Below are 72,089 nucleotides of genomic sequence, written 5' to 3' on the forward strand. Positions count from 1 at the left end.
CCCCTAGTATCCTTCCAGATGTGCTTGCAAATCCCGATTGGCAGCCCACAAATTCTGCAGCACCTGTACTTCCCCCATCCACTGCCCAACCTGAAATTCAGGTGGAAACAGCAAATTTAACTACTCCCCTTGATTTTTTTGGAGCTGTTTTTCACAGAAGATCTGTATGCATTGATTGTGGATCAAAGCATTTTATATGCACAATTTATCGCCGCCAACCCAAATTCAAACCTTGCCAGACCAGTCGCATGGAAACTCATTACAGTTTCCGAATTTACATTTTTTTGGGCCTAACCCTCAACATAGGTATTACTAAAAAAAAAATGAATTGCAGTTTTATTGGTCCACAGACCTGATTTTTCACATGCCCGTGTTCTCTACTGCCATGGCCATGCATAGATATGAGAGTATAATGTGTTTTATGCATTTCAGCGACAATACACTCTGTCATCCTCGAGGTGACCCTGAATTTGACCGACTCCACAAAATTCAGCCCCTCGTAAATTACCTCAATCAAAAATTTGCAGATGTCTATACTCCCCAGCAAAACATGTGCGTTGATGAGTCCCTCATTAAATTTTCTGGCCGCATTACATTCAAACAATTTCTCCCCAGCAAGTGTATGGGGTCAAGATGTATAAGACCTGTGAGAGGGCAACAGGTTATTCATATAAGTTTCAGATTTACGAGGAAAAAGACATGTGGAGCCCCCCGGCTGCCCAGACTACATGGGGAGCAGTGGCATGATAGTTTGGGACTTGGTGTCATCCTTTTTCCATATGGGGTAGCACTTATACGTGGACAATTTTTTATTCAAGCGTGCCACTATTTAGGCATTTGTACAGTCTTGGAACTGGAGCATGTGGCACCGTGTGACCTAATGTGTGCCCACCATTAGAAGTGGGTGGATGCAGGGCAGTATATTCTAATGGTGGGCATAACACATACTTTTAATGGCAGAGATTTGTTCTCCTTTTTCATTCAGTCCACAGGCTGCATACAAAAAAAAAGAACATAGCATATATACCCAACAAGGACCAGTGACGTACTGGTACATCCCTGGACTTTGAATGGTTATACCAGAATGATGCCTACAGCTGCCTTTTAGCCGGACTTTCAGCCGGCTGCCTTTCAGCCGGCAATCGGCTTTCATGTAAAAGCAATCCTAGTGGCTAATTAGCTGCAGGATTGCTTTAACAAGCAGCAGGAGATGATGCCCCCTCCCCTGCTGCCTTCCACTGCCTTCTCGGGAAGTCCCGTGCCATCGGGGGAACCTGAGAATGCAGCCGGTGTTTCTGCCAGCTGACCATAGAGCTGAATGGAGACCAGAATCATCTCTATAGTCTAAGAAATCGGAATCTACAAGCATTTCATCACTTCAGTTTTGCAGGATATAAACAGCGCCATTTGTAAATTGGGAAAGCATCTGATCACACCGATCTTGGTTTGATTAGGTAATGTAAGGGCAGAGGAGATATCTAGAGTCTGATAGACCCCAGATTTCTCAGAAAAGAATATATGCCAATGCCCATTGAAGTTATAGGGGATATTTGCATTCCCTGTGATAGCATTAAAAGTGATAAAAAAAAATGAAAGGGACAGTGTAAAAAGAATTTAAAAAATCAAAATAACTTAAAAAAAAAAAACAAGTTACACTTACGGTAACGTCTTTTCCGGGAGTCTTTCAGGCCAGCACTCTGAGAGACCTCGGCTCCTCCCCATCTGAGGAAACACCTCCACCTACAATAAAAAAGCTCCACTCCCCTCTGACCTCAGTTCTCCAAGCATCCTCTGGTCATCTGGGGAGACACAATGCGAGACAACATAATCATAATAAGCCATCTTCACATAACCAATATCAACAGTGGGTGGGAAACCGGTGCTGGCCTGAAAGACTCCCGGAAAAGACGTTACCGTAAGTGTAACTTGGTTTTTCCCCTACCGTCTTTCAGGCCAGCACTCTGAGAGGATAAGCGAGTACTCACCCTTCGGGCGGGCTAACTGCTTGCAAGACCTTACGACCAAAGTCCTGCTCCTGCACCGAGACCAGGTCCAGTCTGTAATGCTTGGCAAATGTGTCATAGCTGGACCATGTTGCCGCTCTGCAAATCTGCCCTGGGGAAACCCCTGCTAACTCTGCCTGGGTAGCCGCCACTGCTCGGGTGGAATGTGCCTTGATACCCTCCGGGACCTCCAGGCCTTCTGCCTGATATGCTCCTGCAATCGCCAGCCGCAGCCAGCTGGCCAGCATCCTTCTAGACGCCTTCTTGCCTCTTCTAGCCCCCTTAAAAAAAACAAAAAGGGATTCGGTGCTTCTGAACTCCCTAGATTTCTCTAGATACTGGAGAACGCACCTTCTGACATCTAAACAATGATACCTCTCCTGATCTATCCCCACCGGGTCAGGAAAAAACGAGGAAAGGACAATGTCCTGTTCCCTCTGGAAACTCCGAGCTACCTTCGGAATGAAGGACGGGTCTGGTCTGAAAACGATCCTGTCTGAAAAAATACGGAGATAAGGTGTTCTGATCGAGAGGGCCTCCATCTCACACACCCTCCTCGCCGTGGTAATCGCCACCAGAAAAGCCGTTTTAATGGTGAGCTCACTTATCGGACAGGACTCCAAGGGCTCGAACGGAGCCCTAGTCATCCCCCCGAGCACCTTGGCCAAATCCCACACCGGAAATGGTCTGGACCTCGGAGGCCTCTGCCTCACCAGAGCTTTGAAAAACCTACTCACCAACGCCTCCCTGGCCAGGGGCGTCTCCAAGAACACACTGAGGGCCGAGACCTGGCCCTTGAGCGTGCTGACAGACAATCCCTTGTCCGCTCCCGCCTGCAGGAATTCCAACACGGAAACCAAACTATGGGTTGCCACTGCTGTCCGGTCACACCAGGCTGTAAAGCAACCCCAGACCCTACCATAAATGGCCTGGGTCTCCTCCTTCCTACTGGCCAGTAATGTCGCCACTACCCTAGGCGAGAACCCTTTCTCTAAGAGGAGCTGCTGCTCAGAAACCAGGCCGTTAACCGCAATCTTCCTACGCTGGGGCAAAGAACCGGCCCCTGTGTTAACAAATCCTCTCTTGGTGGCAGCTCCCAGGGTGGACGAGAGGCCAAACTCTTTAGGGTCGCAAACCACGCCCGCCGCGGCCAGAAGGGAGCTATCAGGATTAACGAGGTCCCCTCTGTCCTGAATTTCCTCAGGACCAGGGGGAGCAAAGGAACCGGGGGGAAGGCGTAACAAAGCCGGTAGTCCCACCTCTGACCTAATGCGTCCACCGCTCTGGACCCATCCCAGCGGGATAGAGAGAAGAAATTTGGGACCTTGTTGTTCCTTCCGGAGGCAAAAAGGTCCACATCCGGGGATCCCCACCTTCGCACAATCTCCTGAAAGACATCGGGGTTCAAGGCCCATTCCGACTCCCTGAGCCGAGTCCTGCTCAGGAAGTCTGCCGTCTGGTTCAGCTCCCCTTTTAAGTGTATCGCAGACAGGGACGCCAAATTCAGCTCTGCCCAGGACAACAGTGTCGCCGCTAAGGCTCCGAGGGCCTTGCTCCGTGTCCCTCCCTGCCTGTTTATATAAGCCACTGCCGTGGCATTGTCCGTCAGGACACGCACGTGCTGGCCCGTGACCCACGCCTGGAAGGAGTGCAGAGCCTCCCACACTGCCCTCAATTCCTTCCAATTCGAGGATTTGCCCTTCTGCCCTAAGGACCACTCCCCCTGAGTCACCAAATTTCCCAGGTGGGCTCCCCAGCCCCTGGCGCTGGCATCCGTAGTGACCTCCGCGGAAATCGGAAAGCACCACAACAGCCCCTGAGTTATGCTGGACGATCTCCTCCACCACCATAGAGACCTTTTCACACTAGGGGGCACCAGGACCCTGCGTTCTAGGGAGTGACACCTCCTGTCCCAAACCCTCAGGATCCACAACTGGAGGGGACGCATATGCAGACCTGCCCACTGAGCCGCTGGAATGGACGCTGTCAGCAATCCAAGTACCGACATGGCCTGTCTTATGGACATCGACCTGCTCCCCTGCAGTAATCTGACCCCGGCTTCCAACTTGGTGACTTTTTCCAAAGTCAGGCTGGTCTTTTGGTCTACCGAGTCTAGAGTGTAGCCCAAGTAAATCACCTTCTGAGAAGGCACCAGGCAGGACTTCTCCAGATTCAAAATCCACCCCAAGCTTTCCAGATGGCCCCTCACTATAACCAGGTCTTGCCGTAAGTGAGCCTCTGAATCCGCGAAGAGCAGCAAATCGTCCAGATAGGCCACCACTGAAATCCCCCTTAAGCGGAGAGAAATCAGTGCCTCCGACAGAACCTTGGTGAATACTCTTGGCGAGGAGGAAAGGCCGAATGGAAGAGCCCTGAACTGCCAGTGTCGAATTCCTTCCTCCCCCCCCACTGCCAACCTGAGGAACCTCTGAGAGGCTTCCGCCACGGGCACGTGTAGGTAGGCGTCCTTCAAGTCTATGGATGCCATGAATGCACCTGGTGGGATTAGGGACCTGATTGTAAAAATGGAGTCCATGCGGAACCTCCGGTAACGCACTGACTTGTTCAAGGGTTTCAGGTTCAAGATCAGTCTGAACGCCCCAGACGGCTTTTGAACCACAAACACATGGGAATAAACTCCCTTCCCTCGCTCCGCAACTGGAACCCTGGAGATGACCCCCTGGGACTCTAGAATCTCCAAAGCGCCCACCAGAGCCGCGTCCTTCGTCGGATCCCTTGGACGGGTTGCCACCAGAAAAGTCTCGGGTGGCGGTCTCAGAAATTCTAACCGGTAACTCCTTCGGATGACATCCAAAATGAAGGGGCTGGTGACCACGGCTTCCCACTGTGGGAGGAATGCCGCCAATCTTCCCCCCACAGGAGGAACCAAGTCACCTTGGTTTTTGGGGCTGCTCAGAAGGGCGAAAAATCGCTCCCCCTCTTCCCCTACCTCTCTGTCCAGCCGACCTACCCTGACCAGGCGGTCGCAGGCTCAGCCTCTTTGCCGGGCGGGCCTTCCGTGTCCCCCCCTCCTGCATTTTCCTCTTGAGGGGGAAGGACTTTTTCCTATCAGCTGTCCGGTCCAATAATTCCTCCAACCCCGGGCCGAACAGACAGTCTCCTGTGAGGGGGATGCCGCATAACCTAATTTTTGAAGTGATGTCCCCCTGCCATGTTTTTAGCCACAGCGCCCTTCTGGCTGAATTGGTCAGGGCAGCAGACCTGGCCCCCAATCTCACCGACTCTGCGGAAGCGTCCGCAATATACCCCACTCCTTGCAAAAGGGTCTCAAAAGAGGCCAAGATTTTTTCCTTGGGAGAGTCTGCCACAATATGGGCCTGTAATTGCGTAAGCCAATACTCTAAGTTTCTGGCTACCACTGTCGTAGCCATGGCCGGCTTCAGGTTGTACAGGGTCGAGTCCCAGGCCTTCCTAAGGAGAGACTCCGCCCTTCTGTCCAACAAGTCTGGTAAGACCCCCATGTCCTCAAACGGACATGGGGAAGAACGGTTTTCTTTCCGGGTCCTGCCACTCCTTCTTAATCGTGTCCACCAAAATGTCATGCACAGGAAACATTCTGTGCTGGTGCTCCTCCAACCCCTGATACATTTGGTCGTGGAGAGATAAGGCCTTAACCTCCTCCTTAATGTCCAGGGTTTCGTATATAGCCCCCAGGAGCTCATCAACCTCCTCTAGGGTCAACTTGTACCGGGAGGGGCCCCTCCCTTCCTCCGAGGGACCCTCACCCGCTTATTCCTCCTCAGACTGGGAGTCCCCCACTGGTTCCTCCCCGGTCATAAGGGGTTCCCGACGACTCACCGAAGCCACCTGGGGGGGGGGAGTGTAGGTAATGGGAGGACAAACCTCTCCATGAGGGACTTGAAGGAGTCGAAGGTGGTAGCCAACTCCTTCCCTGACCTGGCTAGGTCCCCCTGTTCCGGCTTCTCCTCCCTCACCAACCCCTGTATACATGGGCCACAAAGAACCTTTCGCCAAGATTCTTTCAAAACTTCCTTACAGGAAGGGCATCTCCGCTTGGGCTCCTGGTGCCTAAGCTTAGCTCGGGCCTTGCCCTGAAAGACACAAAAGAAAAGGGGGGAGGAGGGAAGCCCAATCAGTCCAACACTAAACACCCCCCCCCCCTGCTTCCCGGCAGAGCAAACAAGGGCCTGAAAAACCGCAGACCCCTTGCCCTACCTTCCCACTGCTAGGGGCCCACAGGTAGGGGAGGCCTCCACTGAGGCACCTTACCTGTGACTGGCTGGTGCTGGCATCTCCTGGTCCCGGTGCCTCCGACATCCCGTACCGGAGGGTGGTCGTCTGGCGCTGGTCTGTCCCCCAGACTGCTGTGCACCGCACCGCCATTTTTGAATTTCGCGCCGCCGTGGTGTGAAGGCCGCGACCGGAAGTGGAAGTTGCGGTCCTGGGCGAAGCCCCGCCCCTTCCGCCGGAAACCGCCGTCTCCCGACGTCCGGCCCGGCAAAGCCCTCAGCCCGCCAGCATGGGAAGGAGCGGAACTCCCCCCGATCCTCCCCAGATCTCACCACGGCCACCCCGACGCCCCCCCTCGCCGGAGGGGGTCGGGGGGCGAAGAGCAGGTAAGTGCCCTGTCCCGTCCCCCGGGATGCACTCTCACTGCTCGCAGCCTGCCCTGGGAGGATATGCAGCCGGACACTCCGGCCTTCACTCCCGGCTGCGTCGGGCCTCACAGCCGGCTATCCGGTCCTCGGCTCCCCTACCGTCTTCCTGCGCCTCCTCGTGTCTCCCCACCGGAGGAAACACCTGAACTGAGGTCAGAGGGGAGTGGAGCTTTTTTATTGTAGGTGGAGGTGTTTCCTCAGATGGGGAGGAGCCGAGGTCTCTCAGAGTGCTGGCCTGAAAGACGGTAGGGGAAAAAAAAGCACCTTTGCCACCCCCCTTCCCCCAGCTGTGTGCGCGAGCTTTGGCCCTGTGCCGATATGTAAACTATGCATGTGAGGTATTGCCGTGAATGTCAGATGAAGGGAAATAATTCTAACACTAGACTTCCTCTGTAAATCTAAAATGGTAGCTTGTAAAGGCTTTTAAAATGCTCCCTATGGATATTAAAAACTTATGCAGTTTGTCACCATTGCACAGGGCATGCGCAGTTTTAAATCATGTCATGTTTGGTATCTATTTACTTAGCATACCATCATTTTTTATATTTTACCAAACAATTGGTCAATATATTGTGTTTTTGTGCATTAAAAGTAAAAAAAGTATATTTTTTAAAATTGTTTTTAAAAATCGCTGCGCGAGTACTATGGGACATAAAAAATTGTAGCACCCACCATTTTATTCACTAGGGTGTCTGCTTTAAAAAATATATAATGTTTGGGGGTTTAAATTAATTTCCTAGCAAAAAATACTGATTTTTTTTTTTCATGTGAACAAAAAGTGTCAGAAAAGGCTTGATCTTCAGGTGGTTAGAAGAGTGAGTGATGTGTGGCATAAACTTCTAATGCTAGACATAAAATTCCCCCACCCCACAAAACTACCCCTTCTTGGAAAGTAGACACCTCAAACTATTTGCTAGGAGGCATATTGAATCAATAGAAGAATTTATTTTTTTACCAAAAGTTTTTGGAAAATGTTTTTTACACAAAATCGTCACTTAAATGATTTACTGCTCACACATGCCATGCGTATATGTGGAATTACTCCTCAAAATACATTCTGCTACTTCTCCCTAGTATGGGGGTACCACATGTGAGAGAAATTTCGGCAGTCTAGCCAAGCACAGGACCCCAAAATCCATAAAGCACCTTTAGGCTTTTAAAGGGCTTTATTTCCTCATTACATTTCCTGACTACCTATCACAGTTTCGGAGAGATCTGCAAAATATTCACCATGCCTCTTTTTAAATTCCTTGGGGTGTCTACTTTTCAAAAAGGGGTCATTTGGGGGGGGTTTGGTGCTATACTGGCATTTCAGGGCCTCCAAAACTGTGATAGGTAGTGAGGAAGTGAAATGAGGAAGGTACGCACCTTCAGGCTTTCAAAGTGGTCATTGGATTTCAGGCTCTTGTATGTGGCTAGGCTCCCAAAATGTCTCACACATGTGGTATCCTCATACTCGGTAGATGTAGCAGAATGTATTTTGGGGTGTAATTCCACATATACCCATGGCTTGTGCGAGAAATAAATCATTTAAATGACAACTTTGTGTACAAAAAAAAAAAAGTTTTTGTCATTTTCCAGAAACTTGTGGAAAAAAAATAAATCTTTCATGGACTCAGTATGCCTCTCAGCAGATAGCTAAGGGTGTCTACTTTCCGAAAAGTGGTCATTTAGAGGTGTTTGTACTATCCTGGTATTTTAGCACCTCAAGAAATGTGATAAGCAGTCAGAAAGTAAAAGCTGTGTAAATTCCATTATCTATACCATAGTTTGTAGATGCTATAACTTTCACACAAAGCAATCAATATACAATTATTGGGATTTTTTTAACCAAAAACATGTAGCAGAATACATTTTGGCCTACATTTATGACGAAATTTTAGTTTTTTTTTGATATTTTTATGACCGAAATGAGAAAATTTTTTTTTTTTTAAATGTTTTTCTCCAAAACATTTTTTGGTTTATAATGCCAAAAATAAAAAGCACACAAGTGATCAAATACCACCAAAAGAAAGCTCTATTTGTGTGAAAAAAAGGGACATACATTTCATTTATGTACCGTATTGCATGACTGCGCAATTGTCTGTTAAACTAGTGCAGCGCTGTATAGCAAAAAAATGGTGTAAATTGCAGTATCTATACCATAGTTTGTAGATGCTATAACTTTCACACAAAGCAATCAATATACACTTATTGGGATTTTTGTTTACCAAAAACATGCAGCAGAATACATTTTGGCCTGAATTTATATCTAATTTTGAGTTTACTATATATTTTTTATAGCCGAATGTAAAAAATATTGTTTGTCTTCAAAATGTTCCGTCTTTTTTTGTTTTATTATATAAAAAGCCCACAGGTGATCAAATGCCACCAAAAGAAAGCTCTGTGTGTGTGAAAAAAGGACATAAATTTCATTTTGGTACAGCATTGCATGACCGCGCAATTATCAGTTGAATTAGTGAAGCGCCTAATAGCAAAAAAGAGGCCTGGTCATTAAGGGGGGTAAATCCTCTGGAGGGCAAATGGTTAACAGTCTCTGGCTTGGCCCGCGACATGTGCGCTACCTATAATTAATAGGACACTTGACACTTACTACTGTGTGTGGTACCGCCAAGCTAGCATCCCTTTTACACCTGTAAAATTCAAAGACCCGGTTTGACTTGAATGCCCCTCGTATATAATGGAAATGGCTTAGCTAAAGTGATTTATTGACCTTAAGCTGGCCATACACGTGTAGATTGTTTGACAAGAATATTCGTACGAAAAGTTGTATGAAAATTCTTTGAACATTCGGTGAATGGACGACTGTTGTTCGAAAACTGTCTTTTGGTTTTAACATTCAAGTTTAAAATTAATGCAATTTCTGAATGGCAACCATGTATACTGGCCGAAAATTTGTTTGTTTGAGAAAAGTTTTCCTTCCTGCCCCTTCAAATTTTCCCATCACTGTGGTCGACAACTAACATTGATTTGACCCCACTAACGATTAGAAAATCAAACGAATATTCTTGAAACGAAAATTCCCGTGCGAAAATCTATGGACAGCTTCAGCCTAGTCAAACTCAGTGAATACCATATGGATCCCATACTAGTAAAAAATAACTAATAATAAAAATAAATAAAAAGATCTTTTAGCATAAATATAATAAAGAGGGTCAAATCAAGTAAAACAAATAAAATGAAACCCTATAAATTATATTTTATAAAGAATTTGTTATCTTTTACAAACACTGTCAATTAATCATAATAATCTAAAATCACACACAGTAATGGTAAATATACCTATATTATACAAAATGCCTATAGGCTACGGAGGATTATACAGTTAGCAATAATACAGTCCTAATTTTTTTAGGCAATAATGATAGTAGTAGCTCTGTTTTCACTCTTACAAAATTTAAAGTGGTTGTAAACCTCAGACAATAAATATGAACAAAGCACATCCCTCTATAGTGTATACTTGTCTCACTCCAGAGCACTAAGGGCTCGTTTATGCATGTTTCAAAATGTGGCATTGGACATGCTTTTTTAAAGCACTCGGAATACCAATCAAAGCACCTGCCACTAACTAAAATGGCTAGCTTACAATCCTGCTCACATGTGTTTGCTTTGCTTCAGAAATTACAACCAATGTTGCTGTCATGGCTCTTCAATGTGCCTCAAAAGCCTCCATAGAAGTCTATGACAAAGCTCAATTACAGCGCCTGCAGCTTTTGAGAAGCTTTTAGTCAGCTTTAGCTCTGTTTTGAAGGTATGACATATCTCAGTATACATTGGGACACCAACAAGGAAACCAAAAAGACATAATTAGCAGTCAATTCTGGTTCATGTGTATATACAGTATTCTGGAAGTGTTTGGTGCAGACGTCACATCTGGTGTGCAGTGTGGAGAAGCAGGAATGTGAGCGGGTCCAGACTGGAGACAGCAGACATGGTGTGCAACATGGAAATGCTATAGTGGAAGGAGAGCAGGGGACCGGAGAGAGGATTAAGCGCTGAAGGATCAGTAGAGCTGGCAGACAGAAGCAGGAGAAACTAGAAATATCATACATGGGAAGTGAGTGGAGACCAGAGAGAGAGGAGGATCAGCAAACCAGAGGATCAGCAGAGCAGGGGGTTACTACTGAGTGGGGGATCAGCAGAGCTAGCGATTAATGTTGAGTGGGGGGATCAGAAGAGCTGGGGGTACTACTGAGCAAGGAATCTGCTGAACAAGGGTACTAATAAGCTGGGGATCTGCTGAATGTGGGTACTACTGAGCCACTTTAAAACAAATAGAAAATCAGCACACACAGGGCATCTGCCAAGCTTCATTAAAGTTTCAAAAAAGCATCACCAAAGCATTAAAACAGATGTGTGTTAAAGCTGAAGCATGTGTAAATGAACCCTAAATGTCATTTATATCTTCTGTTTTGTTCCTCTGCTATCAGCATGAATCACTTCTGACAGGTTTTCCTGACACCAAGAGAAAAATGGTGACAGAGGTGGGGCCTCCTGTAGATTGACAGCCTCAGCTCTGTTCCTGTGAGCTGTGTGAAGGGGGGTATGTCCCTTTCCTCCAATCAGCTCTCAGAGCTCTGCAGAGTGTAACTTCAGCCCTCCGTCCTCTTTTTTCTGAACTAACACAAGCTGTATAAATTCTGCACTGAACAGCTGTAGAAAAGAGAGGGTTCTGGGGGCTATCTGGTTGTACACAAGTCAGTCTATCGATTTCTTCAAAAATATTAGCCGGCAACTCGATTGCTTCTAAATCCAGTTATTTATTGATTACAAGGTATACGTACAGGATCCATAAATGAGCATTTATGGATCCTGTACTTATACCTTGTAACCAATGAATAACTGGATTTAGAAGCAATCAATTTGCCGGCTAATATTGCTGGAGATATCTGGTACCAGTAGACGGTCTTAGCTAGAGCACCGGCCTCCAGCTGGGAATTATTAATAAATGGGCGAGTTTGTTAAATCTATCGGTTCACTTGTACAATCAGCCTGTCAGGTTTTTCCAAAATGACCAGAGCCATAGACTATAACTTGCAACACTGATCATTGTATTCTGCCGGCGACGAGGGCTCCCCGCCGACAGACTACAATAGCGTAAGCGGTAGTGATTTCCCCATCCACAGCAAATGTGTGGATGGAGGAATTGGTTCTTTTTTTTTCTTTTTTCATTCAACCAGCTGGTTTTTATTGAGTAAGGATTTTACCAAATAGGAGACTCTGTATATCGCTTATGAAATAAAAGCCTCTCTTCCCCATCAGCAATGTTTTTTCTGAATGTACACTGAGCAGCACATGTGCAGCTCAGTGAGCATTCTTGGCATTGTCTTGAGTGTCGGGAAGAATTACCTCTAGTGCACATGCGTGGGAGGAACATCATGCTGGGCTGGCCAACCAAGATGGTTATAGACGCCCAAATGCAAAAGACCAGGCGAAGATGCCGACTTTAACAATGAGGGGGATTGGGGTTGTCGCATTGCTGGTAGAGAAGTCTGCCATAATGTGCAAATATGTTGTGAATTAACATTATCACAAAGTCCTGTGGACCAGTGGTTGACTTTTTATATATATATAATTTTTTTGTTTTTTTTTTTTGGGGGGGGGGGCAAACAATTTTTCCTGTTGGGAATATAGTCTTGCAAATCATAGACAAAACATTGCAAAACAATAAAAAATTGGAACAGCACGTTGTTTACACAGAGCAGGTTCAACTACTCCTAGCAGCTCCACGATTAGGCGGGAGAGCGAAGGGCAGGTGAGTATGTGCTGATGGAGAGGGGCATATAGAAAACTTGTTGCTTTGCCCTGGCCACAGCACATGTTCAGTTTAAAAGAAAAGTTACCCATAATGGATTCTGATCCTAGAATTCTGGATGAAAGACCATTTTACCTTGAAGCTGAGGAGGGCAACATTTCAAATGAGTCTTATTGCCAAGATCCAGACAAACTTTAGCTTTGGATACAAAGCATAATTCTAGATAGCTGCACTCTTCATCAGCATGACAATCATATGACAGTGCGGGACAGGGGATTTATAAGTACCATTATACAGAAAATGGCAACCACCCCAACCTATAACTAGCCTTTGCAGCAAGGTGCACATGGAAGGGCAATGCACATCGCAAACAAAGATTTCCCAGCACACTTACCAGCCAGCCTGCAAAACAACCGAATTGGCCCTAAAGGATTGTGTTAAAAACAGAGAATTTTGTTTGCACACATTTGCAAATATATGTATAAGCCGTAGTGCCCACAACAAGGGACCTCTGTATATACTGCGGTCCTAACTCTAACGTTTCCACAGCCTCCATAGTAGCACATAAAGATTAAAGGCAGGAGTGCCTGGAGGGAGCCCACCCCTCTTTAACCACTAGCCTACAGGGCACTTTTACCCCCTTCCTGCTCAGGCCAATTTCCAGCTTTCAGCACTGTTGCACTTTGAATGACAATTGCGCGGTCATGCAACACTGTACCCGTATGAAATTTCTATAATTTGTTTTGTGACAGAGCTTTATTTTGGTGGTATTTAATCACCTCTGAGTTTATTTTTTCTTAAACAAACCAAAAACCACTGAAAATTGTGAAAGAAAAAAAGTTTCTTAGTTTTTGTTATAAACTTTTGTAAATAAGTGATTTTTCTCCTTCACTGATGTGCGCTAATGAGGCTGCAGTAATGGGCACTGGTGGGCATTGACAGGCATCACTGAAAGGCAGCACTCATATGGCACTGATAGGCGGCACTGACTGGCACTGTCAGGTGGCACTCATAGGCAGCACTGACAGGCACTGCTAGGTGGCACTGATGTACACTGATGGGCAGCTCAGATGGACACTGATATGTGGCATTGATGTGCACTGGTAGGCATTGAAATGTAGCATTGATGTGGCACTGGCAGGTGGCATGGATGAGCACTGACAGGTGGCACTGCTGTGGCTACACTGATCCTCATAGCACACTGATCATCAGTGCCCTGATGATCAGTGTACATGTCCCCTCCGAGGAATGCCGATTACCGGCTCTCCTCACCTCTAGAGCTGTCAGTGACAGCTCGTGAGGAGAGAAATGCCGATAACTGGAATTTCCCTGTATACATGTGATCAGCTGTGATTGGACACAGCTGATCAGATGACCAAGCCGACATCTTCGGCTCTTTCCGTTGATCGGTGATCCGCTGTGTCCGAGGGACACAGCGCACCGCCGATCACTATGCACTCCCGGAACTGCGCATGCGCAGTTAGAATGGGAGGACGTCATATGACGTCCTCCCAGAACGAGAGAACCGCTTTGCACCCATCATTGTACTATATGGCGGGCGGGAGGCAGTTAAAGGCACAGGGACGCATGTGATGCCCAGTAAAAGCACAATGGCAGTGAAGGCATCCAGTACGTCCCTGCACCCAATTCAACCAACTGTACAAAAAATGGCAACCACCCCAGCCTATAACTAGCTTTTGCAGCAAGGTGCACATGGAAGGGCAATGCACATCACAAACACAAGATTTCACAGCACACTTACCAGCCAGAATACAAAACAACCAAATTGTCCCATCTAACAGGTTGTGTTAAAAACAAAGGATTTTGTTTGCATACATTTGCAAATATATGTGTAACCCGCAGTGCCCACAACAAGGGAACTTTGTATAAACTGCAGTCCTAACTCTAAAATTTCCAAAGCATCCATAGTAGGAGCACATATAACAATGGATAAGGGGAGGTGTTCCTGGAGGGAGCCCATCCCTCCTTAAACCATACAATTAAGTGCCTGGTGGGCACAAAACGTCAATTCTTTCCTGTCATGTGATATCCACACTGAGTTTTATTAATACAGTCAATGAAGAGTGCAGCCATCTGGAATTGTGCTTTGTGTCTCAGGAGCGGCTGGCGAGCCGAGCTTGCACTTTTTGGTATACGGTATTTGTAGTGATCAAGACAGCGGGTAAGCAATAGTCTGGAGTGGTGTGAATTTCTTTTGTTTTTAGCTCTGGATAGATTGCAGAAGGGTTAGAACCTCTGTCAATATATGATTACTGCCCGTTTCCCCTTTTGGAGAATTTCTCCCCAGTTTTTAACTCATTTACAAGCATCGAACATAACAGGAGGGAAAATGTCCCCAGCCTCCTGTCATCCTGGAAATGGAAGGAGCAGCTGTAATCAAGTCAGGTTCTTTTTATAGTGGTGTCCATCACTCACAGCTTCCTAACAGGAGGGAGTAAGTAGAGTGAGACTCTAATCCGTGTGCTGCTCCTTCACCCCTGGTTCACATCTGTGTGGGTGGTGCCGCTGTGGATCCTGATAAAAATCCGTGCAGCTGCACCACCCACACAGAGAAATCCGGACCCGCGGGCGGGTGCCATTAATTCTAATGGCATGCCACTTGCACTGGAAATAGCAACCGCACTGGGAACAGAGGTTCCCGTGCAGGCTGCGTTTTCTGAAGGAGTGCAGGGATGTCTCTTACCTGCGTGTCCCGGGGCACAGGAGTCCATTCAAATGAATGGGCTTTCGTGCCCACGCAAAATGTGGCCCGCAGGAAAGCGGAGATGTGAACCTATCCTCATTGTCCAATCACAAGCTGGAGTGAGCACCTGACCAAGCTGCATTGCTCAACTAATCTAGTTTGCAGGAAAATCTCAGGAAAAATAGGGGTTAGATGTGCTGTCCGGATCTCAAAAATAACCACACAGAATAGCAAATGTTTTTTCAGGAAAAACAGTTCTTATAAAAAGCTATATAGATTTTATGCCATGATTTTAAAAATCCTGTGTATAGTTTGTAGTATATGTATGAGGGAGCCACACTTGTTCTGTGCAAACAGACCATATGGATTGCTCTGTAAGAGGTTTGTTCACATCACTTGAACAAAAAAAAAAAAAAAAACCTTGATTTCTAGGTGCTCCTTTCACATGAAAATATATACTCCCAAATAAGTCAAAAGTGGCTCCTTTACACTATATGCAAAGAAAGCTCACAAATAAGTGCAATAAATTCATTCGAAAAATGTAAATACACAGAGAAAGTGCGAGTACACACACACACAAAAAATTCAAAACAAATGCATGTCTATCAAATGATGCACTGATTGGCATGTTCATGAGGGAAATAAGTATTTGATCCCCTTCACAAAACATGACTTAATACTTGGTGGCAAATCCCTTGTTGGCAATCACAGAGGTCAGACATTTCCTGGAGTTGGCCACCAGGTTTGCACACATCTCAGGAGGGATTTTGGCCCATTCCTCTTGGCAGATCCTCTCCAAGTCATTAAGGTTTGGTGGCTAACGTTTGGCAACTCAAACTTTCAGCTCCCTCCACAGATTTTGAATCGGATTAAGGTCTGCAGACTGGGTAGGCCATTCCAGGACCTTAATGTGCTTCTTCTTGAGACACTCCTTTGTTGCCTTGGCCGTGTGTTGTGGTCATTGTCATACTGGAATACCCATCCACAACCGATTTTCAAATGCCCTGGCTGAGGGAAGAAGGTTCTCACCAAAGATTTGAGGGTACATTGCCCCGTCCATCGTCCCTTTGATGCGGTGCAGTTGTCCTGTCCCTTTAGCACAGTGGTTCTTAACCTTCCTAATGCCGCGACCCTTTAATACAGTTCCTCATGTTGTGGTGACCCCCAACCATAAAATTATTTACCCAGTAATTATAATTCATGAAGTGTCGTTTTACCTCCAATACTGCTGCTTTCAAACACAGTAGCTGCTTTCAACACAGTAGCTGCTCTTTACACATCGGAAATATGTGTTTTCCGATGGTCTTAGGCGACCCCTGTGAAAGGGTCGTTCGACCCCCAGGTTGAGAACCACTGCTTTAGCAGAAAAACACCCCCAAAGCAGGATGTTTCCACCACCATGTTTGACAGTTGGGATGGTGTTCTTGGGGTAATAAGCAGCATTCTTCCTCCTCCAAACATGGCAAGTTGATTTGATGCCAAAGAGCTGGATTTTGGTCTCATCTGACCACAACACTTTCAACCAGTCCTCCTCTGCATCATTCAGATGTTCAGTGGCAAACTTCAGACGGCCTGGACATGTGCTTTCTTGAGCAGAGGGACCTTGCGGGCACTGCAGGATTTCAATCCTTCTTGGCGTAGTGTGTTACCAATTGTTTTCTTGGTGACTTTGGTCCCAGCTGCCTGGAGATCATTGACAAGATCGTCACGTGTAGTTCTGGGATGATTCCTCACTGTTTTCATGATCATTGACACTCCACGAGGTGAGATCTTGCATGGTACACCAGACCTAGGGAGACTGACAGTTGTTTTGTGTTTCTTCCATTTGCGAATGATTGCACCAACTGTTGTCACCTTCTCACCAAGCTGCTTGGCTATAGTTTTGTAGGCCAATCCAGCCTTGTGTAGGTTTACAATCTTGTCCCTGACATCCTTGGACGGCTCTTTGGTCTTTGCCATGGTGGAATTTAGAATGTGATTGTTTGATTGCTCCTGTGGACAGATATCTTTTATACAGGTAACAAAATGAGATTAGCAGCACTCCCTGCTTCTAATCTCAGCTTGTTACCTGTATGAAAGACACCTGGTAGCCAGAAATCCTGCTGATTGATAGGGGATCAAATACTTATTTCCCTCATGTACATGCAAAGCAGTGCATAATTTGTTAGATATGTATTTCTTTTGAAGTTTTTTGTTGCTATTCTGTCTCTCAGTGTTACAATACACCTACCATTTGATTTTTAGACTGATCATTTCTTTGTGAGTGGGCAAACATTCAAAATCTGCAGGGGATCAAATACTTATTTCCTTCACTGGTCAACGCACAGTACAACACAGCACAATGCTTAAAATTGCATGCCAACGTGCATGTGTTTTCTGTGTATTTTTAGGTGCAGTGTGAACAAGCCCTTAAAGAGAAAGCCATTAACATAGTTGCATAGCTAGTCAGGTTGAAAAAAAAGACACAAGTCCAACAATAACATAAAAAAACATTTATTTTATACAGTTAAAATAAAAAAGATAAAAACAGCTAGGATGTGGAATCAGAAATTTCATCGAAGGTCTTCTCAATTAGTTTACGCATGCCACAGTAGGCTGGATTTTCTTCCATCAAGGTAAGTTCTTCTAAAACAGCATTGGGACTCTTCAACTTTCTCACTTTTTCCTGGAATGAAAAAGTTGGTTTGGTGGGGAGTTTCTGACAGGCTGAAATTTGTGCTAGCAATCACTTTAACCCCTCGCCCTCCAGATGATTCACCCCCTTCATGGCCAGGCCATTTTTTGCGTTACGGCGCTGTGTTATTTTGACTGACAATTGTGCGGTTATGCATCGCTGCACCCAATTGAAATTTACGTCCTTTTTTTTTTCCACAATTTTTCTTTTCGCTATAAGCAAAAAAAGACTGACAATTTTGAGAAAAAAAGCAATATTTTGGACTTTTTGCTATTAAAACATGTCCAGTAAAAAAAATTTAAAAATCAAAATTTCATCATAAATGTCGATCCAAAATGTATTCTGCGACATGTCTTTGCTAAAAAAAAAAAATCCCAATACATGTAAATTAATTGGTTTACGTGAAAGTTATAGCGTTTACAAATGGTGGTAGAGATACTGGGATTTTTTTTTTCTACTAGTAATTGCGGCGATCAGCAACTTTTAGCGGGACTGTGGCGGACATTTTGACACTGGGGGGGAGAACTAACTTGGTGTCACCCCAGGACCAATAGACACCAATACAATGATCACTGCTAAAAAAAACAAAAACACTGACTGTACTAATGGCACTGGGCAGGAAGGGGATAATGTGAGGGGCAATTACAGGGTTAACTGTGTGCTGGGAGTGTTTTACCAGGGGGCGGGGTGTTCTTCACTGTAAGCACACTCATCGTGATGGCTATACTGTGCACATCCATCCCGAGCAGTGTGCTTGAGCTGAGAGGGAGGAAGATTGTTTGTAAACAAAACAATCTTCCTCACTGACGGAGATGCTCAGTAATTACCGGGCACCGGCGGGTAATTACCAGCCTGGGCCCAGTGATAGACATCCATGGCCGCGAATGGCGGCGCGCCCCCTACCCGGAAATGCAGAATCACGTATATATACGTGATTCTGCGCACAGGTGCCGCCCTGTAGCAGTATATCTGCTATAGGGCGGTCCTTAAGCGGTAAAGATAAAAAACTGTAGTTGCCCCTCAAATATGCAAATAAAAACCACTTACTTGGAATGTAGAAGCCATAAAAGTAGCTTTCGGAAGCTGCAAGGAGTCAGAATTTGTGACATCACCCTGAAAGGGAACATAAATGAGTCAGCACATGCAATGAGCCTATATCAATGACAAACTACCCGCAGGAAATGCCGGCACACACCAAGCTTTCAGCATCCTCTGCTGCTTGCTGTTTTAGGGACTCAAGCCGCTCTTCTAAAGCCTTTGTAGACTCTTCTATGGCATATGATTTCTCCACAGCCTTTTCAACTTCACTCTAAAGAACAATAAATATCATTGAGATTACAGATTCTGATACTTCAAAGTTAGTCCTATGAAAGTAATCATTGATTCTAAACATTCATTATTTTTTTTTTTAAATAACAAACATGTCATACTTACCTGCTCTGCGGAACTGAACAAAGCATACCCGATCCTCTGCTTCTTGGATACCCTGTCAGTGTTCTCTGCCCTCACCCCCCCCCCCCCACCTAGTGCCTGCATAGCAAGCCGCTTGGGGGCATTGTGTGGGCTTGCACCTGAGGCGGCTATGATTAACATCAGTGGGAGCAAGGGGCTCCCACTGCTGTCACTGAGCAGATCAAGATCGGATTCAGGTGAGTTTAAGGGAGGGTGCTGCACTCAGGTTTTTACCTTCATGCATAGAATGAATGAAGGTAAAAAACCTTCTGCCTTTACAACCACTTTAATGGTTTTATTTAACATTTTTTTTTAAAGATTTATAAAACAGATTCCCTTATGTTTAAAATGTTTATTTTACAAGCTAATTTGTAGTGTATATACTGTATAACACAATTTGCAGAACATGGTAGGCTGCATTAAATAAAGCCCAGCAAAAGCATTACCTAGGTGGATGCTGCATCGGTCCCCCACCGGCTCTAAGTGTGAGAACTCAGCAATCACATGACCTCTGATCGCTGAGTTCTCACAGCCATTCTGAGCAGACAGCGGTGACTGTCAGTCACCGCTGTCTGCTCTGCGGGAGGAGGGAGTGGCTGACTCACAGGTTGAGCCAGGTGCCGCTCCAGAATTTGGCGTGGATCCCAACTTTAAAGTCAGGATCTTTTCCCAGCTTGGATAGGTTGAGTGATTTCAGCCAACAGTGGGCTTCAGCCTGCTGTCAGCTGAAAACGAGTCACAGGAGTGCAGAACAAACTGCACTCCTGTAACCCACAGGAGAAGTAAAGCCTAAAGAGCTTTAACTGTACTTCTCCTTTAAGCTGGCCGCCGATAGATTTAAAAAAAAAAAAAAAAAATCAGCCAGTTCAGCAAGGACCAGACAAGTTCCTCCTCAAGAGTTTGATCCAACGATTGACTTCTCTGAAACAGCAATGTTGGAAAACTGTCCATTCGATCAACAGATGCAGCAGCCAGTCTGCTGCAGCACTGATCAATGGATTCTGACAGCAGAGGAGTCACTACTCTCAGAGTACAGAGCCTTCTGGCTGACCAAAAAAAAAAAAAAAAAAAACCAACAATCCATCTATGGCCAGGTTTACTGGCTGTTCTTACAGAAAAATAATTTAGAATGTACAATCTCTAATAAGGGTGTGTCAATCCTCTGACTCAAAGAGCTGTGAAAATGTGGAATAGACTCCCTCAAGAGTTGGTTCTGGCCAGCTCAGTGGATTGCTTTAATAAAGTCCTGGATTCTTTCTTGGATACACAGAACATAACTTGATACTAACATTTATAGGTAAAGTTGATCCAGGGAATAGCCTCTCGGGGAATCAGGAAGGAATTTTTTCTCCCTGCAGGAGCAAATTGGATCATGCTTTGCTGTTTTTTTTTTTTGCCTTCCTCTGGATCAACTGTGGGTGTAGGATTATAACTTTTTTTTTTTTTTATAATGGTTGAACTGCATGGACGTTTGTCTTTTTTCAGCCAGACTATGTAACTATGTATAAGTGTGCATTCACACTTGTGAATGCACTGTCTTTGCAAATAGCTGCAAGAACCTTAGTAGGGGTTCCTGCAATTAGCTGCGATTAGCCAGCCCCATTGAAGGCGATGGGAGTCTGCTGGCTCTCGCAGCTAATTGCACCCACCCGAATGTAATCGCTCATGCAGCGATCACATGCGAGTCATCTGCCATGGACACAGACTGCCTCTGTCCATGGCCGATCACTCGCATGTGACTGCAGCATGAGTCATTACATGTGAGTGGGTGCAATTAGCTGTGAGATTCAGTAGCCTTCTATTACCTTCAATGGGGCTACCTACTTGCAGCTAATTACAGGAACCCCCACTAAGGTTCATGCAGCTAAAAAAATTTAGCTCTGAATAGATTGGGAAAGAGTTAGAGACTTTTTTTTTTTGGTTCACCTGTAAAATCCTTTTACACACTGTAATTACAGTTACATAGGTTACAAAAGTCCATCTAGTTCAACTACTCCATATAGACAATAGTTACCCACAGTGAATCATGCAAGGCAAAAAGCCCCCCAGTAAAGCATGATCTAATTTGCTCTAGCAAGGGTTAGCACATTCCTTCCTAAACCCTCCCAGGAGGCAATTGGATAGAATACCAATAGAATAAAATGGTGGTAGTAGCAATTTTATATGTTCCACAATTTGTTTTACTGCTAACTTTATATGTTCAGTAAAAAAATATTAAAATTAAACATTTATTGTTAAATATAAAAAGATGAAATTGCGTCGGGTACATAAGATATCAAATTTGACAACTATGAATGCGTCAAACTATGATATTCAAAATCATCCACAAACTAAGTTTTACACAGCTCATCAATTTAGGGTTAACGTTGAATGATGGCCCTAGAATTAATCCTCTGACTCAGGAAAGCATGGCAATACCCAACACATCATATTGTACAGGGGGCACTTTACTTTTTAAAACATTTTTTTAATTTATTTATTTATTTATTTTTTAAGTATTTTATCACTATCACAAGGGGGCTGATAAAGATCTCTAATGTCACCTCTGCACTCAATAAATAGATTGAACACAGAGTGCCTGGTCTGCTTTTTTAACTGCTTCCAGGTTTACAATACACAGGGGAGATCAGTGAATTAAAGATTTAGACTATCCCGTTGCTCACCTTCCCTATGTCTTTTTTTTTTTTTGGAGGTCCTGGGATCCCAAACGACATAGGTGTACCCCGAACACATGCCAGCGGTGAAGCTGGGGCAAGAGATGCACCATGTTAAAGATCTGGAAGTGCTATAAACCCTCCTAAATCACTGTTAGCAACAAACCTGCAGAAAAAAAAATGTAATGGGCATAAACGGGATATCAACAAACTCATGGCCGCTATTTGTTTACATCCCATTTATAAATCTACAGGCATCTGACACTGTTATGCATTCCCAAATCCACACTTACATTTAGGGACTCCAACATCTCCTGGTTCTGTTCCAACGTGTGCTTTTCTTCTGCTAAGTTTTTTCTTACGTTTTTCAGCTTTTCCAGTTGCAACGATGGAAATTTCACTTTTTTATAGTGCTGCAGCAGCCTAAGGGGCATAATAGGAAGGCTGTTTCATTGTGTTCTTTTCTAGAGGCAGACAGTAAAAAACACGCTACTGGACATTTTTGTCAATCAACAAAAAAAAAAGTATTTGTTATAGCATATAACTTATGCCTTATTTTCAGAATTAAATTTTCTGCAGGACTTTACAAATGTGTCCTCTAGCAAATGCTTAGATATCAGGCTACGTCCCCGTGTTGAATAATTGCTGAGATAAAATTAAAATACCAGTACACTTAAAATTGACAGTGCCTTCTATCTCAAATTCATCCAAATTTCCACCTGGACAGGAATAGACCTGGGAATTATGACGGGGACATCTTGCTGTTAGGAGCATTCAAGACATAAAACAACCATATGCTGACTCAGTGGATCATGATCCACCTATTACTAAAATATCACCTTTGGATAGACCCTTAGAGTGGTTGTAAAGACCAAAGATTTTTTTAATAAACCTTCTGTGTGCAGCAGCCCCACCTAATACTTACCTGAGCCCCAAAGCGATGTGCACGAGAGTCAAGGCCCCCCCGGGGACTCTACCTCTTCATTGGCTGAAACAGCAGCAAGAGCCATTGGCTCCCATTGCTGTCAATTACAGCCAGTGAGCCAATGGGGAGAGAGGGGGTAGGGCCGAGCTGGGGCTGTGTGTGTGAATTGACAAGCAGAGCAGAGGTTTGGGAGCAAGCCTGCTTGGGTGCCCCTATAGCTTGTTCTGGGGGCAGGAGGGAGGGGCCAGGAGTGCCAATGGGGACCCAAGAAGAAGAGGATTGGAGCTGCTCTGTGCAAAACCACTGCACAGTGCCAGTAAGCATAATATGCTTGTTATTTTTTTTTTAAATGCCTTTAATATCACTTTAAACTTCACTCAGATTTTATTTTTGGGATAAAAAGGAAGGAATTAAAAAGGATAAGTTCACCTTTTGGACAAAAATTAAAAAATGCAAATTTTTACAGGTAAAAAAATGTGCATTTATTATTTTTGTCCAAAGAAGCCTGGAAAGTATTGCCCCAGTGATCAGTAGATAGCTGATGCCATGCAGGTCTCCTGCAGACCTGTCAGAATATCTACTTGTCATACGGAACGTACAGTCAAGCACATATACTGACAAGAATCTTCAATGAACTTCCACAGCACCGTGGTAGTTCACTGAAAACTACAAGCCGGCAGCTGCTAAGGCTGTCAGGACTTGTAGGTGCTCATTTACAGAATTCTATGAATAAGTGATGCGGCCGTGTGGGCAGCGCACCACACTGCATGGTTTTCAAATCTGACAGATAGTATGGGGAAACTTCTCCCCATACTATCTGTCAGAGAGGGGGGCAGCGGGCGCGGGCTGCAGCTGTGGGAACACGGATGGAACATGTGCAAAAGGTGAATTTATCCTTTAAAGTAGTACTGTGCCCTCCCATTATTAAACAAATTATGTGCTGCAGCACTTAATTGTAAGTGCATCTGCAGTCAGTTTTCTCTTAGTCACCTTACAAAGCCCCAAAAAAATCTACTGAGCCTCTACTGAAGTCCACCTAATGCTGTTTCCTGTAATGGTGTGGCAACTGTGCTGCATTGCTCCAGAATTCAGAGTTGTGTTGCCACTCTCATGTAAGCTGTGGCTGCTTGCACTACAGTGGGATAAAAAGGGGGTGGGGCTATCAGCATGGTCACTCCTGATTGGCATGTCTGTACTTGTCAATCAGCACCTGCACACACCCACTCCTGCCCGCTGCTTTCTAGATTGACAGCACTGTCTCTGTTGCTAAAACGCTCCCACTTTGAGCTGCAGTGTCTGGCAGGGTGAGAAAGTGAAACACGGAGGATTTGGCTTAGTTAAAGCAGGTCATTTACTTTATGAGGTTTGTGTATCACATAGTACCTGGATTTGGTACTTTTTTAGACTGTCATACAGGAGCCTTTAATTACACTTTAAAATTCTGTGTCAGCTCCTTACTTTTCTCTGTGACCCCATTACAGAAAACTTCCCTCTCTTCCTGTTCTGACAATAACAAGGTCAAGAAATGGGCTTGAGCTGTCATGTGTGCAGGAAGGACAGTAGAAACATTGTCATGGGTTCTAAGCCTGACGCTACTAAAAATGTGACTTTGTTTGTGTCCCCATTGGATGTTCCATTACTTCCTTTAGCAACAGGAAGTGTGGGAAAAAAACAAGGACAACATGGATAGGGATGGCAATAAAAACCAGACAGAGGTTTATAACACGTTCCTGCTCTACTCAAAGCGTACATTTTTGGCTGGAATTGGGGTTAAAGTACTGTATATAATAAGCTATAATAGTTTATTAAGGTATTATAGCTTATTACTTAAACAACACTGTAGTCTATTTAGTCTGTTTGAGCACTGACAGACTAAGAGAAAGCATCATTGAACAGAGAACACTTGGGGCCTGTTTACACAGCAGTGGACAGACACTAAACTGCAGTGGTTCAGTGTCCGGCAGCTGTCTGTTCCAGCTGCTGTGAGTCGGCGGTAGGGGACGATGTGGTGTGCATTTCAGCACATCACACAGCTCCCATCCTTTTTTTTTATTTTAAAGTTTATATGAAGTGCCCAAAAGTGACACTTCATGCAAGCCACTGTGCAGTAGTGCGCTACTGTACAGTGGATTATAATCCCGTCCAGTGCACTGCAATTGAATGCAGCATGTTTGCATTTTTTTGCAGATCATTGCAGCACAGCTCTGGGCTGTGTTGCAGCGAGAATAGGACACACAGAAAACTGTCGCTTTCTGTGTGTCCTAGAGGTGACTTGCGTGGAAAAATGCTGATCAGCGCTCTGCGTGAAATGGGATTTAATCCAGAGCCTGTGTCATTGCAGGGATTCCCAACTCCTCCCATCCAAGCTTTCTGTAGTCCTCATGCTATACACATAAAAGACATCATCTCTAACTCAGAAAAGGCTAGTTACTGTCTGCATTTTATTGGAACCATAACCTGCATACAATTGCAGGTGTAAGAGGGGATGATATACAACACAGAAAGAGTGATAAAAAGCTGCAATCCCATCCAAACGCTCTCTGTACAGTACAGACTCTCTAGCAAGGGACAGTTTCTCAAAGTACAGTAAAGCAAGCAAGATTGCACCTATAGAGTCTTTAAGTACAATGAACATTACTAGATGGCTTACCTTTTCTTAAGACAAGCGAGTTCAGCGTGGACATTCTCAAAATCAACAATTCTTTTTGAGCTTAAGACTGACCTGTTAAAATACAAAAGAGAAAGCCATGAAAATTAGAAAGTGAACAGTAAAAAAAAGAAAAAACACAATCTCTTGGGGTATAAGAAAGGGATACGGAAGTCGGAAGAGTTTACGGTCTATCAGTTTTTAGGGGAGAAAAGGCTGAAAGTAGATGTTACAATCTATTAGGCAGGATACAAAAACCGGAAGATCTCACAATCTATTACAGTATAATGGATGATACAGAATGTTTCAGAGCCTACAATTTATTTATAGAAGATAGAATACAGAAGTTAGAAGAACTAACAGTCTATTAGGCTATAAGGGAGGAAGAGCTTGAAATCAATTAGAGAGGCTACAGAAGGCACTCAAGAAACTCAAGTGTTTGTTTAAATTGAACCAGTAACTAAACACTAAAATGTTCAGGATGGCTAGACAGTGCTTGGCTGTTAAACCATCCTCTCATGTCTATACCCCTTTGATGTAAACAGCAATACAGAATTACTTACAACTCAGCAGCATTCATCAAATTCTCCACATACTGCACTGTATCTGGTGAGATCGGCTTTTGAACTTTCTCTTTTGGTACTTTAACAGTTTTGCTCTCCCCTCTTTCAAGACCTGTGTGTGATACACATAAAATTAACACCACTAAGTATAACCTGTAGCTACAGTGGTGACTTCAAGGGTCACGTAACAAAAAAAAAACAAAAAGGCTTTATCTGCCTCAAGTCAGGACACTTTCACCCACTTCTGGTCTGGGACAATTTTCAGTTTGTTATACAATTTTTCAAAAAAGTACTTTTTCCTTATACATTTACGCCAGTTCTTCTCAATTATCTTCTGTCATGCCCCCCCTAGGAAGAAGAAACCATTTCGCGCGACTGTAAATAGTATCATTTGTCTATAAAATTGTTATAAGTAGGAATAGTGCCCCATCATTGGTGTCAGTGGGAGGAATAGTGCCCCATCATTGGTGTCAGTGGGAGGAATAGTGCCCCATCATTGGTGTCAGTGGGAGGAATAGTGCCCCATCATTGGTGTCAGCGGGAGGAATAGTGCCCCATCATTGGTGTCAGCGGGAGGAATAGTGCCCCATCATTGGTGTCAGCGGGAGGAATAATGCCCCTTCATTGGTGTCAGCGGGAGGAATAGTGCCCCATCATTGGTGTCAGCGGGAGGAATAGTGCCCCATCATTGGTGTCAGTGGGAGGAATAGTGCCCCATCATTGGTGTCAGTGGGAGGAATAGTGCCCCATCATTGGTGTCAGTGGGAGGAATAGTGCCCCATCATTGGTGTCAGTGGGAGGAATAGTGCCCCATCATTGGTGTCAGTGAGAGGAATAGTGCCCCATCATTGGTGTCAGTGGGAGGAATAGTGCCCCATCATTGGTGTCAGTGGGAGGAATAGTGCCCCATCATTAGTATCAGTGGGAGGAATAGTGCCCCATCATGGGTGTCAGTGGGAGGAATAGTGCCCCATCATTGGTGTCAGTGGGAGGAATAGTGCCCCATCATTGGTGTCAGTGGGAGGAATAGTGCCCCATCATTGGTGTCAGTGGGAGGAATAGTGCCCCATCATTGGTATCACTGGGAGGAATAGTGCCCCATCGTTGGTGTCAGTTGGAGGAATAATGCCCCATCATTAGTATCAGTGACACCAATGATGCGGCACTATTCCTCCCACTGACACCAATGACACTTGCTGACCCCTGTTGCAGTATGGTGCTGCTGCAGCCAGCATATGTGGTTGCAGCAGCACCTCTGCACTGCACACTTACCAGCTTTTCCCTCACTCGATTTTCGCGGGTCTGCTCGGCTCCGCCTCCTCGCCCGTGATTGGCCGCCTGTGTACCTTTCCTGAGCTACAGTTCTGGCGGCCAATCACCGGTGAGGAGGCGGAGCCAAGCGGCAGGAGTGAGGGAGTGGCCGGAGTGACGGAAGGAGCAGCGCTTCCTGGATGGATCATCGTGGGAGCCAGGTAAGAGACAGCAGCCCTCTGCCCACCCCTGTACGCGCCCCCCTTGACGGAGCCTCGCGCCCCCCACTATTTGAGAAGCACTGATTTAGGCCAACATATATTATGCTACAAATTTATGCTACAAATAACTCAAAACATCGTATATTATTTAGTCTGTGTGAAAGTTAAAGTCTGCAAACTATGAAATATATATTTGAAAATTGAGCAGTCCTGACAGTTTCTTTGAGACTCTAAAATGCCAGGAGAGTACAAATACCCCCCAAATGCCCCCTTTTTGGAAAGCAGGCAGTCCAAGGTATTTAGTAAGAGGCATGGTGAGATTTTTTAAGTTGTAAGTCTTTTGTGACAGTTTTTTTAAAAATCAAGAAATACATAAATACACCCCCCCCCCCCCAAATTTTGCATTTTAACAAGCTATTTCTCGCAGCATAGCCATACCTGCAATTACACCCCAAAACACATTATGCTATGCCTCCTGAGTATGGGGATACCACATGTATGGGACTTTTTCATCCTAGATTCATAGAAGGGTCCGAAATCCAAGGAGCACCTTCAGGCGTTCCAGGGGCATAAATTATGCATCTAATTACCTGGCTACCTATCACATTTTTGGAGGCCCTGAAGCGCCAGGACAGTGGAAACACACACAAAATGACCCAATTTTGAAAGCAAATGCTCCAAGATATTTTCTGAAAGGCATGTAGAGTCTTTCGAAAATGTAATTTTTTTTGCCACGTTTTTGGAAAATGTATGAAGGAAAATGAAAATTTATTTTTTTTATACAAGCTGTTAATATAATATTTCTAACAAACAGCATAGACATACTTAGAAATACACCTCTAACACATTCTGCTACTCTTCCTGAGTATGGCGATACCACATGTGAGACTTGTTCACAGCCTAGCCACACAGAGGAGCCCAAAATCCAAGGAGCACCTTCAAGCTTTTTAGGGGCATAAATTATGCATCTAATTTCCTTACTACCTAGCACATTTTTGGAGGCCCTGAAGCACCAAGACTTTAGAAACACCCACAAAATGAAGCTATTTTGTAGAGTAAACACCCCAAGGATTTTTGATGAGGCATGGTGAGTCTTTTGAAGACTTAATTTTTTTGTCACAAGATTTTGTAAAATGCAGAAAGAAAATATAAAAAAAAATAAATACACAACGTTTTCAATTTTATAAAATATTTCTTGCACTTAGCATGGTCATACTTAGAATTAAACACCAAAACACATTCCGCTACTCCTTCTGAGTAAGGGGATACCACATATGTGAGCCTTTCACAATCTAGCCATACAAAGGGGCCCGACATCCAAGAAGCACCTTAAGGTGTTCTAGGGGCATAAATTACACATCTAATTTCCTGGCTATCAATCACATTGTGAGGCCCTGAAGAACCAGGACAACAATTGGGGAGACTGGCTCTGTTGACACTTGTGCTGGTATAGTGGTGATCAGGACACTGGTATGGGGTAATGGCAGTGATCAGGAAGCTGGTATGGCATATGACTGTGATCAGGACGCTGGTATGGCATATGACTTGTGAACGGGGAGCTAGTATGGCATATGACTTGTGATCAGGGCGTGGGTATGGCATATTACTTGTGATCAGGGCGTGGGTATGGCATATGACTTGTGATCAGGGCGTGGGTATGGCATATGATTGTGATCAGGGCGCTAGTATGGCATATGACTTGTGATCAGGGCACTGGTATGGGGTATGGCAGTGATCAGGGCGCTGGTATGGCATATGGCGGTGATCAAGACCCTGGTATGGGGTATGATGGTGATCAAGATGCTGGTATGGCGTTGATCAGGACGCTGGTATGGCGGTGATCAGTGCACTAGTATGGTGTATGGAGGTGAGCATGACACTGGTATGGGGATGATCAGGATGCTGGTATGAGGTATAGTGGTGTAACTGTGAGCAACGGTGACAGACAGGTGACAGGGGCTGGTTGCACTATTGATTAGTACTACACTACAGGGGCAGTGATCAGGAACAGTAGGGTTGAATGGCACTGCATGGTAAAGTGATTCATTGTGTCTGGGGAACACAGTGATCACCAGGCTCCCAGGTGTGCGCTCTGCGAACTGCGCACGAGCCTCCTTTGCGGGGCAACATACAGGCACAAGAACCCATACTTGCACTGCTCTCGTCCCACCGTTTATGTAAATTGGGCAGATGGGAATCCATAAGAAAATGCAGTTCAGATAATCCTTTTTAATTTATTTAAATTAAAGCAGCAAATAATAGGATTTTCCATTTACCTGTAAAATCCTTTTCTTGGAGTACATCACAGGACACAAGGTATCTTCATATCCATTTCGATAGGGTTATGCTGTCACCTTTGAGTGATTTAAAAAAAAAAAAAAAAAACACACACAGGACTGTAAGTCACCGCTGTCTGCCTGTCTGCTCAGAGCGGCTGTGAGAACTCAGCGATCATGTGATCACTGAGTTCTCACCCTTAGAGTCGGCGGGGGACAGATGCAGCATTGGACCGGTATAATGGGGGGGGGGGGGGGGAATTAAAAGTTATACTTCTCATTTAAGCAATATTTTAGTAAGATCAATTTCAATTCATGTTCACATATTTTGGGATTTTAAATATGTATTGTGATTTTTTAAGTGTGTGTTTTGAGTAAGTAGCAATTTTGCACAGTATTTACATAGCTCTGCTTGGTAGAAATGATTATATTATTTACAGGTGTTGATATATTTATGTTGAGGTATTTTATTTCAGTTGCATGGTAAATTCTAAATATAAAATTACTGGTTTTTCTATACACTAGTTTTAACACAGTAGGTGCATGGACTGGGGATTGATTTGTATTTTTAATTTTCATCTTCCCAGAATCCACATTTAAAAGTGAATTGAGGGATTTGCAAAAGTCTTGAGTCCACCTTATTTCTCAGAGCAAGATATGGGGTCAGACCTAAATATTCCAACCTCTAAATTGGGACTAAGGCTAACTTCTGCAAATTCAGAAGCCATCCAAACCTCTCCAGAGGGTGCACTTTGTGGGACAATAGGGTATTGTTCCCTCAGAAATAAGGAATACAGGTACACTATAACAGGAATACCCAGGGTACGCAGGAGGCCAGGACCTTGGTGAACACTCTGGGATCTGTGGACAAGCCAGACGGCAGGGCCAAAAACTGAAAGTGGCAGTCCTTCAAAGTGAACTGCAGAAACCTTTGGTGAGGTGTAAAGACTGGAACGTGAAGATAAGCATTCTTGATATCCACTGATGCCAGGAAATCTCCGTGTGGGAGAAAGGCCACCACAAACCACACTGATTCATTCCTGAAAGTCTACACTTGGAGAAACTTGTTGCTTCTCTTGAGATTCAGAATGCTGGGAATATTGCTATTTGGTTTCAGAACTTTGAAGATATTCAAATAGAAACCAATAATCCTTTCATCCACCAGAATGGTCTCTCCTTGAGATTAATGATTGAAAGCTCACTAGAGAGCAAACCTTTTTTGAAGAATTAAAGAAATGTTCTTTGAGCCACTATGTTGCAGACCCACACATCTACAATCTCTCCCTGACAAACCTCCATGAAGGCCTGCACATGTCCCACCACCTATGTAAGTGGAGGCACTTCTTTACTGCAAAGACAATTTGTTTCCAGGCTTAGAGAGCATAAGAATCCATGTCTTTTTGTGGAACTGAGGTTTGGGTTTGGAATTTGCAAAAGGAATGCTTCTTGAAAGTAGGATTATTATTATTATTATTATCATACAGTATTTATATAGCACCAATTGTTTTAAAGTGGTAACAGGGTACTCTTACCCACAGTCACCTTCTGGATCTAATAGTCCAAAGCATGACCAAACATATGTTCCAATTGAAAAGTTAAACGTTCCACATGCTTCTTGCAGAGAAATTCCACCGACCAATAATTCAGCCATAAGATTCTGCGCATATGTATGGACCAGGACCCCTAGACGAGAAAACTGTTGAATGGAAACTTTCCAGGTGTCAACAAAGAAGCTAAGAGCAAATGGGAAATCCTTCAGTTACCGGCTCTTTTCAGTAACTCCACTATCAGGATCTCTCTTGTCATGCAGTATGCCCAGTTCTTAATGCTTTGCAACAAACCAACAGCTGCAATTACAGGTTTTACAGCTACTCCCACCAGAGCAAATGATGCTTTAAATAAGGCTTCCAACAGTTTCAGGCGTCACCCACTGGTTTTGTTGAGATAGAAGACTGCTGGACCAACTGAAAGCATACTTTATTTTTTAGTGAAGCCACTCTCCATGATGTATTGCTGAGCGAACCTTTCCGGCAGAACAAACACCTTGTCAGGGTTAGCCCAAAAGTCCATGTGCAAAATATCCATTAAAAGAAAGAGCTACATGTTGTGGCAGATGCCATGGTCCAAAACCTGTGACTTAGGGATAGATGACTTGGGAGCGGTAGCATCAAATTAGTCTAAACTAGTTCCACAAGAAATCTCACAAACACTTTTTGGGTCTGATATAATCTCTGACCCAGGGGTTCTTTAGGCAAAAATCAGATGAGGATTTATCTGCATTCTCCTCTACCAGTAAACACCTGTCCTCTTACACCTTGACCTCCACTTGTCCCTATTCTGTTAATAGGGAGGTGGGGGCAAGAGAAGGAATGCTTCTGCTTCCAACCAAGAAAAAACAGAAATGATAGATGAGAATTCCTTCCTTGACACAAAGGAACAAGAAGTAGAAATATCAGATAGGTGTAGGGAGTCCGAGTTGTAGGAAACACACTGACTCCCAGGGGATACATTGCATAAGGGTCTGCATCCAGGTTGCTTTCTATCTGAAGAACCTATTTGGGATCCCTTGCCCCCTACTCTCTGCTGTTGACGAGACATGGCCTGCTGACAAGTATAAAGGGACCACTGCTGGGAAAGGTGGTCTGACATGGCCAAGTGGACACTGTTCCACTAAGAACCAGTATGCTGCTTACCTCAGACCCCTTCTAATCCTGCCTGTGCACCACATTTTGTGGCCGCTTTCCTTTATGCTGTGACCTGTAATACCACAAAGGAATTGTTCTGCTGCAATCTGTAGTCCCACAAAGACAACCATTTTCCTACTACCTGTACAAAGTGATCAGGGCAGCCTGGGACGCCATACAGTAAAAAGCACACCTAACCTAAATACATTTTCTTTCGTTGTCCCACTTAGGGTGGAGGGGGGGGGGGGTCACCAGAGAAGGATAATGGTACCAGCAGAGATTACCACAGAGCACTCATGGATCCATGCTGCTGATCCCTACGGGGGGTCCAATCAACACCCATCACAGTGTGCAATGCCTCAAGGGCCTTCAGGGTTTCCAGATGGGGGGGGGGAATTGTTCACTGCCCTGGACCTGCATAAGTGAAGACTGGGTGTCATTCCTCTGAGCATAGAAAAGATGTAGGAGTTGGATATGGAAAAGGCCAGTCTCATAATCCCAGATGGAATTGCTGAGAAACTAGCTTTGACCATCTAACACACTAGCAAAAAACTGAAGCCTGCCAGGATGGAAGGAGTTGTGCCTAGCAGGAAATTTCCTGTCTGTCTATTTTGCCAGTGACCAATCACCTGAAGGAGGCAGCGTAACCCCATCGCAATGGATATGAAGATACTCTGTGTCCTGAGATGTACAATAGAGAAATAACCTTTCACATTTCCCTTTCTCCTACTGCTCCCTGAGAGCTCTGCTGGAATCTTTAACCTGTTAGTTTAAGTCGTCTTTTACTGCTTAACCACTTGAGCTCCTGAGGATTTACCCCCCTTAATGACCAGGCCTCTTTTTGCTACTCGGCGCTGCACTAGTTCAACTGATAATTGTGCGGTCATGCAATACTGTACATAAACGAAATTTACGTCCTTTTTTCACACAAATAGAGCTTTCTTTCTGTGGTATTTGATCACCTGTGTGCTTTTTATTTTTCACTCTATAAACAAAAAAAGACCAAATATTTTGAAGAAAAACAATATTTTTTACTTTCAGCTATAAAAAATATATAGTAAACTCAAAGTTAGTTATAAATTTAGGCCAAAATGTATTCTGCTATATGTTCTTGGTAAAAAAAAAATCCCAATAAGTGTATATTGATTGCTTTGTGTCAAAGTTATAGCGTCTACAAAAAATTTGGTATAGATACTGCAATTTACGCCATTTTTTTGCTATACAGCGCTGCGCTAGTTTAACTGACAATTGCATGGTCATGCAATGCGGTACATAAATGAAATTTATGTCCTTTTTTAACACAAATAGAGATTTCTTTTGGTGGTATTTGATCACCTGTGCACTTTTTATTTTTGGCGCTATAACCAGAAAGAGTTTTGAAGAAAAACATTTTTTTTGAAAAAAACAATATTTTCTCATTTTGGTCATAAAAAATATCTAAAAAAACTAAACTTTCGTCATAAATTTAGGCCAAAATGTATTCTGCTACATGTTTTTGGTTAAAAAAATCCCAATAAGTGTATATTGATTGTTTTTAGTGAAAGTTATAGCGTCTACAAAACTATGGTATAGATAATGGAATTTACATAGCTTTTACTTTCTGACTGCCCATCACATTTCTTGAGGTGCTAAAATACCAGGATAGTACAAACACCCTCAAATGACCCCTTTTCGAAAATTAGACACCCTAAGCTATCTGCTGAGAGGCATATTGAGTCCATGGAAGATTTATTTTTTTTCCACAAGTTTCTGGAAAATGACAAACACTTTTTTTTTTTTTTTACACAAAGTTGTGATTGAAATGATTTATTTCTCGCACAAGCCATGGGCATATGTGGAATTACACCCCAAAATACATTCTGCTACTTCTACTGAGTATGGGGATACCACATGTGTGAGACTTTTTGGGAGCCTAGCCACATACAGGAGCCTGAAATCCCATGACCACTTTGAAAGCCTGAAGGTGCGTAACTTCCTCATTACACTTTCTCACTACTTATCACAGTTTCGAAGGCCCTGACATGCCAGGATAACACCAAACCCCCCCCCCCAAATGACCCCTTTCTGGAAAGTAGACACCCCAAGGAATTTAAAAAGAGGCATGGTGAGTATTTTGCAGATCTCATTTTTTCTCACAAGGTTTTGAAATATAAAAAAAAATAGAAAAAATATGTTTTTGTTTTTTTTCTTCATTTTCCAAAAACTTGTGGCAACAAATGAGATCTGCAAAATACTTACCGTGCTTTTTATCAAATTCCTTGGGGCGTCTACTTTCCAAAAAGGGGTAATTTGGGGGGGTTAGGTGCTATCCTGGCATTTCATGGCCTCCGAAACTGTGATAGGTAGTCTGGAAGTGTAATGAGGAAATAAAGCCCTTTAAAAGCCTGAAGGTGCTTATTGGATTTTGGGGTCCTGTACTTGGCTAGACTGCCAAAAAGTCTCTCACATGTGGTACCCCCATATTCGGGAGAAGCAGCAAAATGTATTTTGGGGAGTAATTCCACATATACCCATGGCATGTGTGAGCAGTAAATAATTTAAGTGACAATTTTGTGTAAAAAAAATATATATATATTTATTTTTGTCATTTTCCAAAAACTTGTAGTAAAAATATAAATTCTTCTATTGATTCAACATTCCTCTCAAATAGTTTAGTTTGGGGTGACTACTTTCCAAAAAGGGGTCATTTTGGGGCGTTTTATGCCCAGCATTAGAAGTTTATGCCACACATCATTCACTCTTCTAACCACCTGAAGACCAAGCTTTTTTGTTCACATGAAAAAAATCTGTATTTGCTGCTAGGAAATTAATTTAAACCCCCAAACATTATATATTTTTTTAAAGCAGATACCCTAGTGAATAAAATGGTGGGTACTACAATTTTTTATGGCACATAGTACTCATGCAGCGATTTTTCAAAAGCAATTTAAAAAAAAAAAAATACACTTTTTTTACTTTTAATGCACAAAAACACAATATATTGGCCAATTGTTTGGTAAAATATAAAATATAATGGTATGCTGAGTAAATAGATACCAAACATGACATGCTTTAAAACTGCGCATGCCCCGTGCAATGGCGACAAACTGCAAACATTTTTAATATCCATAGGCAGCGCTTTAAAAGCCTTTAAAAGCTACCATTTTAGATTTACAGAGATCTAGTGTTAGAATTACTGCCCTTGATCTGACATTCACGGCAATACCTCACATGCATGGTGCAACCGCTGTTTACATACCGACACAGGGTCAAGGCTTGTGCACACAGGTGTGCGCGCATGGGAGGGGCAGTTATTTTTTTTTTTTAGTTATTTTGATTTTTTTTTTTATTATTTTTGTACCTTTCTTTTTTTTTTTTTTTTATCACTTTTAATGCTATAACAGGGAATGCAAATAACCCCTATAACTTCAATGGGCATTGTCATATTCTTTTTTGAGAAATTTGGCATCAGACTCTAGATATCTCCTCTGCCCTTACATTATCTAATCAAACCACAATTGGTATGATCAGATGCTTTCCCAATTTACAAATGGCGCAGTTTATATCCTGCGAAACTGAAGTGATGAAATGCTTGTAGCTTCTGAATTCTTAGACTATAGAGATGATTGGCACCATTCTGGTATCCAATCAGCTCTATGGTCAGCTGGCAGAAACACCGGCTGCATTCTCAGGTTCCCCTGATGGCACGGGGCTGCCCGAGAAGGCCGTGGAAGGCAGCGGGGGAGGGGGGACATCATCTCCCACTGCTTGTAAAAGCAATCTTGCAGCTAATTAGCCACTAGGATTGCTTTTACATGAAAGCCGATCACTGGCTGAAAAAAACGATACCAAGATGATGCCTGCAGCTGTAGGCATCATCCTGGTATAACCATTCAAATCCAGTGATGTACCAGTACATCGCTGGTCCTTGTTGGTTATATATGCTATGTTCTTTTTTTTTTGTTGTATGCAGCCTGTGGAATGCATGAAAAAATGAGAAGAAATCTCTGCCAGAAAAAGTGTGTGGTATGCCCACCATTAGAATATACCGCCCTGTGTCCACCCACTTCTAATGGTGGGCACACATTAGGTCACACAGTACCACATGCACCAGTTCCAAGATTGTACAAATGTGTAAATAGTGCATATTCTGACTCAGATTGTTGTGATAGCGATTTATCCCTTGTGAGACCTCTCTGCTTAGCCTGTATAAGCAGATATAATCACTGTGGGCAATCCTTGTCAGATAGCTGAACTCACCAATACTGTGTTCATCCAGAAGTTGCTTTATTCTGTACATGTGAAACAGGATACAGCAGAATGAATGGTTTCCAGTATTATGCGGTCAAAAGATGATACTTTCCATAGCGTACTATGCAGAATACACGTGTCCCTGTTACATGTGGTCTGTTAACTGCATCCATGACACAGGAAGTTCTGTACTGAAGAAGAAGGGAGGAGCTTCATATACAAAGGAACTGTGTCATAGATCTCAGGGAGGCAATATAAAACAAATGCATACCAAATAAGGCCACTGGATGGCAGCATTACTAACTATAGAAATGTCCATAGAAAATGGTACAAAAAATAAACTATATGAACTCTCATGTACATTAACATGAATATTAACTGTGTAACAGCATACTCCCCGTCTGGCATTGTAAATGTCACTATTTAAACCATAACGGTAGTTATACAATTGCAAATAAACAACAGTGCAATTTGCTTGAAGTCTTGAAGACCTGAAAGACATAAAAAAGAGAACATGCATATAGTGCAACAATTATAACGTAAGGCTTCAAGTTATATCAATTAAAGTTCAAGATACTTCCTTCTTGAAGTCACAGGTTGGATCCAGCAGCATACGCAAGCAAGTTCATTCTCCAAAGGGCAAGAGCAGAACAAGTTCCGTGATAGGTCTGCTGAAAGTCTTTACAGTCCCTTGTCTTGCAACTTTCACCTCCACCTTGCGTACCTTGCCGTCATCACTAGGAATGCTCTTTACAATGAGTCCCATAGGCCACTCGATTCTTTCAGCTTGCTGGTCCTTCAGCAGAACGAGATCTCCAACTTTAATATTAGGGTTCAGGCATTGCCATTTTCTGCGTCCTTGCAGAGTAGAAATATACTCCATTCTCCAACGATTCCAGAAGCAGTTGGAGAGGTGTTGTACTCGCTTCCACTGGTCATAGCACATATTTCCTGTTTTAAAGTTTCCAGGTGGAACAGGAACGGACCCAAGCTTCTGGGTAAGTAGAGTAGCTGGGGTAAGGATAGTTGGGGTCTCTGGATCTGTAGAAACTGGAACAAGTGGTCTTGAATTGATTATGGCAGATGCTTCTGCCAGGAAGGTGGTTAGAATCTCATGGGTAAGTCTTGTGGAGTTCAAGTCCATAAGCATAGAGTCCAGTATTTTTCGTGTGATGCCTATCATTCTCTGACTTGTAGCAAGGGAAGCTGAGGTGTAACAGCATGGTATACTGATTCCATCTAAGGCATGTAGAGATTGTTTCCAGGACTCCCACTTTGGAAGCTTGTCTGTAGGCAGCGGAGCATCCCAATCTTTAATAGACTCTGAGAACTGTCTAAGTAAGGCTTTACCTTGTATGGTGATGGGAGCCACAAATCCCAATGGATCGTATAAACTGTTCACCACTGACAGAACACCACGCTTGGTAAATGGTTTGTCTGCAGAGCCGACTTGAAAGCCGAAGGTATCTTTTAATAAGTCCCACCGTAGGCCCAGACTTCTCTGTACAGGTGGCATGTCCATTCCAAGATTTAAATCTTTAAACCCAGTGGCATGATCACCAGGTTGAAAGGCTTTCATAACAGCAACACTATTCGAGGCAATCTTGTGTAGTCTGAGGTTAGCCTCGGAAAGCATACCTTGTGTCCTTTGGAGCAGGTCTATGGCTTCTTCGTCTGTAGGTAAAGACTTAAGTCCGTCGTCAACATAAAAGTCTCTCTCAACGAAGTGTCGAGCATCCGCACCATACTCCTTTTCTCCATCAAGGGCAGTCCTTCGTAAACCATATGTTGCAACAGCGGGTGAGGGACTATTTCCAAAAACATGTACCTTCATGCGGTATTCAATTATCTCATTGTCCATGTTGTTGTTACGGTGCCACAGAAACCTTAGGAGGTTCCTATGGTCTTCACGTACAATGAAGCAATGAAACATTTGCTCAATATCAGCAGTTATGGCAACTGGTTCTCTTCTAAATCTCATAAGTATACCTACAAGGTTGTTGGTTAGATTCGGGCCAGTGAGAAGAACATCGTTCAGGGATACGCCTTGATGCTTGGCACTGGAGTCAAATACTACCCTGATTTGTTCTGGCTTACGTGGATGATACACTCCAAAGAAAGGCAGGTACCAGCACTCATCGTGTCTTTGAAGTGGTGGCGCTGGTTCAGCGTGATCATTGTCAAAGATCCTTTTCATAAAAGCGATGAAATGTTCCTTCATTTCAGGCCTGTTCTTTAGTGTTCGTTGAAGTGAGTTGAATCTGGATAGAGCCTGTTCACGATTGGTTGGGAGTGTGGCCCTTGCAGCACGAAGAGGTAATGGTGCGATCCAGCTGTTAAGACTCATCCTGGAAGAATTCTTCGTCCATTATTTTGATGAACTCTCTATCTTCGACTGACAAGGCTATTTTGTTGTCATCACTTGTAGTACAAAACACTGTGGTACCTAGGTTGTCATCACAAAGAACAGGAGTAACATCAGGTACTTGGATGATGTCAAGAGGCTTCTCCTTTACTTCATAATGGTGAGGGCACTGTTTGAAGTGGGATGCACGTCCATTTCCCAACATGTAAGTTTTGAAGGAGTGGATCTCAGTTGATGTTCTGTCCAGGCATACATCGCCCACTATTACCCAGCCTAGGTCAAGTCTTTGTGCATAAGGGGCATTGTTAGGTCCATCGCATTGGTCGCGTACTTTATGTACTCTGAGAATGTCTCTTCCTAGCAGGACCAAGATTTCAGCACTCTTGTCCATCGCAGGAATCTCATCAGCAAGGTGCCTTAAGTGAGGATGATGATATGCAGCTTCTGGAGTAGGAATCTCTTCTCTTTCGTCTGGTATCTGATCACACTCAACTAATGTTGGGAGGGGTATGCCTTCTCCATCCTTGATATGAGAGACCATGAATCCATCGACCCTTCTGCCAAAGGTCTCTACACGACCAGAACAGGTTCTGAGAGTATACGGTGTGGCGTGACCTTCTAAGCCAAAGATCTCAAAGAATTTAGGCTTAACCAGGGATCTGTTACTCTGTTCATCTATTATGGCATACATCCTAGCAGCTTCCTCAGGATGATCCTTGGGGTATATCTTGACTAGGCATATCTTGGCACAGCATTTGTGATCCAGTCCCTCTCCACAGACTTCTGTGCATGAAGAAGAAACATTACTTTTGGCTAGAGCATGACTTTGTTGCTCCCCGCCATAATTTGGGACAGGGGTTGAGGTGGGTAGCTGCTGCGGGTTGTCTGGAAGTGGAGTAGGATGCATGGCTGTAACATGTCTGTCGCTACCGCATTCTGTGCACTTGATGACAACCTTACAGTCTTTAGCAAAGTGGTTATAAGAAGCACAGCACTTGTAGCATATTCCAAGTTTCTGGAGAATCTCCCTGCGCTCTTGTAAAGGCTTTGCCCTAAGCCCACGACATTTCTTAAGAGGGTGAGGCTTCTTGTGAATAGGACACTGACGATTAGGGTCTTTATCTCTAGCATCCACAATGCCTTGGTCAGTAGGCGAGGTTGTGGAGGGTGAGATGTCTGTTCTTTTAACAGATATTGCTCTAGTATAGTCTCTACGTTTAGCTGCTGTGTTATCATACCTTGATGATGATGAGGATGGAGCAGGCAAGTTTGGATCACTGAAGCTGAAGCTGGGATCGTTTCTCGTCCAGGCTTGATCACTAATGAACCTGCAAAAGTATGAGAATGGAGGAAAGGATACGTTATAGTCTCTTTTGTACCTTGAGCCCTGTTGTGCCCATTTCTCTTGCAGGCCGTATGGCAGTTTAGACACCACTGGGTTGACACCATGAGCGGTGTCCAGGAAGCTTAGTCCAGATAGACGTGGGTCTGTCTTTGCCAACTCTAGCTCCATGAGGAGGTCACTTAGATCTTGGAGCCTGCGATAGTCTTTGTTTCCTATTTTTGGGAAGTTTTGCAGTCTCTTGAATAGAGCGCTCTCTATGGCTTCAGAGCTACCATAGGCTTGCTCAAGTCTTGCCCATGCAGCAACAAGACCTGCGTCTGGGTGGTCAACATGTACTGTTCTCAGTCTTTTAACACGATCTGCAGATTCTGGTCCCAGCCACTTTATGAGCAAATCAAGTTCTTCCTTAGTAGTAAGGTTGAGATCAGCAATAGCAGCCTTGAAGGTTGATCTCCAGGCCCTGTAGCTCTCTGCACAGTCGTCAAACCTTGAGAGGCTGGTGTTAATGAGCTCACGGCGAATCATATATCTGGCAAAGTCATTCAAGTCTGATCTCTCACTCTTTGGTGCCAAAGTAACTTGTGGAACCCCTTGGGTGTGAAAGTTCTCTGGTGATGTAGGGTGAGATTTACCAGGGTAAAATGATGTTGCATGAGCGTTTAACTGTGGTGTAGTCTCTAAGGCTTGTGCTGGCTGTGGCTTGAGCTGCGACTTGTCACTGGAAGTCACCTTGTTGTTGGCAGGAGTTGATGTGGTTTGCTGCATAGATGTACTTGTGTTGTAGATTTGAAGAGGCTTAGGCATATGGAGCTGAGAGGTCTCTGTGTTGAGAGTCAGAACAGTGTTGTTAGTAGGAGGTACAGGAGATGACTCTGTATCTTCGCAAATGTTATGCTTTAATACGTATTCACTGGTGCGTTCAACTGGATCTTCCAGTTCTGCTGGGATAAGGCAGTCTGAATTAGTACTTTGTCCCATCGCTTGTTCAAGGACTTTCAGCCTTGCTAGGGAAGCTGCTTCCTCCCCTTCCATCTGCAGAATCTTTATTTGGGAATCTGCCTCTGCTTGCTGAGCTTTGCTTTTAGCTTCCATCTCTGCTTGCTGAGCTTTGCTTTTAGCTTCCATCTCTGCTTGTTGAGCTATCTTGCGTGCTTCTACCTCTGCTTCCTTTCTGGTAAAAAAGCTTTGCGCCTTTTTTGATTCAGCATCAGCGCGGGCCTCTATTAGCTTATCGCTTAACGTGGAACTTCTGGAGCGAGAGGATCTAGAAGAAAGTGCAGTGCGCTTGGTTGAGGTGGATCTGTGAGATCTGGTCTCCTGCAGATGAGTAATACGGAGTTCTGCTTTAAACTTAGCATTTTGCACTGCAAGATCCCTTTGTTGGTTTAGTGCATCGGTCCTGGTCAGTTCTGCTGAAGAATCCTCTATATTAGAGTCCTGCAAGAAAGCTGAGTATTTTACAAACAGCCGCTGGTAGCGTTCATATGCAGCAGATAGGCGATTTATAGAGTCTCTTAATTCAGCTGGTTGATCATTAAAGTGTGACAAAACTGACATGCATTGTGAAGTTCGGTCCCAGAGGTCTAACAGATTACTGGAGAACTCATCTCTAGTGGCTTCATAGTTTTCCCTGAGTTTCTGTGTCGGTTTTATTGTACGTTTGGGCTTTACGCTCTGTTCGGGAATGTCTGCAGAATCTGCTCCCTGTACGTCTGCTGGTTGAGAGAAATGATGTATCTGCGTTGGTTCGGCCATAAAGGAGTGTTCAGAGCCTTGTCTAGACATTTTTTACTATTCTGCAAAAATTGGTACTGTCTCTTTAAGAAGACGAACAGCAGCTTAGACAGGTGGGGTAACACAGTTCAATGCAGAGAAACAGTTTTCAACATTCACATGAAGTGCAGTAAGCTTGTGCGACCATGTGCTTTGCAAGATGGCGGATGGCACTGAGCTTGATTGCAGATTAGGCACACACATATACACAGCAGGCTGTAGGGATTCTATGCATCTTTTGACTATTCTGACTCAGATTGTTGTGATAGCGATTTATCCCTTGTGAGACCTCTCTGCTTAGCCTGTATAAGCAGATATAATCACTGTGGGCAATCCTTGTCAGATAGCTGAACTCACCAATACTGTGTTCATCCAGAAGTTGCTTTATTCTGTACATGTGAAACAGGATACAGCAGAATGAATGGTTTCCAGTATTATGCGGTCAAAAGATGATACTTTCCATAGCGTACTATGCAGAATACACGTGTCCCTGTTACATGTGGTCTGTTAACTGCATCCATGACACAGGAAGTTCTGTACTGAAGAAGAAGGGAGGAGCTTCATATACAAAGGAACTGTGTCATAGATCTCAGGGAGGCAATATAAAACAAATGCATACCAAATAAGGCCACTGGATGGCAGCATTACTAACTATAGAAATGTCCATAGAAAATGGTACAAAAAATAAACTATATGAACTCTCATGTACATTAACATGAATATTAACTGTGTAACAGCATAGTGCACGCTTGAATAAAAATTGTCCACGTATAAGTGGTACCCCATATGGAAAAAGGATGACACCAAGTCCCAAACTATCTTGCCACTGCTCCCCATGTAGTCTGGGCATCCGGGCGGGCTCCACGTGACTATCTTTTCTCTCGTAAATTTGAAACTTATAAGTATAGCCTGTTGTCCTCTCACAGGTCTTCTACATCTTGACCCCATATCTGGCACGCTTGCAGGGGAGAAATTGTTTGAATGCAAGGCGGCCAGAAAAATTAATGAGGGACTCCTCAACGCAACTGTTTTGCTGGGGAGTATAGACATCTGCTAATTTTAGGTTAAGGTGCTTTGCAAGGGGTTGAATTTTGTGGAGCCGGTCAAATTCAGGGTTACCCCGAGGATGACAGAGTGTATTGTCGTTGAAATGCATAAAACACATTATACTCTCATATCTATGTCTGGCCATGGCAGCAGAGAACACGGCATATGATGAATCGGGTCTGCGGACCAATACAACCACAATTCATTTCTATTAGTAATGCCCATGTTGAGGGTTAGGCCCAAAAAAAATTTAAATTTGAAAACCGTAATGAGTTTCCTTGCGAATGGTATGGCAAGGTTTGAATTTGGGTTGGCGACAATAAATTGTTGTGCATATAAACTGCTTTGATCCACAATCAATGCGTACAGATATTCCGTGAAAAACAGCTCCAAAAATCAAGGAGGTATGTGAAAGACCAGGATGTACTAGACCGCTGGTACTCGACAGTTCACCAAAAGGTAGAGCAGCACTAGTACTGGCACTCTGCTGCATATGAGAGTCATCACAATTTACCGGCAAGTGCTAACAGAGATCAGGACTGATTCTGTGAACACTGCGGTTTTGTGTGCAATGTATCAAGTGACAGTGACCTACTGACACTGCACTTGCTGGGGGAGAAGGGGGGGGGGGGTAAGCATAGGGGCTAAACGCAGGTGTTGGCAGGTGCCGGGGATGATCCCGCTAACACTGCTTTTTGGGGACGCTATACTAATGTGAACGCTGGTATAGTGCTGACCTGATCAAAGATATTGACCCGTGCAGAAACTATACTAGCAATGGAGATTTATTGTACATGAGCGTGCTCCTGGCAATCAAGGGGTTAAATGTGACGACTGGTGTACTGACGGGCAATCTGACGCTATCTGGGAGGGGTGTGAAAACCACAGGAGCGCGAATCATGTGTATATATGTGTGTGTATATATATATATGTGATTTTGCATACCCATGCCGCCCTGTAGCAGTATTTCTGCTGTAGGGTGGTCAGGAAGCGGTTACAGAAGAGGTTTGTGTTACGGCGCTGCGTTACTTTAACTGACAATTGCGCGGTCATGCAACACTGCACCCAAATTAAATTTACATCCTTTTTTTCCCACAAATTGAGCTTTCTTGCGGTGGTATTTGATTGCCTGTGCGTTTTTAATTTTTTGCGCTATAAAAAAAAGGCTGACAATTTTGAGACAAAAAAACAATATTATGGACTTTTTGCTATAAAACATGTCCAGTAAAAAAAATTAAAAAAATCTAATTTTGTCACAAATTTCATCCAAAATGCATTCTGCGACATGTCTATGCTAAAAAAAATCCCAATACGTGTAAATTAAAGTTTACATGAAAGTTATAGCGTTTACAAATGGCGGGAAAGATGCTGGGATTTTTAATTTTTTCTATACTAATAATGGCGGCGATCAGCGACATCTGCCACAGAATTTGTCAGTCTTTTCAGCCAGCCATGAGATGTACACATAACCACCCACCACATGGCCAGGCAGGTGACACGTGTTTCCAGACTCAGTAATACCGATTCCTGCATCATGAACTCTCCAGCCTCCCCACTCGACAATGAATCAGCACTGTCACACAGATAGAAGGTAGGTGATCCAGGAGACAGTAAAACTGAACTAGGAAGTGGCAGTGTGATATTCCTGGCTGTGCCCTGTGGCAGATGTGTGTGAATCACAAAACTGGCAGAACGGAACTATAACTCCTTTGGCAAATAACTATTCACACAAATGTATCAGTTGTGTATTTAGGAGTTACTTTCTCTGTGTAGCCAATAGTCACTGCCATTTCTAAGGATCCTCTCAATTGTGATTGTAGGACTGCAACATCATTTTCTTTCTGTATCCAACAGGTACAGTTAATATTAAACAAAGCAATTAAAGCAGACTTTGAAGTAAAAAGCATGGTACACTTAATATATCAGGGTCCCCTCCCCCATAATAAGTAGGAGGATAAAATAGAATAAAAAAAAGTATGTAGGGGAAAAAAAGTTAATTAATATCCTTACCATACACCGACTTCTGTGCTGCACCCAGCATAGCACGGGAGTGCCTTCTCATAAGATCTGGGAAGTATGGAAGCCAGGGGTAGGGTAAATACATTTACTGACTTCTTCCCTATATTTTTTATGCTGCTTTTTTATGTGGGAGAGAGTACTGATATATTCAGACCTTACATTTTTACTGCAAGATCAGCATGAAAGACAAAAAAAGAACATACGTTGTTTTTTGCTGCCACTTTGCTCCTGATCACCTGAAGGTTTCTTCTTTCGCTTTGCGACCTGTAAACACAAGATAATTCGTATGAAAATGGCCACAAAACATTATCCCATTAGAATCACTAGAACTCCTTGTGTGACTAGTTAAAGACTCTCTATAGCTTTGTCCAGTAAGAGCAAAGTGACGTTTCCCGCACATAGCCCAACTTCTATAATGGAGCAGAGCTTCTGGAAATAGAGGAGCAAGAGACATACCCATATAACATTGGTCAGACTTGAGTTTTTAATTACCAGGCCCAAAAAGTCATGTAAGGTGATGGGGGTCCATGACGTCACCCCACTGTCTAAGCTCTGACACCAGCCAACCTGCAGCCTAAACAGGTGAGGATACTGCAGAAAGAAGGCAGCAATAAAGGGTGTGGCTGGGTATATATACATGTCTAAAGCCGGCCATAGATGGTGCGATTTTCACAGGTTGCAGGAAAGAAAATTGCTTGATTCCTCCACCAATACCGACTGTGATCAGCCTCCCATGGAGCTATTGCGTTCTCCCAGCAGGGGGACCCTTCCCAGCCATGAGAACATGCAGTGATTATTGCTAGCAGCTATAGCCGCTAGCTATAATCTCATGAAAAATCTGATTCTAAAAAAAGTCAATCAATCAGCTTGGGTAGTCAGCATGCCCATACATGGTTTGAATCTCGGCCAATTCAGCAGCGATACGAACCATCTATGGCCAGCTTAAGTCTAAGGTGGGCAAAGTGACAGAATATTTTAAAGTGTACCTAATGACAAACTTTTATTTTTTTTTTTAGTTTTGAGTGGAGGGAGAAAGGGTTGGAATCTCGTCACTGAGGGTGAATCTTCCCAGTGGGGACAAAGACCATTAAAAACCTCTAAGTCTTAGTGTCCAGAAGGTCCCTATCACATGGGCGATGCTCGCAATCTGCAGTGGACGGTTTTGTCAGCAGTGGCGGGTCAGCAATTGGCATGAGACCAGAAGGCAATATGCTGCCTACAGCATGCTTGCTTGAAGAGAGATTTTACACTGCAATCGATCTTCTCCATGCCTCAACCATGTCCATTAGATGTGGTTGCAGCAAGTTTCATTTCAGGAGGTGGTATTTCCTGCAGAATGCCCAACTTTTTAGCCTCATGGCCAGGACAATGTGTATGGGACTGTACATTGGCCGTTGCTGGGTTTTGACAGGCAGCTGAGGTGCGTTAAAAATATGCCTCAGCCTCCTAAGACATAAGTCATGCATAGCAAAGCCTACTCTGAGCAGTCATTTTAATTTTTTTTTTGCTGTACACACAATGTCCATGTGAAAGGGGCCCTTATTAGGACACTTATTAGGATTTTTCTTACCACAAATATGTAGCAGAATACTTATTGGCCCAAATTTATGAAGATATACAGTTGCAAGAAAAAGTATGTGAACCCCTTGGGATTCCGTGGAGTTTTGCATGAATTGGGCATGAAATGTGCTCTGAACGTCATCTAAGTCACAACAATAGAAGAACACAGTCTGCTGAACATAATACTACACAAACATTAGATGTTGCCATGGTTTAATTGCACATAACATGTAAACATTCACAGTGCAGGGAGGAAAAAGTATGTGAGGCCCTAGCTTAATGACTTCTCCCAGAGCTAATTGGAGCCAGGAGTGAGCCAAACTTGACTCCAACCAGTGTGATGATATTGGATGTGTTGCTGACAGCTGTCCTGCCCTTAAAAAACACACACCTGTTTTGGGTTTACTGGTTTCAAGAAGCACTGTCTGATGTGAACCATGCCTCGCAGAATAGAGCTCTCAGAAGACCTACGATCAAGAATTGTTGACTTGCATGAAGCTGGAAAGGGTTACAAAAGTATCTCCAAAAGCCTTGATGTTCATGTGTCCACGGTAAGACAGACTGTCTACAAATGGAAAAAGTTTAGCACTGTTGCTACTCTCCCTAGGCATGGTCGTCCTGTAAAAATGACTGCAAGAGCACAGCGCAGAATGCTGCATGAGGTAAAGAAGAATCCCAGAGTGTCAGCTAAAGACCTACAGAAATCTCTGGCACATTCTAACATTTTTGTTGACACATCTACAATAAGGAAAACATTAAACAAGAATGGAGTACATGGGAGGACACCACGGAGGAAGCCATTGCTGTCCAAAAAGAATATTGCAGCACGTTTGAAGTTTGCAAAAGAGCACCTGGAAGTTCCACAGCACTACTGGCAAAATATACTGTGGACAGATGAAACCAAGATTGAGTTGTTTGGGAAGAACACACAACACTGTGTGGAGAAAAAAAGGCACAGCACACCAACATCAAAACCTCATCCCCACTGTAAAACATGGTGGAGGGAGCATCATGGTTTGGGGCTACTTTGCTGCCTCAGGGCCTGGACGGATTGTTGTCATTGATGGGAAAATGAATTCCAGGGTTTATCAAGACATTTTGCAGGAAAACGTACAACCATCTGTCCGCCAACTGAAGCTCCGCAGAGGATGGGTGATGCAACAGGACAATGACCCAAAGCATACAAGTAATTCAACAAAACAATGGCTGCAACAGCACAGAATACGCCTTCTGGAGTGGCCCAGTCAGAGTCCTGACCTCAACCCGATTGAAATGCTGTGGCATGACCTTAAGAGAGCGATTCACACCAGACATCCCAAGAATATTGCTACACTGAAACAATTTTGTGAAGAGGAGTGGTCCAAAATTACTCCAGATCGTTGTACAGGTCTGATCTGCAACTACAGGAAACGTTTGGTTGAGGTTATTGCTGCCAAAGGAGGGTCAACCAGTTATTAAGTCCAAAGGTTCACATACTTTTTCCTCCCTGCACTGTGAATGTTTACATGTTATGTGTAATTAAACCATGGCAACATCTAATATTTGTGTAGTATTATGTTCAGCAGACTGTGTTATTCTATTGTTGTGACTTAGATGACGTTCAGAGCACATTTTATGCCCAATTCATGCAAAACTCCATGTAATCCCAAGGGGTTCACATACTTTTTCTTGCAACTGTATGATTTTTATACATTTTTTATTGGCTATGTTAAGTGATGGGAAAAACAAAATGTTATAGCCAATTAAACCAGATTAAACAAAAAAAAAAAAAAGTGGTCTGGCTGAGCGCATTATAGATATTTGATAAAAAACAAACCCACAGAAGCCCTGGAGACCTATTATTGAAAGCAGACTATACCAGCAAAGTAAAGGGAGAGAGATTCTTTTACAATGGATGCAGGGAGAAGATAACAGTAAGGCTGCCCATAGAAGATTCGGTGGAAGGAAAGAAAATTGATCGATTCTCCCTTTAACACAGTCAGTGTTGCCAGGGGAATGTCTCCCGCAGCACTATTGTGTTTGGCTGGCAGAACACAATGATCGCTGGCAGTAAACGCAGGTAAGAAAATCTTACAGGCTGGTAGTACAACCAGCCTGCCCATATAAGGATCGAAATTTAGCCAGGCCCTGCTGAACTGACCGAATTTCTATCCATGTATGGCCAGCTTAGAAGTTTAAGTCAAGTCATGCATAGCGAAGCCTACTCTGAACAGTCATTTTCATTGTCATTTTAAAACGTTTTGAAAAGGGGCCTTCTTTTTAGTTTTGACAATCTGAGTGAAAGTCTGCTTTAAAACCAAAATTTTTTCTCCAGTTTTAATGAGAATAGGGAAAAGCATTGGTGAAATTTTCCTTCACTGGCCACCGTGAAAACAGAAGGGGAATTAGAAGGAAATCTCTCTAAAGTAAGGTATATCGTCTCCTTAGCTGGCTATAGATGATTAGAAATTTGGCTGGCTCATCAAGGACAGGTCAAATTTTGATCCACCTATGGCCGTTCCTGCTTGACAGAAGTCAATCTAACACTTAACTTCTGACAAATGGAAATGTTGGAAAACACTTGACAAAAAGTGGCTACAGTCACTCATCAGCATATTCTGACAGCAGAAGAGATCCGCTGTCAGAATACAATGGCACATCGGAAAGGATTTCCCATCCACTTTGTGTGGATGGAGAAATCTATTCTTTTTTTTCTTTTACATTTGGCCTGCTGGCTGAACAAGCAAAAAACAATTAACCCTAGTTATCACCAGAACAGGTCTCCCATTGTAAAATTCCCCCTTTATTCCTGTTCTGGTAACAACCCAAAATTTGGGATTTCCCATCACTTTCAGTCCCAGTGATGATGGTTACCAGGACAAAGAGAGAGAGAGTATCTCAGACAGCAAAAGAAACCTGAGAAGGGTTCCAACGGAGGGTTGGGGGCACGTTACCGGGGGCTGTGGAAGTAGTCGAGCGAAGTTTGCCTGTCAGTTTTAGTCACAATCCCAGTTGCTGCAAAAGTGTAAAGGTTCACACAGCAGCACACAGCTGCCGCACACTAAACAACAGCTGATTAGTGTGCGGCAGCTGTCTGTACCAGCTGAAGTGGGCCATTTGTAGGGAGAAGTGTGGTGCGCTTTCAGTGCAACACCCAGCTCCCTTTTTTTTGTGCTAAACTTTATTTGAAGAGTACAAATTGGCACTTTATTTATGTCGCTGTACAGCAGCGCAGTGTGTTGCGCTGCTGCACAGTGACATGTGAGCCTGTCCAGTGTGCTACGATAATGCATCACGTCTACATTTTATCACAGCTCATTGCACCGCACCTCCAAGTTGTTAAAGCTGATCAGTCTAACCTTTTTATCACGCACCACATTAAAAGTCACCCCACGATTGTCTTTCGTCCGTGGCATTCTTGTCCCTCATTGGGATGGAACTATAAAAAAAAAAGTAAAAAAATTATAACTTTAAATATATATAAAATTGGTATAAATAAACTTACAGCAGCCAATATTACAAAACTAAAGAGCACATCCACAGATTGATTTGGTTTTATTTTGTCTCCCCTTCAGACTGGACTACAGACAAAGCGTTTCATTTTTTGTAAACAAAAAAAAAAAAAAGTAAATTAAAAAAAATAAATAAATTTTTTTTTTACTTTTTGCTATAAAACACTCAATAAAAAAAGAAAAAAAATGTTTCTTCATAAATGTAGGCAAAAATTTATATTGTAATATACTGGAAATTTAGGGGTTTTTTCATACTAGTAATGGCGGTGATTAGCGACTTATAGCAGGACTGCGGTGAGCCATCTGACCACTGAGGAACTGCCACTAATAAATGATCAAAAGCACTGACTCTGTACTAATGACACTGGGCAAAAAGGGGTTAACAACTGGGGCGATCAAAGGGTTAACAGCACCCTGTTTTATGCTGTGTGTACAGTGTGGTGTTTTTTAGGGATGCATCGAAATTTCGGCCACCGAAACATATCAGCCGAAAAGAGCCCTATCGGCATTGTGCCGATAGGAAATGTTTAGCCAATACAGGGGACTGTGTGTACTGCAGAAGGGAGGGGGGGAGGCCGAAAAAGGCAGGAGAGGAGCAGTGTATACAGTGACTGGCTGTCACTATGGGGTTTATTTACTAAAGCTGGAGAGTCCATAATCAGACTCCCTTCTGCATAGAAACCAATCAGCTTCAAACCTCAGCTTCTTCAATGAAGCTTTGGCAATGAAACCTGGAAGCTGATTGGTTTCTATGCAGAAGTGAGTCTGATTTTGCACTCTCCAGCTTTAGTAAATAAACCCCTATATGTCAGTGCCGGTTTTTAAATGCAAGTGCCAGCTTTTTTTTCTTTATTATAGCTCAGAGAATGAGCTGTCACCTTTCCCCAACTGAAAGGAACAAAATGTCTTTTTAATTTCTTTCCCAGAGCTAAAAGAAACAAAGCTCTGGGGAAAGTGACAGCTCATTCTCTGAGCTATAGTGAAGAATAAAAAAGCTGGCAATTGCATTTAAAAACTGGCACTGACATATAGTGACAGCCAGTGAGGGAGCCTCTCTGTATACACTGCTCCTCTCCTGCTCCCTCCTTGCACACACTGCCCCCACCTACACCCTCCCCCCTACAAAGATGGCCTGTCATTTATATGCTGTCACATAGGGGACTATTGGAAAGTGGAACAATACTCACCTTGGATCCAGTGATGCGAAGTTCCGGAGCTCCCTACCCGGCCGCTGACATCTTTGGGTAGCCAGCTTCTGGGTCTTGATCACTGGCTACTTTCATTAGCAGGCTGGGCATGACGTCACTCCTATGCATTGGTGGGAGTACAGTCAGCTTTAGCATTGCCAAAATTGTACAGTGAACTCACTGTATAGGGGCGAATAGGCAGGTAGGTAACTTTAATACACAAGAGACAATCCCTCCCGCAGAGCCATTGTGTTCTGCAGGCAGGGGAAGCCGTCCCCGCTGGGAGAACACAGTGATTACTGTTAGAGGCTATAATAGCCACTAGCAATAATCGCATGTAAAATCCGGCAGGCAGGTTGTACCCAAGTGGATCAATTGAGTAACTTGGGTACATTCAGCCTGCCCATGCATGGTTCAAATCTTGGCCAGTTCAGCAGATTCAAACCATCTATGGCCGCCTTAACACCCAACTTTTATTTTGGATCGGCAGTGGATTCAAACCTCTCTCTGCTCTTTATGGCCCCTTTAGGTAGATTCACACATTCCAACTCTTTTGGTGACCGATGTCACTGGGACAAGAAGTGCAAAGATTCTAAGTGCCCATTCACACTACTGTGGTCCACTTACTGTGGTGTGTTATAGTGCATGTTGGCACAGACTAATCACTACTGCCATTCATCTACATTAGTGGTCTCCAAACTGCGGCCCTGTGCTTACCTATATCCAGCCCTTGGGGCACTATTACTCTCTGTGATATGAGACATTATTCTGCCAACTGACACCAACAATGGGGCACCATTTCTTCCATTGACACTAATGATGGGGCACTATTCTTCCCAATGAGACCAACAATGGGGCACTATTCCTCACCCTAAAACCCAATATGGTGATGTTTACTCCCATTGATGCCAGGAAAATTTCCACTGCCACTGGTCACAGTCCGACCCCCCTAAAGTCTAAAGCACAAAAAACTGGCTCTTTGTTTAGAAAGTTTGGTGACCCCTGATCTAGGTGATTGCTCCAACCAGTCAAGCCACCACCCAGCCTTCAGAAACCTTCAATTATTCCCAATGGACCCATCTTTGCTTGTTGGCAGAATGGAGGATGATCCTCAAAAACCGAATCTCCTCAACTGTCCCAACTATCAGTGCTGTAAAAAAAAGAACTCAAACTCTTAGCCCTGGTTCAAACCAATGAGACCCTGTGCGATGAGGGGGTGGAGAAAGGCAGGAGAGGAGCAGTGTATACAATGACTGGCTGTCACTATATGTCAGTGCCGGTTGTTAAACTATGCTGTGCGACTTGCTGCTATTTCCATGATATATCTCAATGCAAGTCATAATAAAGTCATACAAAAGAAGTGCAGGAACCTTTTTTGGAGTCACAGCAATTAGAATGGGACCATTGGAAGATATTGGTTGGGATGTGAAGTCTCAGGCCTTACCCTCAGTTCACATCTGTGCGGGTGGTGCCGCTGCGGGACCCGCACAAATGCCTGCAGTGGCACCACCCACACAAAGGAATGCAGGACCCGCAATGGTTTTCTTTTGTTTTGCATGCTGGTCTCGTATCGAATATGAAAAGGTTACTAAAGTTACGAAAATTCTCGTACAACAGAATACAACTTTGGAAGTGATGTCATGTGTTGTCTTGTATGGTATTCTATTGTAATGTATCCTTTTGTTTCTAAGCATGCATGTTCTTGCTCTTTCAGTTTGTTTCAGATGAATACTGTACTGATTAAAAGGAAAAATCGTACAATCTGGTATAGGGATGCACCAAAATTTCGGCCACTGAAACACATTGGCCGAAAATGTAGCCGATACAGGGGACTGTGTGTACTGCAGATGTGAGGGGGGAAGAGAAAGTCAGAAGAGGAGCAGTCTATACAGTGACAACCAGTGAGGGGGAACCCAACAAGCAGCTTGTTCAGTCTTAAAGTAGAATTCCAGCTTTAATTGACCCAACCAAACTATTTAAAGCGACATTAACCACATGTGGTCCACACAATGTTGCTTTACTGCTACGGTGAGGCAACGATGCACTGGATCACATACATATACGTGATCCAGAACTTTCGGGTAGGGGGTGCACATTGTCATTTGTTCCAGCACAAGCCATTCAGCAGGTCCTAGCCAATGATTTACGCCGGGACCCACTGATCAGCTGAGCAAATGACAGGAGAGTGCCCTGTGTTAGTAAACAGCACAGGGTTCTCTACAGACAGCAGTGATGTGCCAATTTTTTCTCTCTGCAAAGCAGGGAGTAAAAACCGGCACATCACTCAGTAAATGCAGAACATACTACACAAGTTACACATTGTTTGCTGCACAATTAACCCTTAAATGTAACCCATTCCAAGCCAGTGTCATTAGTACAGTGACAGTGTATATTGTTAGCACTGATCCCTGTATTAGTATGACAGGAGAGGTCATTGTCATTTAGTCAGATCGCCAGCACACTATAAGTCGCTGATCACCGCCATTACTAGTATATAAATTCCAGTATATATCCCATAGTTTGATTGGTTTATGTGAAAAGTTATACAGACACTTATTGAGGTTTTTTTTTTTTTTTTTTATACCAAAGACATGGAGCAGAATACATTTTGGCCTAAATTTATGAAGGTTAGATTGATTCTAAGGGCTTTGTGTGTTCTATGCATGAAGGTAAAAATCCTGGAGTGTGCAGGTACCACTATACTTACCTGAGCCCGATCCAGCAATGTGCATGAGAGCCATGGCTCTCCCGGGTCTCTCCCTCCTCACTGGCTGAGACACAGCAGTGGGAACCATTGGTTCCACTGCTGTCAATCACAGAGGAGAGAGTAGGGGGCAAGTCACGCTCTGTGTGTCTCATAAACACACAGAGGCATTTCTGCAGCGAGCAGCTTACTCTGAGGGACACTCAGAGGGGGGGGATCCAAGAGTGCCAGAGGGGGAACCAAGAAGAGAAGAATCAGAGCTGCTCTGTGCAAAACCATTACACAGAGCAGGCACGTATAACATGTTTGTTAATAAAAAAAAAAAGTGAACTTTTAGTGTCACTTGAAAGTTGGAATTCTACTTTTAAGATGGGCCTAGACATGTGTCTAAATCAACTACTCCTCTGAAGGGCGATTTGTGTTCAGATCTCTTTTCAGAGGTGATCAACAGGCAGTGAGGAGGTGATGTAATTCCTCCTCATAGTACGTTTTAACCCTAATTTTTCCAACCAATGAGCTGTAATAATGTACATTGTACATTAGTTGAAGGGCGTTAGAGGCGCTTCCCCATTCACTTAAATAGGTTACGTTTGTGACACATTGGGCATGACAACACTCCTGTCTGCTGCCATTTGCAGCTAATCAGTTGGTGTCCAAAGCATGCAAATATGTGGCCTCTCCAGGGCCCTGCTTTAGTGCTGCATATTTGCATACCCAATGTAAACAAAGGATGTGCTGAGAGCTTGTGCAATGCGCGCCCATAAAACTGTGGTTAGGGGCTTTCTGATCATATGAGCGTCCCGCCTACTTTAGAGGGCTGGGAGGCACCAGCACCGAAGGGAGTGGGATATAAAAACACAGCTCAGTGGCACATTTTTACCAACCCTCTCATCCCCCAGCTGCACATCTAAACTTAGCCTAAAGCTTCCTGCAGGATCCCTATTGAATCTAGAAATGATTGCAGCAGATGCCTAACTACAGGGACCACTGCTACCCTCTGGGTCCCATACCAAACAACTGACCTGCTGCATAGTGAACACGTGGGAGGGGAAGGGGGATTTTGCTAGCTTGGCCCGGGCACCATTCATAGGACACCTTTCATTTTTCTCAGTAAATGCAAAGTGCTCTCTGATTGGATGAGGGGGAGATTATGACATCACTGCCCACCTCATCCAATCAAGACAACATTTTGCATTCACTGAGAAAAATCAAAGGGGGTCTGTAGAGTGTGTCTGTGTTCAGTGAGCAAGCGACCCCCCTCCACTGTGCAGCCGCTGGGCACAGGACCTGGAAGGCCTCTGTCGTAGAGCCAGTGTACTACTGTAGTAGCTGGACCCGTGTAACTGCTAGAAAATACATTCCTGACATCAGCTTAAAACATATCCATGTAATAGGCCTCCTCCAGGCAGTTGTCACCCACACACAGCCAGCCCACGTGACTGTCACCCACACGCAACCCATATTACACGAAGATCCGGACACATACCTCAACTCCCCAGTCCGCTAGAAACAACACACCGCTAGTTCCGGGTTCACTGCCGCCTCTGAGCCCTGATTGGCCGGTTCGCGCACACCCCTCTCGCGCTGCCTTATGGTTCTTGTAGTCCAACTCCCCCTGAAGCGCTAAGGGAAGCGGCGATCAGAGGACTACACTCCCCAGAAGCCCTTACGCGCCGCAATCCTGAACACAGCCCGGACAAGGGGGCGGAGCGGGCGGGAGGATTTGAATGTTCCGGGCGGTGCTGGAAAGGCAGTGCTCAGCGTAACGAAGATTCTCTGCCGTGCCATGCTCCGTATTGATCGCCAGGCCCCATTGTGTACTCATCAATACCAATCACGTGATCACATCTGCTTACAACCAATATATTGCTCAGAAGGTTCACGCTGTGCGATATATACACTCTGTATATACACTATATTGCCCAAAGTATTGGTCGGCCTGCCTTTCCCGAACATGGACTTTAATGGCCTCCCAGTCTTAGTCCGTAGGGTTCAATATTGAGTTGGCCCACCCTTTGCAGCTATAACAGCTTCAGCTCTTCTGGGAAGGCCGTCCACAAGGTTTAGGAGGGTGTCTATGGGAAGGTTTAACCATATTTCCAGAAGCGCATTTGTGAGGTCAGGCACTGATGTCGGACGAGAAGGCCTGGCTCACAGTCTACACTCTAATTCACCCCAAAGGTGTTCTGTCAGGTTGAGGTCAGGACTCTGTGCAGGCCAGTCAAGTTCCTCCACCGAAAACTCACTTATCCATGTGTTTATGGACCTTGCTTTGTGCAGTCATGTTGGAACAGGAAGGGGCCATCCCCAAACTCTTCCCACAAAGTTGGGAGCATGAAATTGTCCAAAATGTTTTGGTATGCTGATGCCTTCAGAGTTCCCTTCACCGGAACTAGGGGGCCAAGCCCAACCCCTGAAAAACAGCCCCACACCATAATCCCCCCTCCACCAAACTTTATACTTGGCACAATGCAGTCAGGCAAGTACTGCTCTCCTGGCAACTGCCAAACCCAGACATGTCCATCCGATTGCTAGACAGAGAAGTGTGATTCCTCACTCTAGAGTGCAAGTGTATAATACAAACACACATGTTCCTGCGCTAAAAATGGCTGTGTGTATAACTGGGTGCTGCAGCGACCGTCGACTGGAACCGAACAGAATCAGCAAGGGAGAATGTCACCAGCACACCGAGGATCACCAGCATGGGGCAAAAAGTTTTAATGAACGATCACTTAGTCACAACAAGGCAACGTTTCAGAGTCTCACAGGACCCCTTCATCAGGCATGTGATGAAGAGCTGAGAAAACCCCTAACCAAAAAAGCTAATGGGGCTTTGAAGGTACCACATCATAACACTGGAAATATAGTAAACACGTATAGGCAATAGATAACATTGAACACCTTTTATTAGGTTAAAAAACCATCACATGCCTGATGAAGGGGTCCTGCGAGACTCCGAAACGTTGCCTTGCTGTAACTGTGTGATCGTTCATTAAAACGCTTGGACCCATATTGGTGTTACTCGGTGTGCTGGTGACATTCTCCTTTTGTCACCCCAGAGAACACGTCTCCCCTGCTCTAGAGTCCACCAGTGGTGCCGTGCTTTACACCACGGCATCCAACGCTTTGCATTGCACTTGGTGATGTAAGGCCTGGATGCAGCTGCTCAGCCATGGAAACCCATTCCATGAAGCTCTCTACACACTGTTGTGCTAATCTGAAGGCCACACCAAGTTTGGAGGTCCCAGTTGCTTCCACTTTGGTATAATACCACTAACCACGATTATCTCAGCCATCCAATCACTTTTCTCTTTAACCCCTTTCACCTCCTTCCTGCACAGGCCAATTCTGCACTTTGAATGACAATTGCGCGGTCATGCAACATTGTACCCAAACAAACTTTTTATCATGTTTTTTAGACAGAGCTTTCTTATGGTGGTATTTAATCACCATTGGGGGGTTTTATTTTTTGCTAAACAAATAAAAAAAATACCAAAAATTTTGAAGAAAAAAAAAGTTTTTCTTAGTTTCTGTTATAAAGTTTTGTAAATAAGTGATTTATTTTCCTTCACTGATGGGCACTGATAGGCTGCACTGAGGGGCACTAATGAGGTAACACTGATACACTGCACTTATATTTGGCACTGATGAGATGATACTGATGGGCACTGATAGGCTGCAGTGATATTTTGCAATCATAGGTGACACTGATGGGCAATTAATGGGCTGCACTGATGGGAACTGATGGTTAATACCTACAGTCTTGAAGTGGAGTATCCCCCCACCCCCTCCCAAAAAAAATACTGTAGCAGCTGGCTTTTAATATAAAGACACTTACCTGTCCAGTGATTCAGCGGTGTCCTCACCCTGAGCTGACTTTTCAATTGGGTGCTGGCGCCACAATCTTGACTAAGGGAAACTGGCGGTGAAGCCTTGCAGCTTCTTTAGCTGATCTCCTAATGTGTGAACTGCGTTGTGCTTTGTGAATGGCCTGCAGTCTTCTGGGACCTGTAATCTGTTCTAGAGGGCTGCGGGGGAAGGAAGGGCACCAAACTGTTAAAACCAGGTACCTGCTCCCTCCTATAAGGTGCCAAATGTGGCAGTGGGGGGAGACAGGTAAGCTGAGCTTCCACATTTGGGTGGCACTCCGCTTTAAAGCTGAAATCCATGCACAAAAGTGTAATTGCAATATCTTCTTTAAGGTCTGGTTCACATTGTTCACAGCAACACAGGTTGCTGTTGATGCATTTTTCCAGTGTGTGTTTTGTGTGTTTTTTCACATTCGTTTTTCATTTCAATGATGTTTATTCATTTTATCTTAGAAAAGAAGGAGTTACAAGCCAGTCCAGAAAATTATACATCCATTTTCCACAAACAGCAACCCATCTGGGCTGATACAAGCAATGCACAATATACAATATTCCATTCACATGCATTTTTAATGCATTTTTTATTCCTTTTGTATTTTTGAGAGGTGTTTATTGTTTTGCGGGAGAAACACAGCAGAAACACATAAAAAATGCAAGCACCACATTTTTGATGCATTTCTGCTGTGTTTCCATCGAAATCTCTGGAACCAAAAACACAACCTGCAGCGGCAAAAAAAAGACCCTTTCTAAAATACACACTGGTGGAAAACGCAGACTTGAACGTAACCCAGAGAAAACCATGTTAAATGGACTGTAATGCATTTAGGCAAATATGAAAATTGCACAGTTGTGAACAAGGCCTTAATTTATGCTGTTGCAAACCCAGTTATTACCTTATAAAAGTAGCATGATCACTGTTTTTTTTCAGTGAGCAGAGCTGTGGGAGGAACTCAGCAGGCTCCACCCACTATACTTTTACCGCAGAAAATACAACAAGAGGGGGCAGAGACCAGAGCAGTCATCCTGCCCAAGGAGAGAGAGAGCAGCAGTGACTGGTCTTTGTTACAGGAAGCTCCTACACAGAGGGAAAGTGTCACACTGGATTACTGCCCAGATCTGGAAGAAATATACCAAAAACCCTAAGGTTAGGTTCACACTTATGCAGTTTGTGTTTGATCCGTTTCTGCAGTGCATTTTGCATTTTTTTGCACATGCGTTTTGCTTTCTGGTTGTTTTGCTTTCTTCTTGGTTGGCAGAGTTAAAACGCGGCAAAAACACACTGCATGCTTTTCTGCAGCATTTCCATTGAAGTCTATAAATCCAAAAATGCAACTTTTTGCATTTAAAAAAAATCCCCTGACCCTTTCCAAAAAACGCACCGGGTGAAAATGCGGAGATGTGAACCTGTCCCATAGGAAATCATGGTAAATGGACTGCTGTGCGTTTCTGCAAAATGCAGTGGAAAATGCTTAGGTGTGAACCTGGGGTAAGACTTGAATAAGAATGCACATAGCTCTTGTATTTAGACAACATTTGTTTATCCCCAAGTTCTGCTGTAAAGTAGAACTAAAGGTAAAACTTTTTTGTTTTTTCATTTTGTACAGAGCATGGGAAGGTTATAGTACTGTCATTTTTTTTACCATCTGTGTCCTATTGGGGAGATTTTCCTTCTCTCCATGTCCCATAGCCAAAGCAGGAAGTGAGGGAATCCCTGGTCCTCACCAGAACTAGTGTCCCCATTGGAGGATGACTCCCCCTAATGGGGACACACAGCAATACAATTGACAGATGTTCTAATCCCTCTCCACTGCTTTAATGCTTTGTCCCCCGCTCCCCATTAAGGATTGGCACCTTTGGGGAGTGGGGGGTACCCAAATTTGATAGGTACTCGCTCCCACTTCCGCTGCGATTGACTAGGCGATCTGAAGCGGAAGTTGTTCTCCCCCTCCCCGTAGTCTTTTCGTAACATGACAGGTCCCAGAAGACCACAGGGCCGTTCACAAAGCCCAGAACTTCTCACACATGCGCAGTGGGCACCCGGCTGTGAAGCCGCAAACTGTCACAGCCGGGTGCCCACACTGAAGATGTCAGGGAGAGAAGACAGCCGGTAAACCAGCCGTGGTGAGGACACCGCTGGACCGAGGGACGGGTAAGTGTCTGTATTTTAAAAGTCAGCAGCTATAGTTTTTGTAGCTGCTGACTTTTTTTTTTTTCAGGTGGAACTCCGCTTTCACTACTTTTCAACCGCCCCATAGCAGATATTCTTCTACAAGGCGGCCGTGATGTGCAGAATCACGTGTATAAACGTGATTCTGTACTTCCTGGCCACGAGCACACATGTGCAGCTGGAGTGCCACTTCTGCTGTCATTTGTCACAGCAGAAACCGATCAGCGGGCGCCGGCACCCACCGATCATCTAGGAGACTGACAGAACACAGCTCTGCATATGTAACCGAGGCAGAGCTGTGTCCTGTCAGCAGCAACGTGCTGCATTTTCTTTCCTTGCAGAGCAGGGAATAGAATTCAGCACATGACCTAGTGAAAACAGCACACAGTACCCATTACATGTGGCTAGGCACACTGTTAACCCTTTGATCACCCTAGATGTTTAACCCTTTCCCAGCCAATGTCTTTAGTACAGTGGCAGTGTATATTTTTAGCACTGATCACTGTATTAGTGTCAATGGTTCCCACAAAGTGTCAGTTAGTGTCTGATTGTCCACCGCAATATTGCAGTCCCGCTATAAGTCACTGATCGCCACCAATACTAGTATAAAAAATAAAATATAAATTCCAGTACATATCCCATAGTTTGTAGACACTAGGGTTTACTTACTAAAGCTGGAGCACTCAGAATCTGGTGTAGGTGTGCATGGTAGCCAATCAGCTACTAACTTCAGCTTGTTTATTTAAGCTTTAGCAATAAAACCTTGAAGCTGATTGGTTTCTATGCAGAAGTGCACAAGATTCTGAGTGAACCAGCTTTAGTAAATAAACCCCTATAACTTTTGCATAAACCAAATCAACATACACTCATTGGGATTTTTCTTACCAAAAATATGTAGCAGAATACATTGGCCTACATTTATGAAGATATATGATTTTTATAATTTTTTTTTGGATATGTTATATAGCAGAAAGTAAAAATATATTGTTTTGTACTTTTTTGTTTATGGCACAAAAAAAAAAAAAAACAGTGGCGATCAAGTACCACCAAAAGAAAGCTCTGCTTGTGGGGAAAAAGGACATAAAATTAATTTGGGTGCATCATTACATGACTGCGCAATTGTCAGTTAAAATGACGCAGTACCGTATCGCAAAGAATGGCCTGGTCAGGAAGGGGGGTAAATATTTCAGAGGTCAAATTGCAAACAGCCAGGCTGTTTTTTGGAGGGGAGGCATACAATATCTCTTCCATAATAAAGTAAACCTACCTGCCTGATTGCAGTCCTTCTCAGAATGTACATTGAGCTGTGCTCCGTTATCATTCCGGCATAGATCCTGTGTGCCAGCATGACTGATCTGTGCATTTGCAGAAATAGCATTACCCCATGCTGGCCAATGAAGATGGCTACACCTGTCCCGGCACCGGGAAGATGCCATAGTAAAAACTCAGTGCAATGACACCGTTCACATCGAATGCGATTTCAAAGTGGTGTGATTTGACCCCATTTAACCAGTTCCCGACCGCGCTATAGCCAAATGATGGCTACAGCGCGGTCGGCTAGTTATGGGAGGGCGTCCATGGATGTCTTCCCAGAGCCACGCACCCCCTGGGGCATGCACTGCGCGATCTGAAATCATTGTGTCCTATGGACACAGCTGATCACGTGTCCAGGTAAAGGGCCAATCAAAGCTGCCTTTTACCACGTGACCAGCTGTGTCCAATCACAGCTGATCACAGTGTAAATAGGAAATGCCAGTTATTGGCAGTCCTCTCCTCACACTGACAGTGCTTGTGGAGAGGAGAGCTGGTAAGTGGCATTTCTCAATGGGACATCTACACTGATGATCAGGGCACTGATGGTCGGTGTGGCCAATAGTGCCCATCTGTGCTGGCTATCAATGCCCATCTGTACTGGCTATCAGTGCCCATCAGTGATGCCTATCAATGCTTATCAGGGCCTATCCATGCTGGCTTTCAGTGCCCATCTGTGCTGGCTATCAGTGCCACCTATTAATGCCCATCAGTGCTGCATATCGGTGCAGCCCCCTCAGTGCCTATTAGTGCAGTCTATCAGTGCAGCCTCATCAGTACACATCAGTTGAGGAGAAAAATAACTTATTTACAAAACTTTACAACAGAAACCTAAGAAACTTTTTTTTTCAAAAATGTGGGTCTTGTTTTGTTTGTTTAGCAAAAAATAAAAACCCAGAGGTAATTAAATACCACCAAAAGAAAGCTCTATTTGTCACAAAAAATGGTAAAAATTTTGTTTGGGTACAGTGTTGCATGACCGCACAATTGTCACTAAAAATGCAACAGTGCTGGAAGCTGAAAATTGGCCTGGGCAGGAAGGGGGTAAAAGTGCCCTGTAGGCAAGTGGTTAACACTAAAAAGTAGTGCTGATATAGACACGGGTGCGATTTCAGTGCCATTTACCTTATAGTCTATGAGAGTTAAATTGTACTGAAATGGTAAAAAAGTAATGCAGGAACTTTTTTTCAAATTGCGCTACTTGAAGTTGCACCTATTAAGACAGTGCCATAGAAATACATTAGATGCGACTTCAGGTGTGATTTGTAAATTGCATGTCACACCTGAAGAAGTCACAGCGCTGTGAACTTGGGCTTAGGGCCAGTTCACACCAAAAAACACCCCCGCGATGCGTTTTTGCTTACAGTTCATACCACAAAAACTCACACCAGATGCGTTTCTGCTTGCACGTTTTTGATGTGTTTGCAAAGCATTCCGGGGTGTTTTTTCTTTTTTTCCAAGTTTTCTGTTTTTGTTTTTTTTTTCATGTGATGCATTCCGGTGCATTTTTTATGCTTTTAGATGCATTCCAATGTGTTTTGCCACATTCCAGTACAGTTCTGTGAAGAAAAAATGCAGCATGTTCCTACCTTTTTTTTTTCTGCACTGGAACTGATTGCACAGGTGTGCACTATGCCTTTGGAACCCACATAATCTACTGTCCATGCATTTTTGATGCAGAAAAAAATGCACTGAACTGCATCTGGTGTAAACCGGCCCTAAGCCCAGGTTCACACATATGCAGTGCGGTATATCGCATGTGATTCGCACAGGAACTACACTGCATTCCTGTGGAAATCACATGTGATTTGTGTGCGGTGCGATTGGAGCCATACATTTTGTATGGCTCTAATCGCACAGCACCCGCACCAAAAACGTGCAGGATCTTTTTTTTGGTCCACACTAGAATTGGATCACATGAGTATTCACACCTATACGATCTGATTCTGCACATCGCACCACGTTTTGCGGACTGCTTTCAGGCTGTTGTTAACTTAACATACACACCTGCAGCGGTTCGCATGAACAGGATGCGATTCTGATGCAGTGCGGAATTCACACAGAAAACGCTGCGAATTCCACACCGCATCAGTGTGAACCAGGGCTAAATGCGTGGGAGTTGGCGTGGCTTTTGTATCATATGACTGTTGTGACTGGCTCTCAGTATGGTCACATTGTCATTCTCCTGGCTTCCGGTTGGAAGCCTTAAGAGCTAGTTCATACCACATGCGTTTCAGCTGCTTTTTTTTCTGCATCTAAAACACACAGTAGGTTATATGGTTGTCAGTGTCATAGTTCACATCAGTGCTTGCTGTTCCAGTTGCCAAAAAAAAAAGTAGAACATAGTGCATTTTTTCTGCACAGAACTATGCTGGAACATTGTAAAACGCATCAAAAACACACCGGAATGCACCAAAATGCATCAAGAACGCACATGTCTCTATTTAAACTGAAGAAAAAGAGCAATAAATGAACTGGAATGCATCAAAAACACACCGGAACACATCAAAAACACACTTAGAAACACATCAAGAACGCATCTGGACTGCGTTTCTATAGTATGAACCGGCCCTTAGTGATTCATCCTGAATGGCACCCAAATGCACATCACACGTCATCGTGAATGACACTCCAAATGCAGTGCGATTTTGTTCTGATTGTCGCACAAAAAAAGTGCAATAATCATGGCAAAACACACGTGTAAAAATGCTCCTGGCTCAAGGACAAAATTTGGTCCCTGAAATTCTTTTGCGTGACAAACGCACATAGGGCAGCCCATTCAAGTGACTGTTCTGCCTTATGCTCCACATGCGTTTAAATGTTTAAATCGCACTTTTAAATTTGCGAGTGGTAACACGATACGTGAACAGGGCCTTGGGGATAAGCAAAAGTGAGAGTGTTCATTTACTGGTAATTTTGTCTCCTCGTTATTTTGCTATTTTTTACAGAAAAAAAAAATCAGAATATAAAAATAACACAAAAAAAAGAAAAGCAATGGCAAATAAATAACAAATACAAAAAGCAAAAATAAATAAACAGATAATGTTTTCCCACATCAGTCCATAAATAAACATTGTGGAAAAAAAAGATGTTTTCCCACATCAGTCCAATCTTTTATAATTTCTAAAGATTGTGAGAAAAAAAAAGTTTATTAGAAAAACTAAAAAAAAAAAAAAAAAAAAAAAAATCCATTGTTCCAGTTTTTCCCAATTGCTACATACACTGCATCATCAGCTTAGAACAATGGACAATTTTCAAACCATTTGATTGCTTTCATTTGTGATTCGTTTTTGCAAAATGAGTTGGAAAAAAAAAGAAGAGTGAGAAATTATTGATGATAGCAAAATTCAATCAGAATTTAGAAACCATTATTGAATCAATACATCAATACTGATACATTGCAGACAGCTGTTGGTGTAGTTATCACTTTTGGCCAGCAGATGTCGATGCAGTACTGCTGTGCTGGCCATCACATGCTCATTCAGCATTATGATGATTGATGAGATATTCAGAACTTCTCAGAAGTAAGTTGTGTTAAATGGACATTTTTTTTTTTTGCAGAGATTCGCAAAATTTGCAGAGATTTTGCAGAGGTACTGAAAAAGCTATAACAATGTTACACTAACCTATACATATCACTGTAGGGCTACTATGGGGAACACTCAGTGACAACAGCAACAGCTTTACTCCATGAATTTCAGCCTTCAGCACTGCAATGACCCCTGTGATGACAGATGCACCACTATGCCGGGCAGTGGAAGTCAGGGGGAACCGAATTTCTGCAACATCTAAGCAGCTGACCCATATTTCAGTAGTCCTTTACTATTGCAGGATTCTTCCAGGCCTGTCCACACACTGTTGTCTAGCCTTTGCAGTGTTTCGCTTACTCAGCACATGTGCGCCTGCCCTGTGGTCACTGATCCAGAGAATGTTTTAGGTCATGTCAGTGACAGCCCTCTCCCAATGACATCGACCCACAAAGCCAACAATATATTTTGTTTTTATGGCTTCCAACCAGCAGATGGATTTTTACAAAATGTTTACTAAGCTATTCTTAACTGTTCTGCTTTAAAAAAAAAAAAAAGCTGACGCTCACTTTAGAAAACGGAGAAGTAACTAATTTCTGCTCAGTATTGCTCTGTACAGAGCTTCAGTCAGAGATTCACACCATAGTCTGGACGTTTTTGGCTTGTTCCAGTGCAGGTTTTCCCCTCTTTTTTTTATCTCCACTTTTAGGCCTGGTTCACACCAATGCGTTTTTCAGTGCTTTTTGCAGAAACACACTGCAGTCCATTTAGCATCGTTTCCTACAGGACACGTTCACATTGATGCTTTTTTGAACTGCTGCGTTTTTGGAAAGGGTCAGGGACTTTTTAAAATGCAAAAACCAGCAGCAGGCCTTAGGGCCTGTTCACACCACATGCAGACCAGTGCGTTTTTTTTCTGTATCAAAAATGCATGGATAGTAGGTTATATGGTTCTGAAAGGCATAGTTCATACCAGTGCTATCAGTTCCAGGAAAAAAGTAGAACAGCTGTATTTCTTCTGCACTGAACTGTACTGGAATGCTGTAAAACACATTTAAAACGCACCAGACACACGTCCTCATTAAAAGGTGAAGAAAGAGAGGGAAAAATGCATTGGAACCCATCAAAAACCTGTCAAAAACGTGCATACAGAAACGCAGAGACTGAATTTCTATGTTGTAAACTGATCCTTAACCATTTCAATACCGGGCACTTTCACCCCCTTCCTGCCCAGGCCAATTTTCAGTTTTCAGTGCTGTTGTAATTGTCACATGAATGACAATTGTGCGGTCATGCAACGCTGTACCTATATGAAATTGTTTTTTTTCACACAAATAAAGCTTTCTTTTGGTGGTATTTAATCACCACTGGGGTGTTTATTTTTTGCTAAATTAAAAAATGGGGAAAAAAATTTTTTTTTTTAGTTTCTATTATAAAATTTTGCAAATAAGATATTTTTCACCATCACTGATGTGCACTGATGAGGCTACACTGATGGGCACTGATAGGCTGCACTGATGGGCACTGATGAGAAATCAATGTTGAGGCTGCACTGATGAGGAGGCAATGATGAGGCTGCACTGATGGGCACTGATAGGCTGCAATGATGACGAGGCAATGATGAGGCTGCACTGATAGGCTGCTCTGATGGGCACTGATAGGGGGTACTGATAGGCAGCACTGATGGGCACTGATAGGCAGCACTGATAGGCATTGATAGGGGGCACTGATGAGGAGGCACTAATAGGCGGTACTGATAGACAGCACACATGCCGGTTACTGGCTCTCCTGTCCTCATGCTGTGACAGCGCGTGAGGAAAAGACACTGATAAAAAGTGTTACTAAACCCCGGACCCTGCATTAACTCTATCCAGTCTCCCACAGTACAGAGAACATGGAAATGAAATTATTTCAGTAAATATAAACTGCTAAATACCTTTTCTCATCAGTAGTATATAGCAGTCTTGTGACTTCTGTCAGTGTCCAGCAGAGCACTGGTTAAACCTTATAGGAGAAGTTTTCATTCTCCCCTGATTGTCCTATGAGGCTGCATGACCCCTGACCCTCTGTCTGGACAGTGCTGATTGGCCCTGTGCTGATCATATGCAGTCTCCCAAAGAAAAAAAAACTCTAGCAATACACACCAAACTGAGCATGTGCATAATGACTCCTAGAGCTCTGTACTGTCAACAGATGGATTAGGGACAGTAGAAGGGGAGGATCAGAAAAGACAGGATCAAACAGCATTTTTACGCATTGCGGACAATTAACCCCTTGGGTTCCACAGTGAGTATAATAAGCATGCTTTACTGCATATACAGACTGATTTTACTGTTGTGAGTTTAGTATCACTTTAAAGTAACACTAAACTCTAAAACTGTATTCAAGTATGTGTTCTCAACTGAAAAAAGTACCCGCTATTCCCGCTATTGCTCTCAGCCTCTACCACATCTCCAAATTCCCTTTTTTTTTTTTTTTCTTTTTTTTTTTTCTGCTGTGATCTGTTAGAGGAAAGCTACGTTTGTTCTCCATGGTCCTCCAAACAAATGAAAGTGAGGGGGAAGAGAAGAAGTTTGGTTACTCATGGAGGACGTTGCAATTTACATTGTCATGAGAAATAGATTACAGGACCTGAAAATAAAAAGGAATCTTCCTAAACATGCATGGTAGACAGGGCATGCTCTTGGAACCTTTCTCTGTTTACATGTAAGCTCTTGAGATGGAGATGTAATCTAAACAGTCCTGGGAACCAATTCCTACAAGTCCTATGGTGTCACCTACGCCCCTTAGGACAGAATATCTCCAATTTCCTGTTCAGCCACCTGCCAGTATACTAATGGGTTAACCTTTGCCCTCTTCTATGCTGTAGATAAGGAAAGGGGTAAATACAAGACAAAAAGGGTTTAAAGTGCAACTGTCATTCTACATCGTACAGCCTGCCATAAATACTAAACAGAAAATGCTCTGTGAGAGTAACAGGGGCCAGTTTGAGGATTATATTAAAGTGTATCATCAGCCAGGAAAGATGCTGCTGGAGGTAAGCAGCATATAGATGCATTAGATCAGGGGTGTCAAACTCAATGTCATCACAGGCAGCATCAGCATTATGGTTGCCCTCAGAGGGCTGGCTGTATTTCTAAGACTAGATGTTCAGACCTGAGATGTCAAGAGCCCTCCACCATTGGAAGTCAAGAGCCCTCCACCATTGGAAGTCAAGAGCCCTCCACCATTGGAAGTCAAGAGCCCTCCACCATTGGAAGTCAAGAGCCCTCCACCATTGGAAGTCAAGAGCCCCCCACCATTGGAAGTCAAGAGTCCCCCGTACATCAGTGTCCTCCCCCCCCCCCCCCCCCTTACCTGCTGCCACAAAGAAGCTGGGGGTGGAGATAGCAAGCAGAAAGTGCAGGGCCTGGAGGAGGAGCAGAGGAGGGCTTGTGTCAACTGCCTGAGTCTGCTGAACACTAAGACCAGGGGAGGCAGAGAGTAGTGATGGGCTGCATGTTTGAGTCAAACCTAAGTTTGACTCGAACATGGGCCATTCGTGTGTTCATTGAACACATGAACGGTATGGGTGTTCGGCGGGCTACTCACCTGCCGTGCCCCACGATGCACTGCTCCCTGTGCATTCTGATTGGCCAAAGCATTGTGATGTCACCACCCTTTTTAAGAACTGTCATCACGACGCAGCTGTCAGACGGTGGGAGCCAGCGTCGAGGGCAGAGCGGATTTCTTTTTTTTTTTTCGGGTATTAGCGGCAGTGGGCATCATGATTGACCTTGGATCTACTTTGGGGAACATTTTTTAAATTATTATTTTTCACAAAGGACTTGTCAAAGACTGTCACTACACTTTTTTTTTTGTGAATGGGTAGCGGTACCATCTTGTGCCCCCCTTGTTAAAGGGGGCTTCCAGATTCCGATAAGCTCCCCTCCACATGCAGACCCCCACAACCACAAGCCAGGGTTTTGGGGAAGAGGCCCTTTTCCCCATCAACATGGGGACAAGGTGCTTTGGGGGGAGCCCCCCTGCCCCAAAGCACCCCCCATGTTGAGGGCAAGTGGCCTGGTATGGTTTAGGAGGGGGGGGCCTTGCTCGTCCCCCCCCCCCCCGACCTGCTGGGCTGCATGCTCAGGTAAGGGTCTGGTATGGATTTTGGGGGGACCGCTATGCCATTTGAAAGAAAATGGGGTGGGGGTTCCCCTCAAAATCCATGCCAGACCCAAAGGGCTTGGTATGGATGGGAGGGGGGAACCTATGCTGTTTTTTTTGTTTTTTAAATTGTCAGGCAATGCCAACAATTTTTTTGGCATTCAGCTGTCAGCAGGGAACCCCACTGACAGCTGAAACATGAATGAATATTTAACTACTAAAATACCACATGACAATTATATAACTCATGCAGTATTTTAGTAACTGAGTGGTATCTTACCACATACTCAGATGTGGTAAGATACCGCTCAGTAAACTGTCCCTGTTCGAAGTTCACTGTCGATTTTTCGGTAGGTTTGAATATTCGACCGAGAACTGAACAGGGGGTGTTCAGCCTATCACTAGTGGTGACTAGGGGGTGCTGTGGCTACACAGAGCGGCACAGGATCTCTAGCAGTTCCGACCTTTTCTCTGCTGCCAACTGCTTAAATAGGGAGGGGAGAGCAGAGAGGAGCTTCTCTGCAGCTGCACATAGAAGCGCAGGATCTGGTGCAGGAATTCTGTCCTCCTCTCTGCTGCCAACTACTTAAATAGGAAGGACAAGGGCCATGAGTGGGCCAGGGAATGGCGGGCATTGGCTGATAATTTTAAATATACAGTATGTTATGGAGCTTTCTTTTGGTGATCTTAACATCCACAGTTTCCTTTTAAAAAAAGGAAACAAAGACCAAACACTTTGAAAAAGAAGCTATGTATTAAACTCTTGAGACCCTAAGAAAATTGTTTATTTTAGGACATAACTTATAGAGTGCATTAGTCAGATTGCAGGGGTCAGGGCTATGTGATGCATAGAACAGCTTGTAGATTTCTTTGGTTGAAGTAAGGGGTCATGTACACTGCAGCTGATAAACTGACGTTTAGGAGCTTTTCTGCGTTTTTTTTTCAGCAGCCCCTGAACTCTCCCTAAAGTTTTCCTATGTGTCCCTGTACACTATGTCGTTTACAGGCAGTTGAGTTTACAGTCGTTTTTGTTACTGTTTTTTAGTGCATTCTGGGCATTTTGGAGGGTATCCTGATGTTATCTTTAAAAAACGCTTCAAACGCAAACGTGCAGAAACGCAGTATGCAAATGCGGCTAAACAGACGTTTTTTAACCTACATTTTCCAGCAGTCAGTTTCCATTGTAAAGAAGTGTTTTCCAAATGTCCCATTACGTAAGTGTCAGTGACTCAGAAAGTTTTTGGGCATTTTAGAAAAATGCTGATGGTCTGGCCTATGTGCAAGTGGGGCTCAACGCTTGATGTCCACAGGGGAAGAGAACTCACATGGAGACCAGTTGTTGCGGCAAAGTATAAAAAACATGTGGGTATTGAGGAAGTATAACAAAACCTGCCGCACTGGGCAGAGACACAGCGACAGTCTCTACAAGAACCTTTCCCTATGCTAGACAACCTGTCCAGAACCAGTAGGGTTTCTGTTGCTGACCGGGCTTGCAAATGCTTGCCACCTGAAGGGGAACAGTGCTATTTGTTAGCACTGCCCACACTAAAGAGGTCCGCCAGGGCAGCAATGTCCAATCGAACAGCTGCCCCCCGATGACACCTACAGAGGCCTCAAAGGAACATGGGTTCCCCCTGGTCCTCCCTCTGCGCCGAACAGCACCACCCTTGCAAGAAGGCAAAAATACACGTGCCTACATATGGTCAAATTTTTGGAGATGGTATTGTAAGGCAGTACGGGGCTAGTTTTCAATTGGCCTTCACACACAGCTAGGTCACCCCCTCAATATACAGGTTGCAGTTGCTTAACCCAAACCACATAATGTAATGTGCATGGATGGCAGCCTTATCACTGTGCTGTACAGTACATAGGTGTCCGTTTATGACACAGAGAATAGCTGCGATTCAACGGATCTCAGCTATTCTCTGGTCATTCACAGTTTATGACACTAAGGAGATCATGTCAGCCCTTCACTGGAGATCTGTGTTCTCCCTCCAGATTCTCCAGCCCAGAGCTGGAGAATCAGAGGGACCGCAAACTAAGCAGAGATAATTTACCTCTGCTTAGTAAACTGATCTTTTACTGTAATCTCGCGAGATTATAGTAAAATCAGCCGTTTTCCAGAGTTTGTATACCGTTCTCCAGCGTTTGGAGACCGTTCTCCCTTCCTTCGGAGAACTGCTTCATAAACTGCATTCACAGGAGAACTGTGTTCTCCGAGAATGCCGGAGAACTGAACAGCGATCTATTACCGCTGGTTCATAAACGGACACCATAGTCTGTTTCGTGAACAGAGCTGTGGAAGGGTTCTGGGAGTGGGCGGAGACAAGACAAGCCACTGTACTCAAGGAGAGAGAGTAGTTGAGACTGGTCTTTATGACATGAAGCTCCTGCACAGAGGTAAAATCTCACACTGGATTACTGCACAGATCTTGGAGAAACACATAAAGCACTCCGAGATTGAAGGAAGATAACATATGACTCTTGTATTTAGAATATATTGGCTTATCCTGGAGGTCAGATTTAAGTTCCACCTGTTGGCAGGAAATTGTAATTTTATACAAGGTCCACTTATGACATTGGTGTCACCAGCCATTTCGGTTAGGACAGTACAAGCTGTTTACTTTCAGATTATCTCTCTCTATTTGAATCTCTGTATGGAGCTTTACAGAGGAGAGAGTAGAAATCATAAACTCATTCAACTACATATGAGAAAAGTGGAAAAGTATTCCTGAAACTGTAGGGTTATCTCACTGGTGTTGGTGTCTTAAAGTATTGATCTTGTTCCCAGGCAGGCAACCCAAACGGATCTCCATGGTCTCCTTATAGTGTAATTTTGAGAAAATGGGAACTGAAATGCCACACCACTGCTAAGAGGTCCAGATATAAATGTATT

At 43.8% G+C, this 72,089-nt stretch overlaps 1 protein-coding gene across 3 annotated transcripts; it reads right to left on the bottom strand.

The window, feature by feature from the left end:
- Positions 1 to 17,579: 17,579 nt before the first annotated feature.
- Positions 17,580 to 55,728, bottom strand: CENPQ (centromere protein Q). Of its 3 annotated transcripts, none has more exons than XM_089683667.1 (9): positions 55,657 to 55,728; positions 50,127 to 50,206; positions 45,432 to 45,492; positions 26,018 to 26,129; positions 25,458 to 25,529; positions 22,176 to 22,305; positions 18,972 to 19,085; positions 18,824 to 18,889; positions 17,580 to 17,767 (listed from the first exon to the last, which is right to left on the bottom strand). In XM_089683667.1, exons 2-9 carry the CDS (start codon positions 50,181 to 50,183, stop codon positions 17,633 to 17,635), a joined length of 747 nt encoding a protein of 248 aa, XP_089539793.1. In that variant the 5' UTR covers positions 50,184 to 50,206; positions 55,657 to 55,728; the 3' UTR covers positions 17,580 to 17,632. The 3 variants fall into 3 exon arrangements, with proteins under 3 accessions (XP_089539793.1, XP_089539794.1, XP_089539795.1); XM_089683668.1 differs by having other exon boundaries at positions 50,142 to 50,206; positions 55,657 to 55,716; XM_089683669.1 differs by lacking the exons at positions 45,432 to 45,492; positions 50,127 to 50,206; positions 55,657 to 55,728 and adding an exon at positions 36,689 to 36,822.
- Positions 55,729 to 72,089: the final 16,361 nt, after the last annotated feature.

Source organism: Staurois parvus, unplaced genomic scaffold (assembly GCF_062004578.1).
Source record: "Staurois parvus isolate SC_StPar_1 unplaced genomic scaffold, SC_StPar_1.0 ptg000320l, whole genome shotgun sequence".
Classification (NCBI taxonomy): Eukaryota; Metazoa; Chordata; class Amphibia; order Anura; family Ranidae; genus Staurois; species Staurois parvus.

What these genes read in the sequence shown, in the direction of transcription:
- CENPQ (XM_089683667.1), bottom strand. Translation starts at nt 50,183, where the DNA reads ATGCCACGGACGAAAGACAATCGTGGGGTGACTTTTAATGTGGTGCGT. An exon ending in ATGTGGTGCGTGATAAAAAG is followed by an intron (nt 45,493 to 50,126) that starts GTTAGACTGATC and finishes TTGTGTTTACAG; the next exon opens with GTCGCAAAGCGAAAGAAGAA. An exon ending in CTCGCTTGTCTTAAGAAAAG is followed by an intron (nt 22,306 to 25,457) that starts GTAAGCCATCTA and finishes TATGCCCCTTAG; the next exon opens with GCTGCTGCAGCACTATAAAA.